The sequence below is a fragment of the Pyxicephalus adspersus genome, chromosome 5 (assembly GCF_032062135.1).
Source record: "Pyxicephalus adspersus chromosome 5, UCB_Pads_2.0, whole genome shotgun sequence".
In the NCBI taxonomy this organism is placed as follows: Eukaryota; Metazoa; Chordata; class Amphibia; order Anura; family Pyxicephalidae; genus Pyxicephalus; species Pyxicephalus adspersus.
In genome coordinates, this window is record NC_092862.1 from 133,363,494 (window position 1) to 133,435,582 (window position 72,089).

Consider the following 72,089-nt stretch of genomic DNA (forward strand, 5'->3'; position numbering starts at 1 on the left):
GCAGAACACAAATAACAGAAGAGAAATAAGCAGTTCCAAAAAACAAAATAAAAAAACAGGTCTGGTCTGTTATTGATGCCTGAAGTCACTAGCCAAACTTCAGTGTCATGTTCTCTGCTTGGTGAATAAATGGGTGAATCTGATTGCTACAGGCAGCCTACTGCCTAAAGCAGAAAGTCTGTGATGTGTCACAAGATCACACATGATCTAAATTATTTACAGACCTAAGTTACATTTATGATATTAGCTATTAGTTTGTGTAAAGCTAAACTCCAGACATATGCTGGAGACCATCGTTTAATTCAGCTATTTAGACAATAATAAAGTAAATTGATTTTATTTTTCCTGTAAAACAGCCAGACTAACTACATGAATCTGTCGGTGTATTACTTTACAGTATTTAGAATGCTTAGCAGGAAGCATAGTAGTTCAAGCCAGTGAAGCTCTACCACATTGCATGGGGCTTTCAGTCTAACACTGAGTATTTGCTGCCAGGAGGTGAGAGCACAGTAGTAATCATATCAATGTGGGATTGTTTCATTATTACTCAACCAATAGGGTGGGGGTTGGTCAGTGACCAAATTATATTGACTGCAGTAAAGAATGCTAAGCTCAGTGAGGATGCCAAGAGTCCGCCCACAACCTGGAGTGCTGGAGGGAAGACTATGGCGCTAGCTGCAGAGTGAATGATCGACACAATAAGTAAAAGTGCTTTATACCGGCACCCTAGGCAAAAACAAGCATTTAACCTGGGTGATGCAGGAGCAGGCTTACTGCAAGTATCATTTTCCCCTAACATTTAACTTAAAAGTGTCCATGTGCTAAGCCATGCCTTTTTAAATCTATATGTTCTTAACAGTTTAGCAAGTCTTCACTGACCTCTGTAGCTGCAGGCACTGTGGAGCAGTTCATCCTCAAAATTCACAAGAGCCATGAAGTACTTTTCCCAGCAGCTCAGCTCCCCTGCCCCCCCTTCAAGATCGCTATGATTAGAATTCCAATAGGCTGCCAAGTCATTGGTGGGAAGGGCAGGGTGAGCTGAGCTGCTGAGAGTATTATTGTCTAAGTATAAATCTAACAAAAGAGTCTGGAACAAAACCTTACATCAGGGCTGTAATAAAACAAACTGTAACCTGTGATCCTGTAAAACTCAGCACAAAAGCAATTTTTTTCTCTCTACGCATTTCTGAGATTTTCCCAGTCCTGCCGGGGCACACAGCTAAGTGCATAATAGCACTTCTGCTGTTACAGTCATATACTGTAAAAGGAATCAAATGGTGCACTCACTCTGCTCCTAGCAGACTGAACAATGAATGAGAAGCCACAGATTGATGAGGTCATCTGTCTGCTCTACTTTCCACCTGTCCATGCTCTTTGTTAGAACCTAAGCAGGCAACACACCTGATTGGCTTCCATTTCTGACCCTTCTTCCTCAAAGGGCTGATGCACAGCAGATTTAAAAGTTGCATGAAATGTTGTTTTATATCTGGCTAGAATTGAATTGACATAAAGCTGAACACGCCGTAGTGGCAATACCAGAAAGTGAGACTTTACTGCAGCAAACAATAATTGCATAAGACTGCAGACCTGTAAGCTGCACCATAAATAGATGATGTATTGTAAATAAGCAAAAATGTTTTTAATAAATATGTTTATAAAAAAAAAAAAAACAATGTACCCCTCTAAAACAAAAAGAATTAACACCAGATGTAATTATTTTAGGCATGGACCCCTGGCACCTGTCCAGCCCTTACTAAGCCTTAGCTATAGACCACATCCTCAAGACTTCTCCGAGCGCCACATCATGGTATGAATAGGCTGCCACACCCATCCAGACACAGAAAGAGATAGCAGACGGTCCCCTAGCCAAAATCTTGCCGGTCATACGACCACCACCCCTGGCTGCCCTCTCTTCCAATCCTGTCTCTCTTCCAAATCCTGCCCTAATATTATCTTGCATGGCTGGACTTTTTCATCTTTTTTGCTGGACCAGCAATCCAAACTCTAGAGGATAAGCTGTCCCCTTGTTCCAAGCCAAAAATATTAACCCCAGTGATTTCCAGAAGGCTGACCTACATATTTTATTAGATTTTTGGCAAGACATCTTTTTTTATAATTTTTGAAATATAAGATTTGCTTTGTGGGTTCAGTTAGGCACATCAGTAAAGAGGATCTTGAAGTTTCAACATCACCACTTTTAAAACTTTTGCATAACAGGAAACTATGTATCATTTTAATCTGCAGCAGGAGATTTATAAATGAAATGAGCTGCAAACTAGTAGAGCCTGCATGGAGGAACTTGGGAGTGTTGCTGTAGATAACTTATGGTTGATAAGCACATTTAATAAACATCAAAGTATTTGGCACCGGTACAGTTCTTTTTGGGGCGGTAATTAACCATGAAGGGTTAGAAGCGACTTATGTTAACCTAATTAAAGACCAAAAGCTCATCCTTTAGTCTTTAATAGTCATATGTAATTCTATGTGCAGGGGGTTCATTATATCTATTAGGAAAAACTTTTTCTTTGTTCTGAATGGAACTGAATCTGAATTGTTCTGAATTAGTTACTGGACTTTTTTTTTGTTTTGCAAAATTCTTTGAAACTTAGATGTCCGGACCAAATGTAGCACCCATAGCTAACTTTGGTATAACTTTTTGATTACATTTTCAGCAGAATACAGCACTCCATAATCCTTGGTGTATTACCAAGGAAGGGTATTGTATCAAATCTGTACTCATGCCAAGCCTTTTGTATTTATAAACATTACAGGATAATGTAATGACAGATACAAAAAGAAGTTTTTTTTGGCAGAATATTTGAACTGAAATTATAGTAGCTTTCTTAGACAGTCTCCTATGCTGTTGCAAGGATTTAGAGATGCAACAACCCTTGCAACCCTTGTTTTTCTTGTAAGAAAAGTTTAGGTTCAGTAAAACATATTCTGTTTTCTTTAGATTGATAATTTTTATTTGAATTTGCATTGAAAACAAACAATGTTACAAACAATTAAATATAATTAGGACCTGGGAGGGGGAAAAGGAAACAATTCACACACATGGTGTACACAGAAAATAAAAAAAAAATACATAACTATCAATATCATTGAACTAAAAGTCAACACCAGAACAATAAAACATATTCTCTGTTTTTATACTGCCAAAAAAGCCTTCTTTTTGTGTCTGAAAACTAGAAGTTTGCATTTTAAGGGGTACTGCAATCATGAAGTGATTAAAGAATCAAGTAGGATATTTTAGCTTTGTCTACATGGCTGGGCATAAGGTCAATGTGCAACTCAAGCAAATGGATCTGGACTAGTTCCTCTGAAGAACCAGTAGGTGATCCAGTAGTCCACCACCCTTCGCTCACAAATTATTAATGCATTAAGCTATGTTTTCATCTTTTATATTTAGAACTTACTTTTCTCTGATTCTCTGGAGGTCTTCAGCCAGGTTGTCCCTGTCTACTTCCACCCTGGCTTTCTCATTGGTGAGGAGGTCCACTTGTCTGCGAAGTTCCCTCATCTCTTCTTCATACAGATCCCCGACCCTGGAGGTGCCTTTGCCCTTCAATTGTTCCAGTTCAGCCAACAAGATCTTGTTCTGTTGCTCCACATAGCGCACCTTGTCAATGAAGTTGGCAAACCTGTCATTGAGCTCCTGCATCTCAGCCTTCTCATTGGTCCTGTTGGCTTTGAATTCTAGGTTGATGGCATCGGCTAGGGAGAAGTCTACTGTGTCCTGGAGCCTGGCTGGGGGGAGGCTGCTCCGCAGCCTGACCGAGGAGCTCTTGTAGACCGCGGGGGAGGAGGATGTGAAGACCCCTCTGCTGCTGGATAGACCACCACTGCCAGCACCGGGGCGCAGAGCGCTGCCCAAAGAGTACCTACTGCTGGAGGTGACATAGCGGCTGCTGGTGCCAGAGGAGCTGGATCTGGGGTTCCCCCCAAATATCCTATTGTAGGATGAAGACCTTACAGACATCTTGATCAGGGGTTCTGTAGAAAATCCTTGTAGCTAAAACAGGTCTTCAATGCAAACCAAGCAGTTCTATAGCAGGAGAGAGAGCTGGCATCCAGGGTGGCTTATATACCCAGAAAACTAACGGTGCGCAGTGGGCTCCTGGTGACCAATCACATCACGCATAGCGGAGAACCATCACTAATTCACAGCCAATAGGAAGGAGGAGGGCTTGGCCGCACCCCTCTAGCTGGAGCTTAACATCTAATTTGGCTTTTTTTTTTTTTGCAGAAAAGTTTCTGCAGCTGCTTCTCTTTTTTGTCTGATTTTGCACACAGAAATTTCCATGGATTGCTACAAACACAGAGTCTAATGATTTTTTTCTAGCAGCCTTTGCAGAGATGAATATAATTATTTAGAGAATTATTTAATAGATCAAAAGAATAGTCACAAGAGCTGTGTTATCTACTAGGGAGGGGAAGTGTAGCTTCCAGCCTGCTGGAGAGATACTGTAGAGTTTATTTTTCTAACTTTTTAACATAGGGGAATAATTGAAAAACCTTTCAGCCCTTAGGGAACCCCCTATACTGCAAAAAGAAATTTAGCTTTCTTGATAGGCAAAAAGAATAAAAACAACATTGAAAGTACAATTACAAAGTAGCATGTGAAAAGAGTTACAATATTTTAATATTATACATCAAACAGATCACAAATCTTCGCCTCCTAACTTTTTTATCAAAGATACAGGTATATTATTAATTTTTATTATTATTATTAACCGGATTTATAAAGCGCCAACATATTACTCTGCGTTGTACATTAAATAAGGGTTGCAAATGACAGAGGAATACAATGACACAGGAGGAGGAGAGGACCATGCCCAAAGAGCTTACAATCTATATAAGCAAACTTTTAAAGTTATATATATATTGTTTGCATAGTTACCAGAGAACGCATTATGGAACTAAAATAAATGAACAAACTTCTTTATGGAACCTGAGTGAAATTTAGAGAACCCTTATACTTACTATATCCACTGCTTACAGTATATTAGTGTGGTGGAGAGAATGTCTCCTACATAAATATATTGTAGCTTTTCAAACCTAAATGTGATGGTTACATTCAGTTTGGGGTTTTAGGAGGTATTTTTAATAATAGCACACTTTTCTAGCTAGGGTGAAAACACTCATTCACTGTACTGTGTCTATAGAAAAGTAAAGTGGTCATCCTAGGCTGCTTCCTTGACTGTAAGCACACCCTCCTCTTTTCAGCTCTATTACATAGGGGTGGGGGAATTTGAAGGCTATGTTCAGGTTTTGAGCCTGATTTAATAAAGCTTTTCACGGCTGGAGAGAATATATTTTCATCAGTGAAGCTGGGTGATCCAGCAAACCTGGATTTGATTTCTTTAAAGTCATTTGCTATTTGCTAGCAAATGTTTTGGACCGGATCCATTCCAGTTTTGCTGGATCTCCCAGCTTCACTGATGAAAGTGTATTCTCTCCAGCCTTGGAAAGCTTTAATAAATCAGGCGACTACAGTCTAGGTAAGCAGAGTGTGAAAGCACCAAAACATTGACAATGACAAATGGAAAATGAAATGTCTGTGGTTAAATCGCTGTTTTTGCAAGCGTTTATCCGCAGTATAATAGCAGTCAGCATACTTAGAGGCTCCATGCAGCATCCTAGGTCTCCTGATAATAAAGGATAATAAACTTTCAAAGACTTAAGTTGGAACCCTTTGTGGACACCTGCCAAAAATTATTTTTGTAAGCGGCTAAAAATAATTGTGTAATCATCATTTTGGAGATCAAACTAACTGTTTCTTAAACCATGCTGTTTCCTGAGCAAAACAAGGGCAACACATGAAAATCAGTCATATAGTGGTTTGATAAAGCCCATCAAACACTTGTAAAAACGAAACAAAGCTTAGTTTCAGCCTATAGGAACACAGCTTGTGGCTACAACTACTTTTTCACATGTTCTGGGCTTTGACAGGGGAGTAACGATGTGAATGTATTTGCTGAAAATGTCCTTAGCATAAAAAAAGAAACAAATGCAGCCAGCACATTTAAGTAAGAAGGAAAGCTGCAATATATTACAGCATTGTTTTGGGGTTTGGATAACCTTCAAACTGATGGATCTGGAAGTTCTAGGAAGCTTTCTTGGCACCAATTATTCTGCAAATATTATTTCAAAGACAAATTGTTGTGGCTAGATATTGCACAGTCATCCTGTGTATTTTCATAGCCAAAGTAATAGCAGATTTAGGATTATCGCTACGGGGTTGGTTTCTATAACTTTTGGTTATTTTGGCTAAGCAAACAGGACTGACTAGTGATTGATCAGATGTCTGGGTGAAGTGTGTTTAGATATCTGGTCACTTTTATTGTGAAAGATCTATTAGGAAGTAAACCCAATTAAATATGATTGTTTTTGAATGGACTGGTTGTGCCAGGATCAATAGAAGTTAATAAACTGCATGTTTCAGCTACATACTCTATCAAGGGTCAATCAAGGGCTGGGTAGCTGAAAGAAGTTGTAGTTAATTAAGAGCCAAAAGAAATGCAGTTCAAGTTGGTACTTTTAGTTCTACTGCAACAAAGTAACAGTTCACCACTGTACACACTGATAGTTTCGGCTTGGTTTATTAATGCACTCTAAGACTAGCGAGGATACACTATCATCAGTGAAGCTGGGAGATCCAGCAAACCTTGAATGGATCTGGTCCAGGGTTCAAAACATTTGCTAGCAAATAGCAAATGACTTTCAAGAAATCAATTCGAGGTTTGCTGGATCACCCAGCTTCACTGGTGAAAGTATATTCTCTCCAGCCTTGGAGAGCTTTAATAAATCAGACCAATTGTGACAAAATAATCACCATGCACTGAATCCATTGGTCTATTGGATCAGCAATGGTTGGATTGGTGATAAATTTGCAGATATTTGGGGATATTTGCCACTCCTAAAACATGCTGCAATCTGAGATTAACACAGAGCTAAACACTTTGGCCCTGATTTATAAAAGCTCCCAAAGGCTGAAGAGAATGCACTTTCACCAGTGAAGCTGGGTGATCCAGCAAACCTGGAATAGATGGGGTCCACGATTCAAAACTTTTACTAGCAAATAGCAAAATATTTTTTAAAAATCCATTCCATGTTTTCTGGATTACCCAGCTTCACTTCTGAAAGTGTATTCCCTCCGGCCTTGGAGAGCTTTCATAAATCAGGCCCATTGCAATAAACTCTTGTATACTAAACCATGCAAAGATTTCACACTTCCATTGAGTGTAAAAAGTTTCAGATTGTCTCATTCCAAGACGGTAGGGATGAGGTCATCGTTACAGTCCTAGGGTGTTTTACCATGACAACGATACAAATCATTGACTAAATTTCCTCTTTTAATTGTGCCCACACCTAGTGACATCCAGTGTGACTGTGTGTCATGCTGCAAACTTTCTAAAGAACATGATTTTTCTGCAGCTGTGTCTTATGACTTTAGAGGGTTTAGCTTTAAATTGTGTAAGGGATGAATGTAAAAATCCAAGCAATATCCGGTCTTGAAGCTGCAGACAAAGGATCCATGGGGAAACAGTTAGAATTAGGGGGGAGGGCTGGGAGGTGCAGCACGGACCAGGATCTCTCATCACTGACCCTCCCCCCCTTCTCAGTTCTCCCCCATCCTCCCATGATCTCACTCCATCCTCCCTCTTCTTCAGACCATACTTCCTTCTGCTTAATCAATCCTTGCTTTATCTCAATCTTCCCTTCTTTTATCTCAGTCCATCCTCCCTTTTTCACCAATTCATCCTCTTTCACCCCAAACCCATTCTTCCTTCTAATTCTCCCAACCCATCCAGACTCCATCTCCCCTTTTCCCAAACCCATTCTCCCTTCATTGCAATTCATTCTCCCTTCTCCCCAATCCATCTCCCCCCTCTTCACAACTTACCCTCCTTTTTTCCATTCCATCCTCCCCCTTTCCCAACCCATCCACTTTCTTTCCAATTCATTCTCCCTTTCACATATGAATTTCATTACAATTAATCCACATATACACCCATGACTAAAATATATGAAAACTACGGTTTATGACTTTGAATAGGCAGGCAACAGATGAAAAGATTCCCAAGTAAAACCATTATCAGCAGGAAACAGAGAGAAACATGCCAGCTCTTTATTACTTTTTTACACACAGAAATGTATTGTTAAAATGGACTTTGCATAAAAAATATATTTGTTCTGCTTAGGTTACATGTGTTAACTATTCATCAGGTATTTATAGCCTCCAATGTAAAAAACAACATCCCACAGATAAGTTAAATAATCTAACTCCCAAAAATAACAAGTTTTTAGAAGGAAAGTAAGTTTGCTGACTTTCAAAGCAGTAATATTACCATATATGAATACACTTCCACATATATTCAAATATAAGATTCTAGCACAGTATCCAAAGCTTTTTATTTTAATTAATATATTCATTAAAAACAAGTTTATACAAAAAGAGCCATGCAGACCACACATACATGAAACATCCTCATAACAAAGGTATTCATAACCTAATGATTACTGTTTAAAATGCTTCCTCCAGCTGCAGCACAAAGATTGTATTTTCTGAGGTCACTGTTTGGTGACTTTTTAATGCTTAAAAATGGTGTTTTAGCTCACAAATGTCAGGCACATGTCAGTTCCTGTTGCAGCCTCCTTCCTATTGATTTGCTTCACAAGTTACATTGTTGCAGTCTGTTCACTGGAGAGGAAGAGACTGAGAAAATACTTCCGCAGTCTGCAGCAGACTGAAGAGACTGAGACTTTTGCCGTGGTAGTGAAGTGTCTGAGGACTTGGAATTTGCACTGCGGCACTGGGATCTAAGCTGAAAAACACTGGGAGCTACTAAGGACAGGGTAGTTAACAGAGCAAAAAGTTAATTGCCCGCTCTTTTGTCCCCTTTCTTTCCTGAAAGCAGTCCACAGCTCTCCCTCCTACTATGTACCGACTATGCTGATATTATCCTGCAACCTGGCCCATATACACATACACTTACGTTAAAATTCATGGTAGGTCACCAAAGGGTCCCACTAAAATTTTGCCCTATGCTCTATAGTTATGCCCCTTATTATGCTATCTGTAAAAAGTAAAATCTGATTGCTTTCCCCATGCACATCAATGTTATAAAAATCTAGGAGGTGCTGCACAGAATACAAATGGTTATATTGCAGCAGTCAGACAGAGGCGTGGTGCAAGGGTTTTTGGGGATGTCATTTCCTTCCCGACCACAACGCGGGAAATCTTAGGAAAAAGGCCAAACAAAAAAAAAAAAGAAGTTACAGCCTGCTAAATTCACATAAAAAACTTGGGGAGATTAACCCTTCCGGCCACAATTATTCATGGCCAGAGGTTTCCATGACTAATAACCAGGGGCCAGACTATTCTAGCTAGTAATACCAAGAAATGGGACTGAGAGCAGACGGCGCTTTTATCAAACGTTACACATATTGCATTCATTTATTTAATAACAGGGTGCACCAAGGTCTATAGCAACCAAGCCCCAGCATTTTGTAGCCAGTCTCCATTGCTGTAAGCTGAAATTTAGCAGTGGCTACTTTGGCTTTGGCACAAAGTATCGTCCTGATTAAAACCTGCTGGTAAAGGGTCTGCCCACCCAGTACTAACATTAGCTTTAGGTAGATGCTGAATAGATAAATAGCAACTTTGGGTGAAACTGCCCTTTAAATTTTCCTATCACCCTCCCTGAGTTTCTGCCACCTACTTACCTGTAGCCGGGCTCCCAAAGGTATTACTGAGTGGCCCTGCCTGGTACCACACAACCTCTGCCTAAAAAACTTTTGGCCCGTTCAGTATATACAGCTCCTACTGTGCAGACATGTTGCTGGATCCTATGGATGTTTCTCTGGGTACCACTTTGAGTACAGACCAGCCATAGGTAAGAACGGAGCAGAAGCTGTACATGGTAGGACTTTTTAATAAAAGGATTGCAGCAATAGCAATGGAATGGTCAGTCTCAGTATTTTCAGATTGGAGACAGGGAAGAGTCTGCAGTAATTTTTACATCATATAAATCTGATCTGGAGGGGAGTGTTTTATACAAAGAATCCTGGAGCCGGAGCCGTGGTACTACCGTACCATGAATATGACCTAATCGGTATTATTTGTGTCCATATATGGCAGTCATGTATATTCTGCTGTTTCACACTTTGTTTTTCTTGGATGTTTTTCTATATGAAGCTGAGCTTCCGGGCAGATGACAAAAACCACACCAATTAAATGTAATTTTGTATTCATTCAGTATTAAAATGCAACAAGTCTATTGAATTGGCCTTGATATTGGTATCCAGTAATTCTATGCTCAGCAGTGCAAAAATGGTTCCACTTGCCATAGCAAAGGTTTCAGAAGCAGCTGCAGATAAAGTAGGAGCAAGCCGAAAAGGACAAGGAAGACAATTCCAGAGAGTTGGGGCAGCTCAAGAAAAGTCTTGGAGCTGTGCATGTGAGGAGGTTATGAGTAAGGAAGTCAGTAGTAGGTCATTGGAGGAGCAAAGAGAACGGCTAGGGGAGTATTTTTTTATCAGGTCAGAAAGGTAAGTGGAACAAGAACTGTGGAGGGATTTGAAGGCAAAGCACAGGAGCTAGAATTTGATTCTAAGGTGAAATGGAAGCCAATGAAGAGATCTGCAAAGAGATGCAGCAGAAGAGGAGCGGTGGGAAGGATGGATGAGTCTGGCTGCAGCATTCATAATAGATTGTAGAGGAGAGAGTCGGGTTAGTGGAATACCAGAGAGGAGAAGGTTACAGTAGTCCAGACGAGAGATGATAGGAGCATGTACAAGGAGTAACATTTGGTTAAATCATAGGCATCATCTACACTGCTAGAAATGAAAAGAAATGGACATTTCTATAAGGAATATAGAGAGCAGGAAAACACCTATTGTCAGTGGAGAAGGGGAATAGTGGAACCCTGGCACCTAATTTGTATTACCTATGTCCAAATTTGAGATTTTACCTTTCTCCTTGCCCAAGTAACAGCATTGTTCCAGAAGAAATTAAATTGTTTCAGAAGACTGAAAATACTCCAAGAAAACCCAAAAATTTACCAACAAAAATCTATTCCTAGTCGATCCAAATCCAGTACAAACAAAAAGCTTTTTTGGATGAGTTAAACTTTAAAACACAAAGACTGATCATGTAAATTGCAGTAAAGACAGACCTACATCAAAACCTGGTAAAGACCTGCAATATAAGTACGAGAATATTATTGTAGAATTATTGCAATGTATATAGTGGCCGTGAAAGAATTTGTTTATTTATTCACTGAACTAATGTGGAGTTTTGCAAACTGCATACTGATTTGTAATGAACTTCACTGGAACACTAAGTCATATTTTTATTGGTTTGCAGAGGAAGATGATTAGCACTCATCTCATACACACATGTACTGCTAAGATAAGACATGGTTATGTCTAATTATATCTAAATGTTACACAATATATCAAATATTCCTAATATGAAAATTTAGGTTTTATTATTTTTAAAGCTGCACTCTGGGATAATAAACTGTTCCCCACCACCCTGTCTAACTTTTATATTTATATATACATCACACTCCAGACCCTAGTCTTCTCTTTCAGCTATTAAGAAGTGAGAATTTATTTTTTGCTCAGAGAGGGGCTTTGAGTGATCCAGACTCCTGCCCATTAATATCAACAATATTTTTCACATAGGATTATAGGTACATTTAACTTTATTATCAATAACCTGTAAAGTCTACCTTGTATAGAGGTCAAAAGTCTTGGAGACTCCTGCTTGGACTTGCCACCTTGGATGCAAGGTCAATAGCTCCAGCAGATCTGAAGCTGTCACCCTGCTGAAGTAGAGAGTTCAGCGGGCCGGATAAAACGGGCCGCAGTCCGCAGCTCTGGCAGGTGCCCCCTCAAGCGGGGGGGGGGGAGAAGTTAGGATATGTAACTTATCATGCTTTAGAGCAGAGGTTGCCAACTGGTGGTCCACAAGAAAAGGGGGGGGGGGGAGAAGGACCCCGCTGGGGCGCCGCACCCGCCAGAGCCACGGACCATGAACCCAGTACAAATCCCCGGCTTGGGGAAGTGGGCAGAACAACCCGCCCACTCTCCCATGGCAGGCTCAGATCTGCGATGGAAGAGTGGACGGGGTTATTCCATCATGACATCATGTTCAGTGGCGCCATGATGGCATAACCCCACCCACTTACCCATCGGTCCGGCCCCTCCGCCAAATTTTATATCAGATTGTGGACCCTGAATAAAAAAGTTTGCCCACCCCTGCGCTGGAACAGCCCTTCTGGACCCTGTTAACATAGGGGAACCCTTGAAATACCTTTCAAGTCTTTAGAAAACCCTCAAAGATTATTGGTGCCAGTGGAAGTTGACCTAAAAGGTCCAAACTCCTCATGGCACAAGGAACTCCTAGCAACTTCTGGAGGAATGCTGATTGAGAAACACTGCTCCAGGGTAAAAAGGTTAAGAATGACTGTTCTATATTCTTGTTCACTTTTCTGGCAGCTTCATAAAAGGTTATGTAGGGAGATGTAAGTTGTGGAGTTAGGGGGGATGGAGGAGCTGAGCCAGCACAAGGAGTAATAAAGCACTCCAGCAAGGACAGAGGGGGTTTGACTTTTTTAAAGTAGTCACATTTTCAGGCAAGTTCATTGGCATGTTGAAAGAAATAAATCATTATTTATGGAATGAAAAAGAAGCGCTGCCAGTAAGCAAAAAAAAAACATATTTTCTGTGTTTTTAACTGCAGATTTTTTAGGTTGGTGACAGCATCTCTAAGTGTTCCGAAAAATGAGGTTTAGGTATGGGTAGTGTAGGTGACAATTTATTAACAATGAAAGCTATGGTGCCAGGATGCATATAGAAATTACCAGCTTTGAATATGCATCATCAAGAACAAATCTACTGCCCTGCATTAAATTAAAATGCAAACTAAAATCCTATGGAATATAAATAAAATAAAAATAAATAGCAATAATAAAATCCAGTCATTCGCAGCTATGGTGGTTGGAATAGGCTGAAAAGTTCTGACTGTCCTGTTCACTGATGTCTGACTGGTAGCTTTAAATCTTTGTGGAATCAGAAGAGAAAAAGCAGAACCGGAGCTGAACTATTTCCTGCTGTCCAGGGGCAGCTCTCTACAGAATCTTTGTAAGACATAATTGCTGGAGAATGAAGGGTCACTGCAGATGTCCTGCAGTGCAGATCATCACTACATATAGGCAGGAAACCCCTCCAGCACCATAGAGAACTACTATGGGAGTTATTGGGCCATTGACCCCAGGTCAGTCCTGTTTTGACAGATGAGTGCAGATACTAATTTAGACAGGCTTTCCCTAGCTGCTGTGTTCTGTTTATGATAAGGCTGCCTTTAGGGAAAGTATACACTTAGGCAGCTGTGCAATCACCCTGCTAATTACTAACAATGAACAGTTTCTTGGACCAGAGCTTTCATTATATACGGTATATGTATTATATGGTCAGATAAGCCAATATGTACTGTATATATACTAGAAACAGGTCCACAAGTCCCATTTAATCTCCAAGAGATCAATTTGCTCTACAGGTATATTCACACGCTTATGGATATACACCTATGACACTACAAGAACATGCACATTGATCCCAGAATTTAATACAGTGGTTCCTTGGTATAAATCCTTAATCTGTTCCAAATCCTTGGATTTATACCAAACAGGAATTATACCAAAGTTTTCCCATATGAAAATGGAAAAGGAAAATGAATAATCCGTTACCATGAAAAAAATCCTATTGTTATTGTCATATTATACATTGATGGGGCTGTAAAAATAATTTAAATGCTTAATACTAAAATACCTAAATACAAAAGCAATTAGATGAATTAAATGAAAATGTAACCTCCCTTTACCTTGCTGAGAAGAGTCGAGTGCCTACTAGGATGGTGCTGAGAAGGAAGGAGGAGGAGATGTTATGTAATTCACAGAGAGTTATAGTGCGGGTTGTTCACTGAATGGTAGCAACTGGCGCACTGACACTCGTGCGCAGTCGTGGCTTTGTCTCGAGAGAGGTAAATAAAGGTAGCACGCAGTGTTATGACTCATTTTGACCCATACAAGTTCTAGCAAAAAGGTTGTGTACCAAGCAAAATTTTTCGTGTCCAAACAGGACCTATACCAAGATGGACTTATTTCAAAGCGGACTTATACCCAGGTACCACTGTATTCATCCATGCTCTGTGCACAAGTTATAGTGAAGATATGCAGATGTTATTAACAATCCTGCATCAGAACATATGCCAACTAAGCCAAGGTGTGCTAAAAAAAAATTTGTGCCATCAAACTGATGTAGGCATTTTCTAAAACAGATGCATGAAGTGCATGGGGTTATCATTAAGGAAGACTGAAAGCCTTGGATTCCAAAAACACTGGTGAAACATATGGGGGTGGATATTGAATTTCCATGCATTGATCTTCCTGTGCACGCCCAAGTTGGAGCGTGAGATTTTAAACACTGCTGCTTGAAATAGAGTATCCAATGAATATACATAAACTGTCTTGTTCATACCATAGCATATGGATGTCTTTTAGTTTGTATTATAGTGTGGCAAAGATCTATGCATGAGTGAGTCATCACATTTTGTTTCTGTTCAGGTTAAAACAATATTTGATATAGTGCACATTAAAGGATCATTGGGCCATTTGGATACTTAAATTATTTGGCTTCCACCCAAAATTGACCTTAGACTGTTATAAAGACATATGTATATCGTAGGAAGATTAGATTGTGAGCCCCTTTGAGGGACAGCTAGTGACATGACTATGGTCTTTGTAAAGCACTGCATAGTATGTTGGTGCTATATAAATACTAGTTGATAATAATATTAAGGCACATGGCAAAGTAGGAACAAATCACATACACTAAGCATCAGTGGGGTTGATTTACTAAAGGCCGTTTACTTAGTTTAGGGTTGAATTATCACTCTGAAAGACAAAGCACATGCAAAGGTGGACAAAGATGATCGTCATCTGTACAAAAGTCCACTGTGTAGCCAATGGCAAAGATGGTGCCTTCCTCCGATGCAGTGATGACATGTCCTGGACTTGTCATTGCTACAGGGGTTCTGCACACATGTGATTCTGTGCCATAATTGGCAAGTATTGTGCATATTTGCTGATTATAGCATAAGATCACCACCTATCAACACGTTTAGTTCTTCTAAATGGGTATTCTGCAACATGGATTTTCACCTTATTCACTAAGCTTGCAGAATGATAATTCACTTTCACTGAACAGCCTCTAGAAAACCAAACCCCAGTAAGTGGTCCAAATGGATAATGCTTATGGATACAAAAGTTGCAAATGTACTTTCACAGTTTATACCCACTCCTTTATATCTAAAGACAAAACTTTTTTATTTTATTTTGAATAAAAACAGCTGTGGATCTTTTTTGTCATGTTTGTACACAGTTTATGTTCATTGTTTTCAGTTCAGCTAGATTAATAGTTTTGTGTAGATGACTTGGATACAGTGTAATGCTGCCGTTGCTTGTTTTTTCTGCAATTATTTAACTACAATTTTCCCCAGTATATTGGTTTTCTTATTTTTGTACTCTGACTATTTTCTCAAAACTACACTTTTGTCTTATTTAAGAAATTCTCTGGTATGATTTTGAAATAAACTGCAGACTTTGTGGTTGTTCGCCTGACCCGATCTCTTTTTCACTTTATCTCTGGAGGCAAATTATGTCTTTTAGCTGGCTCTAGATATGTATGTTTAACTGGTACTGATAGCAAATTGAAGGATAGTGTCTGTCTGCTTTTACCCAAATCTCATCAAAGTACCAAAAAAACAAAAGGAAACTTGTTTTATCATCACTGCAATGAATAGCAACAGGTTCACTTACAGAGGAGTTTATACTAACTGCTAATGTCTGCTTATGTGGCAGGAACACAAAGACCCCCCTCCTGCCATAATTAGAAAATGCTGGATTACAAAGAAAAAAAAGCATGAAAAGAAAAACATGCATGCATACAAACATACTCCCCAAGTTCCAGGCACTTCATATTACTGAAGTCACTGCCAAATCTTGGGAAAGCTCAGGATCCTAATTCTCAGCACTGTGCAAGAGCCAATTCTAGCAGGATTTGGGATCTTGAGCTTTCCTGGGAGCTGACCCAGTGATGTAACTCTCACCTAGGCAAGATTGTGAGAAGCCTGGGAAAAGAGTAAGTGTTTTGCTTGTTTTACAGTTTTTTGTAGTGCAGCTGATGGTGGCCACATAAGCACAGCTACTGTTTTTGGCACATTATTTGAAAAGTCAGCCTTGCACTACAAGCAACGGTTTCCCAATGGCCAAATACTGCAATAAAGAACAAAGTTGGTACATATACTTATCTCACTCCGGGTACATTCAGTACTGATGGACCCAAAGTCATACTCCTTATGGTAGGTATCCTAAATTTTGCAAAATCATGCTCCAGCACATCGCATTGGGTACTCAGCATTCCCCAGGATCTCAATGCAATATGCATGAGGGCAGTGAGGCAAAGTAAAAAAATAGATTTTGCATTTTTTGTACAAAGCTCATGTCTCTAACTCTACATACTCACCTTTCTTTTAATCACTTGATCTGTTCCAGTCTGATGTTTTGGACTTGACAAAGCCCATGCTCCTTTCGGATTGGAGAGTATTATTCTTGACTCAGCAAATGGAGTGTCAGATCCCTGCAGAGAGCCCGCTACTTCCACTTCTGGGAAAAGCCTTGTTTTCCAAAAAAGCCCTGGTTCCTGGTGGCTTTTTGGTTCATCAATAAGGGGCAGCACCGTGTATCAGAGGTTAGTACTGCACTGCGACCTTTACAGCACTAGGGTAGCAGGTTCAAATCTTAGCCAGGAAACAACGGCAAGGAGTTTGTATGTTGTCACTGTGTTTGTGTGGGTTTCCTTACACATTTCAAAAACATGCAGATAGCTTAATCACCTGCCCTACAAAAAATTAACCTTCATTAGACAGTGTTATTGACATATGACTGTGATTGGGACATTAGATTGTGAGCCCCTTTGAGGGACAGTTAGTGACATGACAATGGTCTTTGTACAGTGCTACATAATATGTTTGTGCTATATAAATACTGTTTATTAATAATAATACCTGCACTGCATGGCACATAATGTACAGCTTGGCCAGCCAGTGGGGACAATGCAACATCATTGGAGGGGTTACAGCATTATCAGTATTCGTGCAATGGCCAAAAGGGATGATTGTGGAGTTGGTGGCGAAGATGGCGGCATCCTAGGATGAGGCAGTAACCTGTCATTGCTGCAGGGCGACTGCATACAAGCTTTTGTCACCCAAGATAAATGTCTATGATCGCTTTATGAGAAAATCTAGTCTGTGCAGCTGTCCTCTGACTTGGTTTGCTGCATTGTAAAAAACACAAACATCTGCTATTGTTTTCTAATAGGGATGTTGTAGCATTTCCCCCCCTCCATAGGAAAAAACAGCTTCTTGTGTCACTGGAAATGGTCCTTAACAATGGTTTCCAATGACAACCATCAGGGAAAATTAAGAAAATTACTCGTGAACTAGAGCTTTTGCCAGTAGGAATAATAATAATAGTTATAAAAAACAAGGGTGTTGTAGTTGGTTGCTATGGATGCAGGTCTAATATGATATTAATCTGCCTCTTGTCTGATATCCTTTGCACAAAGCACTGAATTTCAGGTGTAAATAATAGATTTAAATTTACTGTTTGCTGGTGTTACGAACCATGTTACGCATATAAGAAAAGAGCCAGATTAGTCCAATATTGAAATACACCATTGTTTTTATACTATTATTGGTATTGCTACTGGAAACAACTCTTATAGAGTTCAGGAAGATTTTTCTTCCATTTTCCATAATACTTGTCCCTGAAAACACTTATTAACCTCTCCATTGATACAAGAATGAGCGCACCTCTTGTCTGATATGCTTAACTTCAGCAAACTATAGAAGAAAATTTAATATTTACACCCGAAATGTAGCTCTTTCTGCTGACAAGAGGCAGATTAGTATTATATTGGACTTGCTGCCTATAGCAACCCAGCAATACCATTACTTTTAATAATAATATTATTATTATTATTATTGGCACAAACTCCATTTATTAATTTTTCATAAAACCTTTGTGTCTTGAATGAAGAATAAGATATTTTATTGTTTTTGTTAAGAGAGAAGGGAACAAAGTGAAAGCTGTCTTGTTTCCCTGGGAAACCGAAGTTTGCTGCACAGGGAGAAGCTGCAGGCGGAGGGGGGACAGCACGGAGCGGGGGCGGAGGAGAGCACAGGCCGAGGAGGCTGAGGCAGCACAGGCCCCGGGAGGAGGAGAGAGCACAGGCCGGGGAATAATGTCCAGGCTGCGGGTGCTAGAGCTGTATAGCGGGATGGGCGGCATGCACTGCGGCCTGACAGGTAATAACAGCCCATGGCGGACTTCCTCTTCCTGTCCATACACACGTGTAGGCTGCACACAGCACCAATGTGATCACACACAATATATAGATCGGAATGCACTTAGAACTGCACCTTACAGGCCCACAATACATAAACACCCCACAGTTCAGTTCCTAGCCATAAAAAAAGTTCCTTAACTGGCCATAAACACAGATATTAGTCATCTTTATACCTATAAACAAATATTTTATCAACAAAATATGCAATGTGTAGCACTTTGTAATATCATTAAAATATCAGTGCAACACATGGTATTTTTCTGCACAGTCGACTGAAAATATTGATGGAAAATTCTATCTATAAGGTATAGATATATGCAATCTATTAAAAAGGTAACATGATGGAATTGCAATGCGTTCTCCTGACCGGTACAAAATTCTGCTTCTCCAGGGAATGTAATCAGGGGTTTGCCAATTTGATCAAATCTGGAAAATTTTGGTTTGCAATAGTTCAGCTGTATGATCATAATAAAGCGTACCTAAATTTAAAATTTCACTTTACATAACAGAGTAGACAACCCTTTTATGTAAGGTAAAAATTCTGTTGTTTTTTTTTTTTTTTTTTAAAAAAAGGGTGCAGCACCACCTGAGTGGTGCAGTCACGCTTCCCTAGAGGCTCTTGGGTGCTCCTTCTGCACATGTCCGAGCATCTCGGGCATGCGCAGAAGAAGCCTTTTTCGCGCAAAGAGAAAAATTTGCCGATCTCACGCATGTGCAGGGAGATGTACACATTTTTTTCATCCTACGTCACCTGATCTCGCGCCAGGTGAGGTAGGATAAAGAAGAAACGAAGATGGCGGCGCTTGAACGCTGGCTCCGGGACGGATGCCTGGTCGACGCAGTACCCCATGCAAAACAACCCTGGGATGGATCGGATCGGACTGCCCTGCGGGATTAAAGGTAAGTGTGCCTGAGAACAACTGTGGTGAGGCTGTTTAACCTAAGATAAGCCTTTTTTAGAAAAATAAGAAACCAAAAGTTTTCAGTTTAGTTCCTCTTAAATGTGTGTGTGACCACCTTTGGACTGTGGACTGTGTGGACCACCTTTGGATATTTCAATGGGGATCTTTCTGCCAGTGTAAATTTGTTGGTTGCAGAATCTATATGGGGCAAAGCAGGGAGGTGACGCGCAAGTATGCGTTGCTTCCACACCAGCGGATGAAAAGGGTGCCTTTTTTCAGACAGTTTTTGGTAGTGAGGAAGCCACACCTTGCTACAAAAGGTGTGGGGCAAGGGAGTGATAAATACAAAGTGACTTCTTGCATGGGTGACATTAGCTGTATACTCACCTTTCAGGTGACCCATGGCCCTTCTTTCACTGTGTTCCAGCCTGCAAAGGATTCTTCAGTCTTTACAACCTCCAGGACTATTTGATGCCTGTGTCCCCTTCCCCTCATTGTGGCTCCTTCCTCTGCCCTATACATCATTATACAACTTGGCAGTGATATTGTGATGAATTTTGCCACATTACACAGCTGGGGACAACAGGAATCTGACACTCCAGGAAGTGTCAAGAGTCCAAGGCTGGGTTCACAATGTTGCATTCTGTCAACACACACCTATTACACTGGAGCGCATTGGTGCGCTGTGATGACATTCATTCTTTATACCCTCCCAATGCACCTTGCTAACTCATTAATCGCAACACACAGCACAGTTATTATATTGTTAGCAGAACAATTACAGCAATATGTTTAGACTGGGGAAGGATCAAACACGTCGCCTTTTTGCTGTCCTGCATTGGAAATTTTCTATGACTTCCTTTTCTAGTGACAGTATTATGGTCAGAGTGACAGTTTACAGGAATGGGAGCTGCAGCATCAACTTGACTTCATGTTCATTTGCATATGATACATAGCAAACTATTCACAAGACTGAAATTCTATTACCTCCCATCCATGATAAAATACTATAACCAAAGGGATTTGTAACATATTTACTGTACTAATATTGTTATATTTATCATAATATTCCTATTATATAGTGGTATCATGTTTATAAGTAGATGTTCCTAAAAAGTAACAAAGATTGCTCAGCATGAATATGTTTACTTTTCTGATTAACAAAAGAAACTTGCTAAGCTTAAAGGATGTGATTGAGTTTAAATATGGAAGTATTTCTTTTTCTGGGAAAATAGTATTGTTTTTACACAAATAACTTTCAACAGGATCACCAGTTTTAGAAGATCATTATCATTATCACTGTTCAAAGATATCGTTCAGATTGATTGCCATTTTATAGTTTGGCACTTTGAAAGTGATCAGCAGCTGCAGTGAATGTGTATGTTCACTGATCACCACTTTTAATGTGGAGATTAGTTATTCAATTCAAGGAATTGGAGCTTTTTTCACCAATTTAAGGTAAATATGGTATGTTATTCAAATCCCCATCACCACTGTGTAAAGTCTGATTGTCCTTTTATAAATTTGGAGCCATAAAAGTGATGTCCGGGAACAAATGGGCAAATAAACATCCCTTCTTCATAAATAGGTCCTTCTATTCTCTTGCAACACAAAGCTACAGTCAAACAAATCCACCATACACAGGTGAGGCACATATATCCTGTGATTGGATGAAATTCTCTTCAGTCTCGTGAACCGGGCACCACTGCCAGACAGCACAGGCTCTTTCTGGACCTCCATGCACACTACAACAGTTAAGGAGTGCAGCCTGGTCCAGGCCCCACCCCAACCTCTGATTGGACCACAAAGGATCAGCTACTCACTGATAATAATACCTTTGTTGTTTGCATGATTAGAAGTAAAAAAATTAGATTGTCCTTATTCTGTTGGGACAGGTTGTCATTAAAATGAGCCTGTCACACATTGTTGCACTAAGCCCAATAACCCCCTCTAGGTGGAATATAGACTTACCCATATGTCCGGCACACTTCCAGGTATGTAGGAAAGTAAGGATATGTACACGCGTTAGTCTTTTGTCATTTTCATCTTCGTTTTCGTTTTTGACCTTGGATTGTAAAAGATCTTTTCCGATGACAAAAGACTAAAAGATGCAGAAATGAGAGCCATTCTGATTTATGGAAAGGGTAGGGGGGAGAACAAATGAGTGGCACAGATGGTTTATATGTTTGGTTCATATTTATGAACCTAATATTTAGTTCTCCATGTTCCTGTGATGTGACATTCTTGTCTCTATCACCTTGGCTGCTCTGGGCGCCTGTGGTCATGGCATACAGTGATTCAATTTTAGGTAATAAACTTTTGCAGAAAAAGTGATTGTTTGCCATGCTAACATCGTTAGTAAATGAAGGGAATGATTTAAACTAAATGTTTTAATTGAGATTGATGCAACATGCATATAGGTATGGGGTACTATACACCAGGTGCCTAGTACTATGTACATACATGTAGCTTTAAGGTCATGGCTGTACACCAGATGCCTGGTACTATGTAAATGCATGTAGTCATAGGGTTGCAGCCATACACCAGATGCCTGGTATTGTGTACATACATGTTGGTATAGGGTCATGGTTGTACACCAGGTACCTGGTACTATGTACACACATAAAATTATGGGATCATAGCTGTACACCAGATGCTGGTACCATGTACATGCGAGTGGTTATGGGGTCATGGTTGTATACCAGATGGCTATCATCCCCAGATGTTATCTCACCAGCCAGTACTCAGATCACCTAAACAGATGTTGCTTTTTGTATAGCTTTAATGATTTGGGAGAATGCCTTTGTCATGCTATGGTTTTCAGCTTCACAAATGTTGACCCTGTGCAGCCCTAAATGTTTTTGGAAATAAGAAGGTTTCGACAACCAAATTCACACTTTCCTTGTATGTAAAAGGTAACATAAAGAGAAAGGGAAGAAATAAAAGCTGCAGATTTTGGGATGCATACCCTATTGATCCTTCAAGGTTCTCCAGCATTGGCTTTAGCGTGGTTGCTGTGTTTGCACTTTGTGCTATAAGATTTACTTATTGACAGCAATCTTAAATTGGATTTTACAAATAATCATTCAGGTATCTTTGTGTGGTGTGAGGAGTTATGGAAAACTGTGATTGTTATGGAAAATCTTGCTTTTCTAGCACTCCCAGCCTTCAAAGTGAAGTTCCTCCACATGTCAGAGGAATGCCATAATTGATAGAAAATGTTTTTGCAGACTGGCTGAAGCTCCAATTCCCACTAATTGGCGAGGTCACCAAGAGTTCCAGTGCTGTGAGTGCTGGGTGTAGGAGTCCAGGCAGGGGTGAGTAGGAGTCACAGAGCTTGGTCAGGAATTCTTTGGGTTAATAAAGGAGAACATTGGCAGTTCATTTTCTCCAGTGCTCTGATAAACAACTGAAAATACCCACATGGGAATCTGATATTTATTTGTCACTGCCAAGATACATGCATACAATAATATTTGCACATCACAATAAAATACCTTAATCACTTGATTGTTTCAAGTGTACTTATACAATCAATACATGTACATAATCAAAACTAAAACCTTATCAAATTGTACTAAAGCAACAGTGACTCTGCCACTCAAATGATAATGAACTTGCTGTACGTGGTCTCAGACATCTGTCACACTAGACCTGATTTATTAAAGCTCTCCAGGACTGGAAAAGATTGAGATGAGAGAACCTGGGTGATCCAGCAAACTTGGACTAGCAATACAGTTAAGGCACATTCACCCAAAGAATTGCATAAAAAAACACTACATTACAATTCCCCTAACACACATGCAAATAAATACTTACATTCCTGCACACTGCAGTGTGATGCCTAACGTGTGGTGCAAGGCCAAGGCCCGTCCCTCATGTCCTGCGTGATTCCGCCATACCCCACCAGACTGCATGCAACACCTTATATACCAAACCTATCTATTCCTAAAGCACTCCCAGGCCCGAAGCTTAATTTGAGTTTGTACACACTGCTTACAACATAGTAATATATTACAGTAACAATAACGTTTGCCTGTGCAATGGAATAGGGGTGTAGGGTAATGGGGAAGGGGAGGAACTCACATGCTCAAAGCTGTATTAGAGTTCTTTTAAATATTTATTTGCTTGGGGAGGAGGGGAGGGGGGTCCTTTTAGACATCCTTGTCCTCTTCTGGAAAATCCATCAAGGTGTACTTCCTGAGGAAACTGAGGACCAGTCTGCAGCAGTGCTCAATGGACATCCTGTTCCTCTGATGGATAAGGGGCTTCCTGGTGCACCAGATAGCGCCCCTAAAGCAGTTCATAATCCTCCAAGCTCCTTCGATCTCCTCTTCCGTGTATATGCCAATGAACAGACCATACAGCACAGTGCAGGGCCAGATCCTGGACCAGATCAATGCTAGGTTTGTTGGATCATCCAGGTTCTCCCATGAAAGTCTATCCTCCCCAGTCTTGGAGAGCTTTAAGAAATCAGGCCCACTGTATAGACACGTCTGGACATACATGTGATTTTTTTCATGGTTGTTGATCAATACTGCAATTGAAACTCTGATCAATTCAAATTGACTCTTTGCAATTGACTCTGAATATGTGCAACTCCAAATTGTTCCAAATTGCAATTTTACCCTTTTATATAATAAAAATATTTATCTAACACAAAAATTAGTTTTGTTCTCAATGTAAAGTTTACCCAATTGATTTAAAAATACAGCCATGCCTGATCTTTGATTTTTGCTCTACAGTCAGCCCACATAAAGGTAGTAATTATAATTATTTTAATAATTTTGACATTTTGTTCCTTCTTTTCTTCCTCTTTGCAATATTTGGCCATGGCCGGTAACCCGCTTTTTTGACAGTTCAGTATTCAGGAAGGTAAGAAAGAATATTGCAGAAGGTACATTGTCTCTTTCTGCAATACTAACCTGCCTGATTAATCATTTTTTAGACTGCAAAAGACCACAGTGCAATACTCTTCCTAAAGGATAATTATTGCTGGGTATTTTATTGTAGCAGCACACTAGATGTCAGTGTTTTCTTACCTGTAAAGGTGTGCTGAATTCTAGGAAATAAGCAAATATTGTCTTAATACAAAAAGCATGTATTCATTCAATTGTGCTGTGCTTCTAAATCTATTCAGCAATCCAGCCTAAAACTTTGCCTCTGTACAGGAGCTTCCTGTAATGAACAATCATCACTTCTCTCTCTTTGCAAGGTATCTTGTCCTGTATCTGCCCCCTCGTGTAGTGATATGCAGGCAGCCTGCAGTAAGTGGTAATAAACAGATGAAACCCCCAGATTCCTCCAGGGATTGCTAAGGGTTTTCTTGAACTGTGGCATTTTGATCTCATATTTGTAGGTTGGTGAGCTTTGACAAAAAGGTGTAGAGTAAAAATAGTTATGTGGATTTGGGTACCTGCCAGACATTTAGTGCAAAACAGGCATCTGATCTCAAAAGGATTAGGTTGCCCTTTCTTTCTACATTCACACACAAGAGCAGAATGCTCTAACACAGCGGTCGCCAGCCTTTTTGGACCTACGGACCACTAAACTTATGGGCTCCGGACCCACTCATGCGCGTGGAGCTGTGTGTCACTCAAAGGGGAAGAAACTTCCCCCATAGTGACGTCATGATGCCAGAACCTGCCCACTCTCCCATCGCACCTCTGAGCCTAGAAGGGTCAGGAGAAGTACCCCGCGAGGGGGCGCACTGGCCAGAGCCACTGACAACCAGTTGGCGACAGCTGTTCTAATACAGTGTTTTTCAACTAGGGTTCCTCCAGATATTGTTAGGGGTTCCTTGAGCAGTGAAAAGTTTGTGACTCCCGGGTCACTTTAGCAGATTCCAATGATCATTTTGGCTATCTGTAAGGCAACGTACACAAGTCAGATAATTCTTGTCCAATTATCACTTCAGGGCTGATATCGGACGAGAATCTGACGTGTGTACAGCGCTCCATAGACCAGAATAGTGCTGTATGTACAGCACTTGTTCCTGCATCTTTCAGTCTTTGTAAAAAGTTTAATATGTGCACGCAACCTTAGGGTGACATTCTTCCCAATGGCCAGCAATTTAAGAAGCAATCTTCCTCCTGACACCACACTACTGTACTGTGACCTGCGGATAAAGTAATATAGGAGGGGTTCCCTGAGGATCTGAAAGTTATTTCATCCTCTATGTTAAAAAGTTTAAAAAACACTGCTCAAATATGATATTTAATTGTGCAATCTCTCTTTACCCAACACAGGTTTAATATGTATCATTAACCTATTATCATTTCCATAAATAAATAAATAAATATATTTGGCTCTGTATTCCCCTCATTACAGGTTTTCTACAATTATTAAGAATTCTTTTTGATAATTTTTCAGAAAGTGGAGCATCAGCTGAAGTGGTGGCAGCTGTGGATGTCAATACCATTGCTAATGAAGTCTACAAATATAATTTTCCAAACACCCCCTTATGGCCAAAATCCATAGAGGTAAGTCTCTTTACATATGTTAGGTTAAAAAAAAACAATAAAGTTTGTTTTATGGGATTACTTTGGACTAGTGGTAAAAAGGTCCTAATTAAAAATTCTTCAAAATCATAAAAACACATACCTATGCCTATATATCAAAACAACAAAAGTGAATGGCTAGCAATCCGCTTGCACTTGTCTGGTCAGACTACAGGAAGCAGATTTATTATCAGTTGATTTCTAGCTGACTCATGGATTTTCAGTTATAATATTTAAAAAACCTGATTCTAGCATAGCTCAAACAATTTTTATTAGAATTGGATTGTGCAGGTCTTCTCAAGGGAGCCATATAAATAGGAAGCCATGTCTGGTGCTTTCACCCATTCACAAGTCATGAGGTATTATACAGAATAGTTAGGAACAAGCAGATGTTTGACATATATAAGTCTGCCCGTACCTGGGTACTGCTAATGATTATTGTAATCTTCTTATCTCCAATAAAAGCCATGAATGAGCATTTAAAAAATAAGTGAAAAATTACCTTATTAGACCACTAAATCTTATAGCACACTGAAGAGAACATAGAACCAGGATAAAATAACGTGAGAGCAAGGAAAACATACAAACTTCATGCGTTTTTTTATTCATTTTTAATACTTTTATTTGCACATTTGGATCATTAATTGGTTTAAATAGGTATTCACCCCCTTTGTTTGTTTCCACAATTCCATGCGTCGTTATACAGCCTGGAAATAAAATCTTTTGATTTGGCTTTTTAGTATTTATTGTGCATAAGATAACACTTTGTACAGAGAGTAACAATAAAATATGAACCCTCAGAGTTCCACTATGTTTTTTTTCCTTCACTCTTCACTAACTTTTAGCTAGGTGGGTGGCTACATTGTATATATTTCCTTTACAATTTCTTAAATCATTTGTCTGTCATTGCACCACCTTCAGACTTATCACTGGTCTTTTGGTTGAGTCTCTGATTATTGTCCTCCTTATGTTGGTCACTGACCAGTATAACTAGCAAATAATTGTATCAGCAGCATTGTGTATACTGTCTGGTCGGGTTGCAGATAAATTTAATAAAAGTTTTCAATGTATCACAAATATTTTGTTTTTAATTAGCTATAGCCTGAGTAGAAAAGTTTGTCTCCTAGTTGAATGCTGTAGTGATGACATTTCTGTGGCCTCTTCACTCTGGCCATGATGTCGCACATTTGCCGCTTCCTCATTCCAGGGAACCCCAGCCTCTCAAGAGATGCTACATGAAGCTTCTCTAGGTGGCAGCTTCATAGGAAAAAAATAGGGGCAGCAGTGAGGGGTACTAGTATCTGGTCCGAAGCTGTCAAATGCGCAGAGGCTGGTTCTTTTGTTGCCAGCTGCCAGAAGCCTCATGGGATCTCATAATCCCGAAGCAGGTTGAACCTGCCCTAAATATATAAAATACATTCTTTAGGTCTGTGAGTGTGACCTATAACTTGGTAACAAAATTCATTCTCCTAACTAGCCCTAGTTCTGATTCTGAGGCTCAGTAAGTGTTGGCCTTCTGCAACATGGAGAGCAAGGACCAATATATTACACAGCGCAATACAATAAACGGGTTGCAGATGATAGGCAGATACAGACAGCGACACAGGAGGTGGAGAGGACCCTGTCCCCAAGAGCTTATTTTCTAAGAGTTGACAGGGAACAGGCATTTGTTGTGGCTGCTTTTAAACTGCACACACTGGGCCTGATTTATTAAAGCCAAACCTTGAATGGAAACACTTTCACGAGTAAACTTGGGTGATCCAGCAAACCTAAAATGGACCTGGTGCAGGATAGAAAACATTTGCTAACAAAAAGCAAATGATTTTTAAGAAATCCTTACCAGGTTTGTTGGATCACCCAGGTTCATCAATGATTGTCTATCTTCTCCAGGTTTGGAGAACTTTAATAAATCAGGACCATTCTCTTTTGATAATCCCGAAACATATTTAGCCGATTTAAACTTAAACGTCAGATAGGCTTTACGATTGCAGAATGAAATTATCACAAATATATAACTTCTTAGTACAAAGCTAATGTACGGCATACATAAGATTATTACCCAAACTACAATTTTGCAAAATGCCATTTGCCCTTTACATGGCCACATATATTTTTTTTTCTGCAGAGCTGTGATAATTATTTCCTGACATTTCCTTTGTACAAACAGAGGAAAAGGACAATATTTTAGTCACTTACCTATTTTTAAGCTTCCTGTTGTTTAATAGCAATGTTTGTGTCTTATCCTGGTCATCAGCCAGTTTATCCCTTCTGTGCAGTTTTAAATTTGAACATTTTTATTGTTCTCTGGGATTGCTAAAATATTAGGATTTTGGTAAGTAGCTGTACACATTTGAAGCTATACTCCAGTCATGCAGACAGATACACTGATGAAATATGTATATGGATTGTTCTATTTCCTAATGAGTTTGTAATATTATGCCACATCCATTGCAGCAGCACTGCTTGGACTGCATAGCTAACATTTGAATAGATAGTAGCCCTAGGGTCCCAAATCCGAATCTCAGAAAGGACACAATGTGCATGGAGCTTGTATGTTCTCGCCTTTTTTTGCATGGGTTTCCCTTCCACATTCCAAAATCGTTCTGGTGGGTTATTTGACTTACCCAAATCTTTAGTTTTTCATGGTGTTCAGGGTTAAAACGGGACTAACCTGCGAGACTCACCCGTATCATTGCCAGGCGCCACCATTTTTTTCTCTTCCTGGAGACGATCTTCAGCCATCTTGATTGGTTTGGCTCAGAAGACGTAACTCCTGCGTAGGGGCTGGGGCTTTATTCCATGCAGGGGAAGCCAGGAGCGCTGGGTAGCTTTTTTTTGACAATTTTCCATAGCAAGCAGGCAAGCAGTAAACACAAAGCCATTTTAAGTAACACAGATTCAAATATGTAAAGGGATTTTGAAAGCATTATTCACACATTTATATTTTGGTGGAGTCTCCCAGCCATTTGATTTCTTTCCTGTTTCATTGACTACAAAAAAAGTACCAAAGGATAAGTGCATGGTCAGGTTTGGTATTGCTGGTCTGTATGTAACATGCCATGTTTCTGCACCCTCTCCACCTGATGAAGCAGCTTTGTCCATCTGCAAAATACATAGAATGACAATGTCAATCATAACAGTTTTGAATGATGTTCTATCGTCAGTACAGTTGTCTAGTTGTCATGTTGCAATAAATGTCATGCTTTTTTTAAATTAATTTTACCCCCCCTCCTTTTTTGTGCTACTTCCTGCTCCTCTTAGCTTGTAAGCTCTTTTGGACAGGGTCCTCTCCTCGTCCCGTGTCCTTATTTCTGTCTGTCATTTGCTACCCATACTTAATGGACAGCACTCTGTAATATGTTGGTGCTATAAAAATACAGTTCAGTATTAATTACCTTCAAAATCATTTTACATATTTGAATCCATGTTACTAATTTTTTTAACTGTTGGCATTATTAATGTTCAAGTTAGGCAATTCACATGGATTAGGTCATTTTTACCCAATAAGTTACCATTATTAAAAGTGTGAAAATATTAACTTTCTGATAGTATTGAAAATCTGCTGCTTTTCTGTTCCCTAAAGTCTGCAAGTATTCTCCAGTCCTAGCTGTGTACAATATTATTTCCTCTGCAGATTTTGTTTCCTGCTGCTGGTCCATTCTTCAATGCAGGATGTTGGAGTCGGCAGTAATGCCCATGGTGGCTGTCAGGTGGAACAATTATTCCACTCTGATGGTTGAGTGCTCTATAGAGCAGAGATATTTAGGCTTTGGATAACTTTGGAAGTGTACTGTGTTACTGGTGAGATGTACCCTTCATTTTTATCACTGAGCACACAATAGTTCTGACTATTTCATGCTCTATCAAAATAGGCAAAAATCATCTGGACTTTAGATATTCTACAGCATTTTCAATACTTTTGCACCATTGAAAGTAACATAATGAAACATCGGCCCAATGGAAACTTTTATTCTGGGAAAAATATCATTAACAGAGCTAGCTTTGTTCAAAGGTTAACTGATAAGACGGCTTTTTACTGCTGTCATCATTTTTGATGCATGTCACTATGACACATAGAAGATACTTTACCTGTATCTGTAAGGTTAACATTCTTCTCACTGGCCAGTAGTATAAAAGGCGTTTCTCACGCTAACCACTACACTGATGTATTGTGAGCTGTGGATATAGTAATTATAGAATGGGTTCTTCCAAAAGACATGAACGTTATTTCAAGGGTTCCCCCGTGGTAAATTGGTTGAGAAAGGCTCTAATAGGCTTTTCAATATTAAACAAAAATGTTGCAATGGTTGAAAGAGCTACCGATATACAACGTATCTCTCTATTTGAGTTACTTGCTAGTTGTGTAACTCAGTATTCCAAATTACAGATAAAGGAGATAGAAAATGTCTGCTATTCTTCTACAAAATACTAATCAAACAGACGAGCAGCTAAGTGTGGAAAATTACCACTCAGCTATGGCAACTGATTCTAAATATGTTCATATGTTTTCCTAATACTTTTATATACTTAGCTAAAAATGCTAATAAACATTATTTTGCAGAAAGTTATTTATACAATGTGTGTATTTAACAGGAATCCTTCCTTGAGGTCCCTCTTTGCTACTCATTGTGAATCTTAGGGGCATATTTATACTATGCAGTGTTCTCCCCAGCCCTTTTTAGCTGGGCGCACGGCCCGGCACATTTCAGTAACCACCTGGTTGTATAACAATACAGGGACCAACCCTCTTTTACAGCTTAATCAGATCCAGCTTAAAAAAATATATAAAATCATTATTATGAGTGGTTACTGAACAGTTGGGACACAATACAGGGGGCTGCCACCCGCCTAAAATTTCTTCCCACTCAGCATTAAAAATTCTGGGTTGAGCACTGCTAAGAGATACTTCTTCTAACTCCATTTGTTAAACTCTGATTGACACTTTCATTGCTCTATATTTATGGAAGGATGATCAAATTTTGTACAGTGGCAATCAATGCTTAGGTTGATGTACTGTTTTTACCCTAAACCAACAATCAAAGCTGCTATCACTTGAATAGTATATAGGATCCCCATATCTGGAAGAGGTGTACACAGTTTCATGGTGGTTTCATATTATTATTATTATTATTAATAATAATAAACAGGATTTATTTAGCGCCATCATATTACGCAGTGCTGTACACCCTGCCTCAAACAGCTTACATACTGTACTTTCACAAAGTGGTGATTATAATAAAAGTGGCAAAGATGAACAATGCAATGGAAGTAGTTAAATTGTTGGTAAGTAGTAGCTGTGCTTTATACTCAATCACAAAGCTAAAGCTGATTCTGAATTTGTTGAGGTGGTAGGGAAAATTAATGTATATATCAACTAAATCTGCCTGTTTATTCAATCATTGTACGTCTATGTCATTGCCTCTGCCACAATCTAATAGTTCAAGTTTGTATACGTGCAAATCTGGTTTCTACAACCCAAATCTGGTAGATCAGACCAGTTAGATTTGGCTGGAGTGCGCCAATCAGGGACATTGCTTTGGTTTTACAATGCAATAATATCTTGGCACCTTTTGTAATCTGCACTTCTTGGCAGCTTGTTCAGTTCATGTTTGTTGACAATAACATCTTATCCGAACATAATTATCTGTTAGTTTTAAAAAATACTGACCTTGATATATTTTGCAATCAGTAGTTTATTAGGAATGATTTTGTGGGCAGACTGTAGACACTTGCACACAGACCTAATAGACTGGAGTTCTTCTGTTCACCATCATTTAAGGAAATGCATACCTGAACCAAAGTCTGCTTGAAAATGCAAGGTTACAAATATGCATAGAATTCTATATGCATCTCCATAATCATTAATTTACTTATATAAGGCCATTGTACAATGAAGTCCCTGCTTGCACTGAGATGCTCATTTAAAGAGCACTGCAAAAAGAAACAGACTTCTGTCCTGTCGTGTCGAAAGACTGACCTAGCTAGCTGGGAAATTTATATAAATATTTTCTTAGTGCAAACTTAGTACATGTTCTCTTCCACATAAACAGCTCCAACGTTTCCTGGATAACAATACCAGTTACGGTATTTTATGGGGTTTCTCCTTAAGTCGTTTTGTGGGTTCCATTGTTCAGATGCCATAAAAAACATACTTTGTGATTGTGAATTAGCTTGCTTTTTCCTTCCTTTATATTAGGGAATACCATTGAAAGAATTGGATTCCTTATCATTTGATATGATCCTAATGAGTCCACCCTGCCAACCATTTACACGGTAAGATATGAACTTAAAGAAAATGTTTACAGTATAATGCAAAAATAATAGGGTCGATTTAGTGAGAGCAAAAGAGAAGGAGCGTTCAATTTAATGTGCCATGATGTTGGTTACAAGGTAAAATAGACCCACAATTTTTGGTACAGAATATTGCGGATATTATTCATGCCAACCCCTAGGGAAATGGATATTGAACCAAAACATTTGAACGTTTTGAAAATATTTAGAAATGGGTTAAAAAATGATATAATATGATTTAGGTTTATATCTCTATGGTGTATTTTTTCACTTTGCCACAAAAATGGATTTGTTGGACTTTTGAGAGGCAATAATTAATGTATTAAAATGCAAAACTTTATTAAATACAATATACTAAAATCAGATTGTAAAATAATTTCCAAATTTGCAAGAAAAATTAGCATGATATGCACAAAAACCAAAAAATTCAAAAACCTGGAAGCCCATATTAATTATACATAGTTGTGTATTCACCATGACTCCAAACATACATAGAACATAAACTGGGTGCACCAAGAAATCAAAGAACAATATAGATTTTTTTTGCAGATTCATATCTACTTCATTAGGAAAAATGGAGCAGAAGTAGTTTTGTGTATATTGCAAAAGTTCACCACCCTGCACAGCGGCAAAGTAGAAAAAGGGGAGAGCTCTTGGGCCAGATTAAGAGAATACATTAAAAAGGGGACCCCAAATATCACAACTCATATTGAATATGGAGTGACTTCATGTCAATCTGCAGCATCCATTACATGAAAATGCCAATACTATATACTAGAAGATTGAGTTGCACAATGCACAAAATAGTCCTCCTTAAGGTGTAACACCATAATAATCAGAAACAATCAGAAAAAATTTACACTTATTGGTCTTGTGTTTAAAATAGAATGACATTGATATATATATATATATATATTTATTTATATAATTTATGATATGTTTTTTTATAAACCAATACTGCAAAATGCGTCAGGAGGCCTTTTCTTACAATTTATGTGTATATCATTTTTAAGATTTAACATTTTTACATTTTTTAACCTGACAATGGAACTCTGTAGAGCATGCAGTCGACTTTAATTAAACTAATCTTTTGCGGCTGAAAAATCCAGCTTTTTGAACCCATTTCTAAATATAAACTTAAACGTTTTGGTTCATCGATGCCTTCTGGGGATATTTTTGAAGTAAAACTAGTTTTCTCCGTAAAAACCTGAGAGATTTTCCTAAACATTTTTTTCAATAAAATCTTCCTTTTTTACACGGTGTTGGAATATTCCACAGAACTTTACAACTTTGAATGATTGGCCCTTGCATCCCAAACAGGTTACAACCAAATTGCCTAACCAAGTCCTACACATAGAGGGATCAATTTTTACCTGAAACCAGTTAACTTACTACAGGTAGTCCCCGGGTTACATACGAGATAGGGACTGTAGGTTTGTTCTTAAGTTGAATTTGTATGTAAGCCGGAACAGGTACATTAGTTTAATATTTGCAATTAGGACAGATGTTTGTCTCAACTTATATTAGGCAGCATGGTCTTAGTTACTGTAAAAAATCCTCACTGTGAGTTAATCACAAACAAAGCAAAAAAAATCTTTATGAAGCCTAGACATTCATTAACTTCTGGAGCAATCTGTGCTTTGGTATGCAAAAAGAAACAGCTACAGAGTTTGTCTTGGTCAATAAAGAGTTACAAGAGGCTGCAGAAAGATATCACCCCCAACCTCAGCTGTGTTTAGCAAAATATTTCTTCTGCAAGTCATGCAAACAGCCCCCTCCCCCCTTCAAGCCCCCATCCGTCTTGCACATAAGGATCAGGGACCCCATGTTTGTATCTAGGAGTCGTTCGCATGTCGGAGGTCCTTAACCCAGGGACTACCTGTATTATGATAGTAAGACATTTACTTGTACACTTTTACTTTGTAGTGTACCATGTACATCAGTGTTTCTCAACCTTTTTAACATTTTAACCTTCTATAATTACTATATTCATAGATAACAGTGTGTTAGTGTGGTAGTCAGAAAGAAAAATGCTTTCTACATCACCAGTGGGAAGATTGCCACCCTTATAGGTGGCCAAAAAGATCATTGGTGTTGGTTTACTGACCTGAGAGACACAAATCTCATCTCATCATTGCTCAAGGAACCCCCAGCAACCTCTGGAGGAACCCTGGTTGAGAAACACTGATATACACTAGTGTACCTTGTGAGAACAAATTCCAGGACCTCAGCCCAGCAAGGAAGACATGCTAAACGTTTAGATTTCAATGTTTTTATTGTGGAGAATAACAAGTAGAAACACAAAATACCAGTCTACCATTTAGAGTTTGCAGCCAGCACATGCATTTTATCAGTTCGCCTGTCATTCAGAGTCACCCAGGAAGGCAAGAGATGGGGCACAGGTGGTATGAAAGTGCAAAGGCTAAAATTAAAAAGAGACTACACCAATCTACCCTGCATGGGAGCTGTGCATGAAAAAGGCTATGCTGTCCAAAAAATGAGCAAAAACCGGGCTTCACAAAACAATAGCTATCAACTAATAAATTAAATATAGAGTGATTTGGCCACAGTTACAATAGATATTTGTGGTGAAAATAGAAGCATTTGAGAATCTCATACCAAATGTGAAGCACCATGGTGGAAATGTTATGTGTTTGGATTTTTTAGTTGCTCCAAGCCCTGGGCACCTTCCAATCAACAAGTCAACTATTAATCCTGTATTATATCAAAGTGTGTTTGATAAGAGTCTAAGTCTATCAATCCGAGAAGTAAAAGTTGAACCAGAAACACATTAATGAATCAGTCCACACTAGCAAATCCACCAAGAACCATGGAGCAAGGAATTTTGTATGGATGAGTGGTTGGACATATCATTGAGTTGATGTCTGACATTGGTGGGCAGTTTTGTAAAAAAAATTTTCCTGATACATTGGTTCATATCAGCTTCCAAAGTTAAGGGTGTACTTTCTTTTGCCACAGCACACCGACCTCTATTAATGTTTGTTAAATTAAATTATTGAAAAGCGACAATTTGTTTTCACTATTTCCATGGGGTGTACTAACTGCTCACATGACTATATGTTTAACCTTATGTGCTTTTAATATGCTTGCAGTAGAATTACACGTTGACCATTGAATTATAATTTATATAAAACAATAATACATAATTATTTTATTCTTTTATTTCTTTTTCTTGGTAGGATAGGCTTACAAGGCGATGTGTCTGACCCAAGGGCAAAGAGTTTCCTTTATGTTTTGGAAGTCCTTCCAAGGTGCAATGTCTTTTCTTTTCAAGATTATTCTTGGATCAAACACAATGTGATAAGTTCAGAATAACTGGAACATGTTTGTTATTACTGTTTCATCTGTTTAAAAGGATGACTCTGTTTGTGGAAAATGTTATAAAAGGGTTTTCTAGTTGAGGGAAAAAAAATCATATGCAAAACTTTTTGGCAAACCTGTTCAAATGATAGTTTGGCTGATTCTCCGAAAATGAAAAGCAATTATTACAACCCATGCACAGACTTAAATACACTGATAAAATGCATATTTTTGTGATATATGAATTCTAACTGTTCAACCAGTTTTTCATTACAGCTTATTCTGCCATAGATTTTAAGTCTTAGCTGCAAAATGTAAACTGAAATGTATTTATATTTATTGACAATTGTTCAAGGCAATTGCACACTCAAACTTAGATTGGCACTAATACAATGGAATAGCCACAGAACTTGTTCTCTGTCCATGCAAGTCAAAGCAACAGGTTCATTTGACCCCTCCGCCAGCAGCATATGCTGAGGTTTTATTTGCTCTCCTGCCACTCTTTAATATTGCTGGGAACAGGAGCGCCACCTGTGATAGGCAGCTAGTAACTCAGTTTGTAGCTTGCACAGGGGAGGAGTGAAAGAAAGGTAAGTATGCGTTGTTGGGCAGAGTCGATTTAAAGCAAAACCTATTATTTTATTTTATATTATGGAAAAATGAATTACAGGAACAAAACACCATTTTTGAACTTTGGTTTTTGGTTACTCAGTTCATCTGTTCAGTATTATAAAATGAATGAGAAATATCTTTAGGGGAACTGGGACCTTCTTGCGATGACCAGGAGTCACGTGAAGTGTCTCTAATAAGCCTAAATGTTATTTGTGTTTGGATTAACCTAATTAATGCCCTGTATTGTGGAATGATCTTTTGATTGACATTGCTATTTTAACTTTTGAGAGCATCTTTACATTGTCCTTTGTTTCTAGACTTCAGAAAACTCCAAAATACATTCTTCTGGAAAATGTGAAAGGATTTGAATCATCTGAAGCAAGGTAAAACAAAACAATGGTTTAGGATGTACAGTTATTGAAATTTTAACATAAAACTATATTAACAGTCTTCTAGGAGTTAAATTCAGATTAATTTTAAGATTAAAGTACTGACTCCTTCCTGGAGAAAATGCTGCTCCACATGTTTTTAGTGCTGGCCATGTGCACAGGAACCTTGACATATGATCTGTGCTGAAAGAGGATCGGTTATTCAGAAACAACATTTTGCCTTATGTACCAATATCTACTCTTAATCTGCACAAGGTATATTTAGGGTTGCACAACCTCTGTACAGGTTAGGCTGTCTATGCAAAGTGATTAGGGCACCCAATCTGTTAGAAAATCATCACTTCCTGTAGTGTCAGTGCCTTAAACCTCCAGACCACCTGCAGCTTCATTCTGATCCTTTGGCCACCTGGCAAGGTTGCTATAAATCTGCACCTTTTTTAAAAATACATTTGGTGTTCCTGCCATGAAGGTCTTTCTTTAGCTACTGCCTCTTATAGGTGACAGCCACTGTCTCTGTCTGTGGATTGTGCGCCTTCATTGTCCCCCTGACACTAATGAAGACTACAGGTGGTGGTTTCAACACATATTATGCTGTTGTGGTCTACTATTATCACCATTAAGAATCTCCCTCTTAAAATAACATTCAACCATCATTTAAACTTGTAAACTCAGCCAAACTCATAATTCCCCAATCTATCTCAGTGCACTGCCATCTTTTTCCTTCTTCTCTTCCTAGATATGCTCTTTGGCCATCTTGGTAGGAGTTCTGAATGGGGGACTGAATGGGAGTTTATTCAGTACCGAATGAGAGTTCATTCAGTCCTGGCAAACGTCAGGATTTTTGGGTATAGTTTTTGACAGTTCCCCCGGGGGGTGATCAGGCAGGTAAAGGGTGCTTATTGCAGAATGGACATCGCCTGTTCCTTTCTGCAATAATGCCGTCTTATCCATAATTTGGAAAAGTGTAACTGTAGTTTCACTTTAAATACAAATATTCTATTTTAAAAACACCAACCATCATAACAGTTATTTCTAAAACACAGCATGCTGGCAAACTAAACGCCATTCACTTTTGGTTTACATTTGCTTTAGGATGATACAAGTCATAAAATAACAAAAACACAGATAACAATATCAATAGACAACTGTGTCTGTGCTTCCATGCATGGGAACAAGCTCTGACACTCAGGATGGGAATTCAGGTGCACTGCAGAGCCAGGATGGCAGTTTGGCAGCATAGTGAACAGATAATTAGGACAGTTTGCTGGAATATCTTTTGAGTTCTGTTCAATAGTTTTGTTTTTTTGTCAGAGGCACCTTGATCAAAACATTGCAAAGCTGTGGGTATCATTTCCAGGAGTTTCTTCTCTCCCCAACATGTGTAAGTAAAGACTTCTTGCTGCATATAGGTTCCTTTTTGTATGTTGGCATACGATTGTGCTTTATGTCCTTTATTTGCTTTGCCATCTCTTTCCTTTCTCAGTGCATACACTCAAAAAATTAATCTGTTTCTGGGTAAAACCATATGTGCACTTGGAACTGGCTATATTTCCCTTAAGGGAAGCACCAGCCAAGGGCACATTCACCAGCATTCATCACTTCATTTTTGTTTTCATTATTTGTAAATGTGTTTAAAACATTACCATAAACACTCAAGGGCCAATTAAAGCTGAAGAAGGAAACCGCAAGATACACTCTGCAGTGTGTAAAGGGCTTAAATTTGAGGATTTTACTGTGATGAATAGTTAAAGCTGAGCTCCTAATTAAAAAGTAGCAATGTATGCTCACCCCCCATTTGAAACAAACAGTTGCTTTAAAAATCAGTACTTTTTGCAAAATCTGCAAAATCCTTCATAATTATACTTCCCCTCTGCCCTTGCCTTTGCAGCGCTGGGCCCCAGGTATAAATCTGGGCTGGGATACTATCTGCATGGAGTTTGTATGTTCTCGTGTTTGCATGGGTTTCCTTCGGGCACTCCAGTTTCCAGTGTATAGTTTGTATGCACTACACAAACATTCATGTCTTTAACCATCCCTTTGAGGACGCTTCACGCCCGTGTCCCTTTTGACATTACTATGGACTTTATAGAATGCTGCATAATTTGTGGGCGCTATATAAATACTAGTTAATAATATTATTAATAAAAAGCGCTGTTAATTACTTGCTTATGCACTACAATTCCTATGATGCAGTATTGTGCACTATTTTGTGACAGGCACCACAAGCATCCTCATTTTTATCTGCCATTTGGTGCCATAATTTCTCTATTTCCTATTGGCTCTGTTGATTTAGGGATTTCCTCTTTAAACACAGCAATGACATCATGGCAAGCGTTTGTCTGCTGGGACATGACCTAGAAGGGAAGGGAGGTTTGAGATTAATGGGTATTGTCTGGCTATATACTTCAAGTTGCCATTTTGGCCTGTAGAGTAGAACTTCAGGTAAAAAAATGTAATTGAGTTATTACAAATTGTATCCTATATTGTTTTTTTTATAAATGTATCATATTTATTTCAATAATTCCCCATGCAGAAAAAATAGCATTGAATACAGTAGGTTCTGTACTGTGAACCAATTATGTATCTCACAGCGCTGTCATCCCTGGAAGCTAGTTTGGAAGGGTCTATTCAGTTTGCAAGAGGGAAATGTGCAGAACAAACTTCCTGGATTAGTGTTGTTTAATATTAGTCCGGTGCTTTAGTGGGGAGGCTACAGAATGCTGCAGAATGTATTTCACCCTTTGACTGCTTTAAGCATAAGTGTGGAAAGACTGGCTGAGCAAAACTTTAAATATTTTGGATGGATGAACAGTTTACTTATATTTTTTTACAGCACATGTAGCTTTTTTAATGAAACAAATATGCAATGCCATTGCTTACCACAATACTTTATTGAAAAACACCTGATAATATAAAGGCATGTGTATTTTTTATTGTACTGGTCTCACTAAAATCAGTACAGTCATTCAGCCTCATATGTAAGTACTGGAGGGAAGGAAATGTGTGTAGCACTTTGCTACATAATCATGCTTTTTTTTTTTTTTAGTGTAAATCTCACTTGGTTGGTTTCTGTGTTTCTGATTGCTATTGGAAACACTTTATTTTTGTGTTTATTTTTCATGTATCAACTCCATTGTGGTTGTTCTGCTAGACACTTGTTATGTGGCTGCCAGATTTGCATGCTAGGCGCTCATTAAATCTTTTTTTTTTTTTTACTAGCTCGGAATTCCAAATTCAAGGCTGCGGTACTTTCTGATTGCTAAGCTACAGTCAGAGCCATTTGCTTTCCAGACCACCAATAAAGTAAGCTTCCAGCATTTTTTTGCTTTATAGTATGAAATGAACCAACAGTCACACATGATTTAAAGGTGCAATAGCGAAAGAATATTTCACAACTTTACAGCTTTATTACTCTAGAGGAGCCTTTCTCAATCTCAAGATTTCCTCCAGAGGTTGTATATTAACGAGCTGCTATTGAAAATAGCTATTTGAAAAACCTGCTTATTGGTAAATTCACACTCTACTTCTGAGGCAATCACCTTTCATGCAGTCATGCTGAACAAGCACTTTACCACCTGGAAACCTGTACATGGCCCAGAATTCCTAATGGAAGACGTTCCAGACAGATATTAACTTGATGATAAAATTTGACCAACTTGATGACCTTTGATATGATACAGAGCAATATTTGTAGATATGCTGCCATCCACATAAAAAGTTTCATTTGAAGTAAATATGTGTTCACAACCTACCTGCGGAATTACTCCACATGTTATTGTTGTTAGTTTTTTTATGCTGCTGGGTTAATTTACAAGTAGAGAACTCTAAATTTTTCTTTTAGTGAGTTCAGGAGTTGCTTGCTTCCAGCATTGCTCCTTATTTAGGCAGATAGCTTGTAAGAACCAGCTGCATAACTTTTTTTTTCCTTAAGCACCATCACAGTTTATTATCTGTTATTGTCCTTATTTATCATTGTGTTCTTTTTATTTGTATTGTCATTGTAATGCCCTTCATGAATCTGTTCAATGCAGCATGGACACCCTGTCCTTAAAATGCTGTGTGGGTTTAAATATGGAGGTGGTAACGGCTTACTTTAGACAATGAACTATAGAAGTGCATCACTGCAAGACAGGACATGGAAATGAATGCACTTAGCGTAATTACTAATCATAAGTTTTGTTCACACTTTAGTGGGTGGTCTGTAAATGTACAGGTTGTACTGTTAATTTTTTTGTCACAGAGGTAATTATACCTGATTTCTCTGAATACAGCCATTCAGTTATCAGGCAAAAGTTTTCATTAAAACATTAAATGGTTTTCAGGCACACTGTAAAAGTTGAATCATTCCACAAGGTAATTGTAGAATCTGTTCTCTATATGAAGCAGTCCTGAAATGTAAAAGATCACCTGAACTCTACTCTAGGTACCTGCACATCATGTTTTTTTTCCCCTGATCATCTATTAGGGAATAGGGGCTTTTTAAGAGCTCTGAATCCTACCGGCTGACAGGCTAGGCCTTTCCTTTTCCAGGTTTTTGGTATTGCTTTTGGGCAGGTACTGTGTTGGACACCCTCAGCATCCCATAGTAAGGTTGGGTACACACATGCAATAATTGTCGTTGGAAAGAATCTTTCACGATCCTTTCAAATGGCAAAGGACTGCACAATGCACGAATGAGCGCTGTACATACGTCACCATTCTGCTCTATGAATAGAAAGGGGGGGAACAATGGAGCAGCACCCCGCTGCACTCTCCTCGCCGTTGTCCGCTGTTCCGCCAAGACAGGCGATGAGTGCTGTACACAAGCCAGATTCTCATCCGATAACGTCCCTGAAGTGATTATGGGACAAGAATCATCTGACGTGTGTACATAGCCTTAGCAATAGAAAGCAGAAGAGAACTTCTTTGGTGAACATAGTAAACAAATAACACACCCTGCAAAGGGAATTTTCTTTGTGTATATATAAGAATTGTTAATTATTCATGTTGTCAAGGGGCCCCTAGCTCAATTCATGTATTGATTCACACAGCTTACCTATCATTTTCACTAATTATTTCATAATCTGTTTTACACGGCTACTATGGACACGTTTTAGGCTCAAATATATCTGTATACCAATAAACTATATACTTTTCCATATTAGATTCTTGAAACTTTTCCTAGTACAAATGAATCAGAGGTAAAGAGAACTGGCTGTGATCTGGGTTTGGAAGTGCACCCACAGGCAGACACACATCAGAAGAAAGCAGCCAGCAGTGCCCAGTGCCCAGAAGGAGATATTGTATACAAGCTGGAAACGGCTGAGGAGCTGGAGCGAAAACAAAGTCAGGACAATGACTTCTCTGTACATACTCTACAAGACTTTTTAGAGAACACAGAAGAGATCAGCCAGTACCTTCTGCCTCCAAAGTCATTACTAAGATACGCTTTGATCCTGGATATCGTTAAACCCACATGTCGAAGGTCAACTTGCTTCACAAAAGGGTGAGTGTGCAACATAGCAGCTTGTAAAGGGCAAATCCATTTCTAAATGACATTTAAAGCTGAACTCAAGACAGAATATCAGAGAAAACACTATTGAATACAGTAATGATAAGGCAGCAGCCAGACAGGGAGATGGAGAAGCAGCACTAACAGCCAGTTGGGTGTATTTTGCTGACAAGAAACCTGCTGACAGTAGGGATGATCTCATCAGACTGTTGCTGCTTTGTCTTCATCCAATCACAGATTTGGGGAAACTGCTGTATTGTTTCATTGCAACAGAGAAAAAGTCAGGTCACTAAGCTGTATGTGCTGTCTAGCAGGACTGTGACTATGTCAGTACTGGATAGACAAAAATACAAATCCAACTCAGTATAACCCAGCAGCATTGGGTTCACAGCAAGACCTCATCTTTGGAGATTTGAGGTGACATGTCTTTGCCAACCTTCTGTTGTCTAGTTTCAGGTTGAACAAAGTTGTCAGACTTACCCCTCAAAAATGTGCTGAAATGTGGTAGTAATTTATTATTTCTTTCAGGGAGTTATAATTAAATTAAAAGAGTTACTGAAATAATAAGTAAATTTGCCACTTGAAGGCTGGTGTTCACATTGGATGCATGCACACAAAACATCTTATTGAATAGCGTGTCATTCTCACTTTTGTTATTTTAGATATGGGCATTATGTGGAAGGAACGGGTTCTGTTTTACAGACGGCAACAGATGTAGAGGTAAACTACTGCAGTGGTCTCTTTATTAAACAAATATCATTTTTAGTGTTTTGCAGTCATTGTATTGGCGCTCTCCATTAAGTGTCCCTTGGTGCTTGAAGGCTTTTGAAGTAGAAGTGCCTGTTTGGTTGGTAAAGATCATTAACCTTATTGAAATCCTAGCTAAAATAACGAGTAGGCCAGTGACAGCTTTATATACCAAGCATGCTGGCAGACGGACCTTGTCTGTGTCACTGTATGCTTTATTGCTTTTGAACAATAGCAATTTCATTAAGTGGATGAGTTAAATGTTCAGCCAAGTGAGCAGAAAAATGTCTGCTCTCTTTTCACAAACTGTGTCTACTAGTTGGCTGGGATACATTTATTGGGAGGATGTTGACATATTAATCCAAATGGCTCTTATGAAAGCAATAAAGGGACCGTGTTACTGTAAAATGGAGCCAGATCTGAGAACAAATGAAAGATCGCTTTATGTTCCATGGTTTATTACTCTTATTTATATGCTTCTGAACCCTCATGTTTCTTTTTTTCATATTGTGATGCAGATAAGCTCTGTCTATAAATCACTGGAAACGTTGCCTGACGAGGAGAAGCTCGCTAAACTTTCCACAATGAAACTTAGATATTTCACACCAAGAGAAATCGCAAATCTTCACGGATTCCCAGCAAAGTTTGGTATGTGTTCCACTGGTAAACAGCAAAAAATTTTCATAGCCTTTTTTATTAACAAATCCAGATATGTAAAGACGAGTCCTAACTATATACTTTCTTCATTAACCCTTATTTTAAATAATATTTCGTACTAGCTTTAAGGAAATAACTAAATACATATGTAAAAATGATTGTTTAGCCAAACCCCATTAAAATAGCCCTTTAGTATAGGAGTCCAAGTAATATGTTATACCACTGTGAAAAGTCTGAGCCATATCTGGGTCCAGGCAGAAGAAACCAGAGCTGTACATGGCCTCAGCTGTCATGTATTAAACTATATCTATTGCAAACATCCTGAACTAAAGTATTGCAGCGTGACTGATCTTGGCAGATAAGTTGGATTGATTTTTGAAAAAAGGAAAGTATAAAGGTTTCATATCAACTTGCTGATTTATTTTTAATATTTTCATTCTTTATTTGTCATTTATATATGGTGACATTGTTATCCTAAACAATCTGAATTATTACTGTTGAATGATTGTTCTTATATATGTGTAATTTTAGTTTATGTTTTACAACTAGAAAACTAGCATCATTCATTGTAACACTTTTTATATCCGCTCAGGTTTTCCAGAAAAGATAACAATAAAACAGCAGTATCGTCTGCTAGGGAACAGTCTGAATGTTCACGTTGTTGCCAGACTTATCACCCTCCTACTTCAGTCACATTGACTTAGTGCAATATGCAGACAGCTTCAAGGATCAACAAGACCCCAAAGACGTTTTTTTTTTTACTAAGTATTTTATGCAAAATAAATAAATTATGCAATAAACACATGATTTTCTTTTATTTTTTGGATTGTTAATAACTTGTGTTGTCAACAGCTTATGATTTAGTTTGGCATATTTACTGCTCCATGCATATCATAAGTATGGGCAGTGGGGAGATATTTCCATTAGCATGCCCATATCCTTCAATTCAGTCCCTCTTCGTCGTTTTCTTTTTGTCTTCTTGCTGCGTCACCTGATTTAGCACTACGCAGGTCTGAGATTGGGTGACATACCCCGCTGTAAAGAGGGAAAAATACTGCGTATGGGTGAGATCAGCATCACTTTCCCCCTAGTGGAAATAAATGCCCCTGGAGCACCCAGAGCCTCCCGGGATGCGTGTTGTAGGTATTCCGGGGGTCCCTGTGCTCCCATTCAGTCTTGATCGTTGCAGCGAGGGGCGGTGTTGCACTTAAAGTAAATGAATACAATTTTTACTTTACATATAAGGGTTGTCTACTCTTTTATGTAAAGTTCAAATGTTGAGTTTAGGTCCGCTTTAATAGGAGGGATGGATTGTAAGTTTATGCATTCACAGTAAATGGACTTCAACATCACGCACTAATACCATTTTCAATTAAAACCCATTAATTACCCTATAATTACAACTCATATAGTGCTAAAAATTCTTTTATGAGTAGAGTTCCTGTGCATCTCACTCTGACACCTTGCCAGCCACTTGGCCACCCACACCGCTGGCAACCAGGTGGTACTGGACTATACTCTTCCACCCCCATTTATTCACTTTGGGCAGCTGTCCATGTAGGGTCTTACCTGCAGGTGCGATTTAGGGCTAAAAGGAATCAGTAACCACATTGCAACCTCACTTCCAATCTGAACTGAGCATATTTACCCTTTATATATCCACAGACACTACACGTATCCTCCAACTCCTGCCAGACTTTTTAAAATTCCAGTTCTTGCCTGGAACTACAATGTAGACTGCAGACAGACTAAATGTGTTTAAAAGATTATTCACTCTGGACCGAACCTGTTATAACAGGTCTCTGACAACAGGGAAAGTAATACCAGCGGTAGAAACCTATACCTGCATAGTTGCTGGTGGTAAACCGTTACTGCCATTGAAACACAGGGACCTAGAAGAATCCCATAAGGAAATATCTGATTCCCTGTTTTATAAATGGAGCCCAATGATTTTAAAAAATACAGTTATTTAAAAACAAGGACATTTGCTTGTAGATGATTTATGTGCAACTGAAATTTTCTTGTTTGTTTTGAGTCTCATAAATCCTATCTTTTTATGTAGAACTTTATCATGATCTGTTGGACTGTATACTTCTTAGTCAAGTTATAAAGATGTCTTCCATGATTACTTGGAGATAGCACATATTTTCACCTCTCTGACCTGTGCGCAATATTTAATAAGTGTACAATTATTTTATTACCACTAAGATTGTTGAGGGACTTCAATATTATGTATTACTGAATGGAAGTTTGTGTGTAGGTATTATATATTTATATATTGAAGCAGTAAAGGGAATCTTGGGTCCAATGGAGCAGAATACGCTGGCCAGGATTTGATGCTAAAACACAATGGGGTTAATTTACTAAAGGCAAATTGACTGTTCAATTTCCAAGGAGGGATTTTACCTTGCAAAGAGTAAATCACTTATCTTAGTCATTGAGATGAAGCACTGTTGACTTCCAATCATGTGCAATCATGTTTTAAAATTTCTTTGCATATATTGGGTATTCTTTGCAAAAGGAACTATCACTGCATTCACTGAACTAAGTAAATTATCTCTTTGAAGATGATAATTTACCATTTCCCAGCAACCAGACATCAACTTCCATTCAGTGCAACTTGCACACCTTCTGTAACAACATGACAGCTATGCGTCAGTCTGGCTTTGTAACAGCATGGTAGCAGTATCTGCTAGATAGTCCTAAGATTTTATACTAAGTCACTGCACAGAATCTGTGACAACATTGCATAGTGGCAGTGAATTGCTTTTAGCAATAAAAGACACTATAACTGTGATGCTAATTGTGTTAGGAAAAAGAAAAAGACAGCAGCAAGAGAGTGGGTGTTCAGGTAAGTAAAACAATCAAACACCAGCAAGTTAATATTGCAGCCACTGACCACAAGGATGGAGCTTATTCACATCATATGTAAAATTATTTGATGGTTATTTTTTGCAGTAATGATTCAACAAAGAATACATAACCTGAGCCCCCTTTTCTGCAAATGTATTTGTGTAGATACCCTGTCCAGGTTTTCCCTACATGGGGTTAAATTGTTCTCCATGAGTATCTATTTGTCATGCAAATGTTGGAATCCATGATCATGTAAGTTTTAGACTTCACACAATATTCATGTTTATTATATCTGTCTTATTAATATTTAATGTTGTAAACTGAGCTGTATTATAGGTATTATTGTTTTTTTTTTAGACTGTACAATAATTTGTGTTTCTCCTGAGAAAGCTGTATTAGCGAAACGCGTGAAGGAACACACATTAACAAATAAATAAGAATAGCAACGCTTGTTGTGGGATTTTACTGTATTATGAGTATGAATAAAAAAGACAATTTTAACAGTATTCTGTAAAGTCCCACAATTTTAATTTTCTATGTTGTGATATTGTATAATACTTAACTAACTTAGTATAACACTTTACTAATACTTAATACTAATAAAAACTTGAATTACATAAGAAACATTCCAAGCCCCAGGTGCTTGGTGATACATAAAGCTACTACTTACAACTTGCTCAATGAAATAAAATGTGGATGTGTTCAGCGCTGCTTGTTTTATTAGAAATGATGTAGGGATGGTGACTTTAACAAATGTTATACCTCTGGTATTATATATGCATGTCACTGACGCCAACAAATTCACAACTTCTCAAAGAGCAGCCATGGCTATAGAATGGCCAAGTCAAAGCTCTGATTTAAATCCAATTAAAATGGATAGCATGATTTAAAATAGGCAATATTGGAAAGAAATCCACAAAAATACCACTGAAGAAATTTTGCATAAAAAAGTAGTAACGTTAACATAATTTTCTGATTGAAGTTTATGCAAAATATCTGTAAGTAGTAATTAATGGCAAAAGGGGCAAACGACTTGCAGGTGACAGTTTACAAATTTCTACAGTTCACAATTACATCTATTAATAGTTTTGATGAATGATTCATTAAAGACATTTTCTTGTGCCTTTATTGAGATGTTTTACCTTTTTTTGCAGGAGCTTCGCTGTAATGAAGATCCATTGTTTAAATCTGATAAATCAATAAAGTTTTACATAATTTTATCTCACTAAGAATTTTGAGTCCAAGTTAAGCAGTTTTCAGGTATTTTTGTTATTTTGTTTTATGCATAGATCATGATTTTTTCCAGATACATTATACTATTTTAAATGTACTCAACCTTCAGTTTTATAGCTCAGAGATAAAGGGTAATATAATGGATTTCCACATAGAAAAAATGTGACAGTCCTGACAGCTGTGTGTGTTACATATTGGAGTATTTTAGCCCACTCAGCGAAATGCATTACCAAATACACAATCAGCAGTGATTTATGACATCCGGAGCTAAGTGAATCATCAGCTCTTGTCAGCTATCATAAGAAATGGGCAGTCCCAGTTTTAAGGGAACTTCAGGGGGCAGCTCAGATATAACTTTTGATCAACAGGAGAGACGAGACAGTAACTCTCACCTTTCTGATAAATTATTTAATTTATTTTAATGGTGAATGTAATAGGAGGATTTAACACAAAAAAAGTGTATGGCCCAGGGAAAAAAGGGGCCAAAACATCCAGGTGGGCAAGAACCGAAGTCAGGGAGATCTCATTGTTGGAGCATCCCTGGCGTATTCGCTCAATAATCACACCAAGCTTCAACTTAAAATACCACCTAAAGATGGACTGACCCTCGAAAAATCTTCAGTTTTTCGCTAAGGACTGCAAATATACAGAAGATAGCCACATATACCACTTGCTGGACAAATTGCAATATAACCATGGAATGCAAAAACTCTTTGTTAAACATGTTTTTTCCTAGCTGGATTCCCAATCTCAAAGTCAAAGCAATAGGAATGAGCAGGATTTAAAGCTGGCTATTGATTAACAAAGACTTGTGTGAGCCACGGAGCCACCATATTAATATTTACCCAGATCAGCCATATACAGAAAAAAATAATTATCAGGATCAATTGTAAACTTTTTAATTGATTGGTTTCCTACTAAACCTTACCCATGTCACAGTGCCTGTTACAAAAACTGAGGCTTCGTTAAAGTTTGCACCTAAAAGGACATCCTCTTTCTTGGGAAAAGACTTGCTCAGATGCTCTAAAACTCACTAGAAATGCAACCGTTGCATCATCCCAATTTAGCAAAACAATCGCTGTTGTTAGCAATCGGTTAATGGTCATCCAGGATGGAGACCATTGTAGTAGCACTAATGCAACAGACAACAATCTAGCTCATGTAGATGTAGCCATAGACAGCCATTTATAGTATTGGGGGCCACATCTGCTTCTTGAGAGATTCAGTATGTACAGTACTACACATGGGTTCCTGCACTGAAAGACCTGGATGCTTCCACTTATTTTTCTGATTGCAATATACTCTGATTGCAATAAGACTGAAAGATGCATGAACGAGTGCTGTACATACATGCTCTAAGGGGAGGGGGGAGAACAAGAGAGCTGCACCCCGTTGTGTCTTCTCCAGGGGTGTAGTGGGGTGGGCATGCGCACCTCATTTTTTTCAGGTCCCCCATATAAGCACTTTCTGTGCGCTCACCACTGATAGCCTTCACTTTTACTGTGCCCCCGCTTTTTTTTATGACTACACTCCTGGTCCTCTACCCTTCACGGATGCCAGGACAAATCCATGAATGACGTCAGACCAGCGCTGTACACACGTCCGATTCTTGTCCCATACCAGCCCTGAAACGATGATCATACGATGATTTCCCCCCAAAAATGGCCCAAAAGTATGTTAGTGTCGTTAGATTGTGAGCACTGCTAAGGGGCAGTTTGTGACATGACTACCCTTTGGGCAGGGACCTCTCCTCCTTCTGTTTCATTTGTATTTTTTTCTTTAATTTTTAAGCCCTATTTAATGTACAGTGCTTCATAATATGTTGGTGCTATTTAAATACAGCTAATAATAATAATAATGACTATGAATTCTGTAAAATACTGTACAAGATGTTAGTGCTTTAGGATAATAGTTATTGTCTCATTCTATGGTGGCCGGGTCCTGATTGTTGAGTTCTCTGTTCAGGAATCCACATACATTATAATCAGAGGAACCTGGCTACTCTACTAGCATAAAAAATTCATACTCATAACAGCTTCTAGATTGACACAATGGTCATCAAACTGATGAATATCTGATTGGAATCCTGCGTAGGTATCTATAGTATGATCAATAGGAACTTTTTCCTCTCCGTTTTCTTGAGTCAAACAATTAATGTGAAGGAAGGGCTTACGTTAACTATTTGCTTTAGTATTGTGGGAATGAATGGTTCTGTAAGGACAAAGTGCATCTTCCCATGAAGTGAGATATTGTGGCCTCAATGACTGTTCTCTCCTCACAGCCTGGGGAAAGCCGGCTGTGAATATGCTTTCTCCAGGGCATACTTCTAGGCATTTGCTGTGGGCCTTATTTATCATATCTGGACTGATTTGTCAGCTTGGGGAGCCATCAAAGGCCAGGCAGAAAAGAGACACACTCTATGACCAGTAAGTACTATTATATTGCTGCTTATTCTTAAGAACAGTATAAAAAGAAAAAGAAGAAAAATTTACATTTTATAGTAACCCTGAGGTCATTTAGAAATAAATAGGGCTCCAAACAGGGGTGCAATTTTGCCTTTCTTCTTATGCCTTAGACTGGGATTATAAGGCATTGGGATAAAAACGCCTGCCAATCTACAATGTTTGTACTACCCTACTGGGAACCAACTTTCTAGTCAAGAAGAGGCAGAAGTACAGCTTTGCCCAAATATATTACTTCTCTGGTTCACTGCAAGAGTATGAAAGTTGTAACAGGGCCATCCACGTGGCTCTAGGCTCCTGCAAAGGATCAGCTCTGTAATAAACTTAATCTGTGTTACTCAACGGCAGTAGAAAAATGATAAAATGTTACTGGCTGCTATGAGCAATACATTTTCCAGTGCAGAAGAACCCATTCAGTGCATTGAGAAGGGTTATGACATTTCGGATATACAATTTTCTTAAATATTCAACCTGCATGTTCTAATTAGGACTACTAGAGTTGGCTTGGGATTACTCTACATACTAAAGTGCATTGCTTATTTTAGAGATCCCATTGGCAGGGCAGTGAAGGTATAACTCTTATAAAAAATCTTTTTTTAGCTTTATATATAATGGAGGAAGTGTAAGAACTATTGACAGATTTTTGTATACTCTTTACTTCCTGTCCTCCCGAAATTCAGAGGAAATCCCATTAAAGACAGAGGATGTTATAGGAACTAGTGGAAGATTTACTCTGACCTCTTGCACTAGTGGCAACCTTAAATGTTGCTTTCCTCTCACTTTCTTTCCTGGTGAGAATGATCAACATAACAAATTCAGAGGATGAATCACATCCTCTGTGGGACACATACAACAACAACAACCCAATTCATGTTGTAAGTGTTCCTTAATCTATCCAAAGTTATGCTCAAAGCTCTACTTTAACATCTACATCCAGTATCTCTAAATTTCTTTTACAATTACATCTAAAACCCAAATGTGAAAATGCACTATATTAATTTGAGGCCTGAACCCTAAAGCACCAGCTAAAGGCAGGGTTGGATTGGCCCGCTTGAGGATTGAAAATTACCTCCCATGGGCCCAAGTGATATGTCTCCAAAATGATATGCCATTAGGGCACTTTATGCCATTAGGGGAGTCACCTGCCCCTATTGTGGGTCCTCCTTGCCTAATGTGGTGGGCAAAAGGTCTCCAGTCCAACTCTGATTCCAGGTGGGGGAGGCCATACATACGTAATTATGAAAGAAGACAGCTACAGTTCTGTTCACTCTGCTAGTAAAATTAGTTTCCAGTCTACTATCCCAAGAGTTATCATTCAAACTGATCAGATTTATTTTCAAGCTGTACAACACACACTATACTACTATTGGTCATTTTCTCTATACTTATTAAGCTTTATTATGTTCATAATTGTCCAGCACTTTGCAAAATGTATATAACTCTCCCCAAAGAGGCTTTATAGTCTAATACCATCACAGACAAACACATGTGCAATGTAAGGGTCAGTTTGGGTCAGACATCATAACTTGCTGTTATGCTCCTGGATTGAGAACACAGAAAAGTCATACAACTTCTACACAGATGTGACAATATTTTGGGGAATTGTGATTTAGTGGTTTCTAGTAATAACACTGACAACAAAGTCCTATGTTTATGGCCAGTTGACAACCCTCTGCATAGATAATGATTTATCCGGATACATTATGCTATTTTAAATCTACTCAGGCCTCAGCTTCATAGCTCTGAGATAACAGGAAACGTTATGGATTTACACATAGCAAAAATGTGATATTCTTTACAAAATACACAAAGTACATAGTCAGAAATTTCATGACACCTGGAGTTGAGAGAATCATAGATAGATGAGCTCTCCGCTGCTATCATAAGTATCATAAGTAGGGTCAGGTTTGGTCTGGTCTGGCTTTATTCTATATAAAATTATATAAAGAACACAGAAAGAAGGGTTTTTTGGCAACAACATATGTATTTTGTATAAGTGATAACTTCTCATAATACATAAACAAGAACAGTCATTGGTAACCACAGGAGACACCACTCCAGATCATTACCATTTCGGCCCTTTAAGTTCTAACGGAACCTAAAGGGCACATAAAATGTAATTTTTGAATTAGTGAAGGCAAAATGAAGGAACTCCCATTATCCTGTTGGATTTTTTAAAATTTTTAAATGATGAAAGTAAACAAACACCCAATTCGGCAGGAACAGGGTTGAAAATTATGTCAGGGAGATCTGCTTTGCTTTACTTCAACCCTGGGGTTCCACAGTGTTCTGGTTGAGAATGGATGGCCTAAAATATCATTTTTGTCCAGACTGACCCATTAAAAACATTCAGTGCCTTTCAGGACTTCTTTTTGTTAAGGCCTGCAATTACACGCTGACCTGCACCTCTCATTTCTAAAATAACATTAGCGATAGGTCCCATTTTACTGGCCAAATGACAACCTATACCCACTGTGCATTATGATGACAATGTTGTCATCGGAACAGAAAGCACAAAAATCAATGTATGCCAGGCATACCATGCAGTAACAACTAATTGACTTTAGGCGTGAGAGATCACCAACAATTTTTCCATTGTTTTTTTTTTCCTTTACTTTTTCTTGATAAATAAATAAAAACAAAAAAATATTGTTTAACGTTATAACATCCCCATATGACATGAAACTTTTTTTCCAATAGACCTCGAATGGCCTCAGAAGATGGAAATTTAATATTTTCAGTAAACCAGATGAAATGTATTGAATTTAAGACTGGTTTGTATGGGAAAATAAAAGTTAATGATGATGACCTTACTGATCTGCTGGCTCAGGTAATTAGCAACCCCAAATGGCTTTCAATATTACTATATATTACACTAAGACCACACAAGATTTTATTCTGTATTTCAGATACACAAAAACCGAGAAGAAATCTTTGTGTTAAAAGCAAGCGTTCTTGGAAATAATGAGAGCCTTACTAATCAGATTGCTCAGCTCAGTACAAAGGTAAAGCTTTATTTATTGCTGGCTTTGCTTTGTCAATGATAAGATGTTAAAGGGAACCTGTCATTCAAGCATGTTAGACAGAGCCAGTCACTCTGGTTCCTGTGATTAGAAAGTGAAAGGAGAAGCAGCAGACAGATGAGCTCTGTCTCTATCATTCCATTCTGCTTTTTCTTTTAACATGCTATTCACATTGCAGCACACCTGATGCGTTCACGCATTTGTTGGCATATGATTTACTTTTATTTTGATGCTTTGAAAAGCATTTCCATGTGTGCTTGCAAATACTATGTGATTATGGACCAAAATATATCTCCAATCAGCCCAGCATTAATATTATTATTAAACAGGATTTATATAGCACCAACATATTACAGCGCTGTACATTAAATAGGGGTTGCAAATGACAGATACAGACAATGACACAGGAGGAGGAGGGGACCCTACGCAGAAGAGCTTATAATCTATGAGGTGGGTGAAGTAACACACAATAGCACACAATAGCGAAGTCAGCCTATGTTCACAGATGCACTATATAGGAGAGAAAAAGGACAAGCGAGTGGTCTTATGGGTTACTGGTTTATTAATAAATCTTTTCCAACCCTTTGAAATGTAGCAAGGCCAGATTCAAAACAACTGTCACCAGAGAGCTGGCTTTGTTATGTGGATGAAGCCATAATGTTGGGCTGATTGGAGATATTATTAATTACTGGACTGTTCCAACTAACAACCTGGGACTTTTAAGGAAGTTTTACTGTGTACAAACTTTTTTTTTATTATAATAAACATGTAACCATATACCCATAAAAGCATTTAAAAGACATGTATCATAATCTTGTTTTTTCACTTCAGTTGACTTCTTTAGGAATCAATTGTGATCTACAAATTATATACATACAAACATTCTTTTGATTGCCGTAACAGTGACAGGTATTTTAAGATTCTCATTATCAGTCTAGATTGGGATCCACTTGACTGCCGCATATTGTTGGGTCCCTACACCAATTTTTTGAAGGGACTACAGATACATGGGGTTGATTATATGGCAACTGTAGGTTAATTTAGGATATCTAAAATTGTTGGTTATTCGTTGATGGATACATTGTAATTTTAGGATTTGTAGGTATATAATTTGTAGATCAAAATCAATTCCTGAAGAAGTTGACATGAAAGGTGTCGAAAGAAGAAAGATTGAGGAAAATGTCTATTACATGGTTTTATGAGTAGATAATAATAATAATAATTATATAAAGTACAGGTAGTCCACAGGTTACATACGAGATAGGGATTGTACGTTTGTTCTTAAATTGAATTTGTGTGTAAGTTGGAACAAGTACAAGTACAATATTTTAATAAATGCAATTAGGATAGATGTTTGTCTTAAAATATTATTAGGCAGCATGGTGTCAGTTACTGTATAAAATCCTCACTGTGATTTATTCACAAACATAGAAAAAAAACAAAGCCTGTCCTGCACAGAACGAACAGGAAAGACCCGTTTGTATCTAGGAGTTGTCCGTATCTGGGATGTCCTGAACCCGGGGACTACCTGTATTACATGTTTATTATTATTTTTTTAGGAAAAACTGTGGTAAAAAATGTCTCTTAAAAGTCCTGATTTGTTTGTTGGAAAAGTTTTGGTATAATCTATTGGGATGTGGCATGGTTTTGTACTGACATGCTATGTTGTTAATTCCTCTTGATGAAGGGTCAGTGGATGATCCATGAACGAAAATCAATGTATATATTTTTTTTAATAAAATATTGTTTGTAAGAAAAAAAATGTGCAGAATATGTGTTGTTTATGCCATTAAAGTCCCCTAAATTTTGACATCAATGATGACTGGTGAAGGAACTAATACTTTATCGAGTTTTGATGGAGTTATTTTCTCTCTCTAGTTGTCCGATATTGAAAACAGAGTTCAAGTTTTGCAGGAGGTAAGTTACTGTTCCTATTTGTATATTTTCTATATTTCCATGATAGATCATTGCCATTACATTCTATGCCAATGGAACCTGTGCCATCAGTCACCAAAGGAAGTCACAATCTAAAGTTCTATCTTACCCATGCACACAGTGAGCCCAGCTTTTGGAAGAAGCCAAATAACGTCTTGATGCATTTTTGCATTATGGGTAAAACTATTCAAAAGGGCATAGAACATACAAAGCCCATGCAGACAGTGGCTTAGGTGGGATTTAAAATAGAACTGAATGATTTACTTGCATTACTTTTAAGTAAACTAATATCTAACAAAAGGTTATTCTTCCACATTTTACTTCATTTATGTCTGGCATTATTGATGCACAACTAATATTACTGAAAGAGATGCAGATAAAAACAAGGATACTTGCAGTATTGTTTTGTGATGCATTGTGCAAGCTGCTAAAAAAATGACTTCTTCAGGAAAAGTAAATTCTGTTGCATAGCCCCTTCCTTCCTTGCATGTCATAGACCATTCCTCTTCTGGGAATGTCTAATTACTCTTTGTGCTGACCATAGAGTGAGAATTCTGGGGCTGCTGATATCACATCCAATATGGTGGCACCAAGCAGCAGTCCCAGGGCTTTTGGATATCTACACAAGCGAGGGGTTAACATTGAAATTAAGATTTCTCATGCGTTTGCTATTGTGCATATACAATACTATTGCATGCATTTACTATTGTGCAAACACAAGTAAAATGTATTTGTTTAATTTCTAAATATGAATAAAATTATTTTTTCAATGACAGACTATCAACCGAAAGGCATGTGATAGTAACCCATGCCAGAATTCAGGGACGTGTCTTAACCTTCTGGATTCCTTCTTCTGTTTATGCACCGATAATTGGCAGGTACAGAGAGAAAACTAATAATGTACTATCATGATGTTACTTGTCTGTATTGTCACCATGGGCCGATTTATAAAATATAGACAAATATCTAAAGCAATTGCATGCTGCAAATACCTAGAATATTGATAGCTGATTGTCTGCCATGGTCCTTACCTGTGCGTCCTATGTCTACTTTTCTATGTATGCACCTTTGTGTCTAGGAGTAGTGTTTCTCAAACTTTTTAACATGGCCGAACCCTTGAAATAACTTTCAGATTATTGGGGAACTTCTGCTATTAATATTAAACCATTTTATCACAATTATAACAGCTTACATTACACTGGCATGGTAATCAGAAGGTAGAATGCCTCTTACATTGCTAGCTTTTGGGGAGAATGTCACCCTTACAGATAGCCAAAAAGACCATTGGTGTCAGATAAACTGACCTGAGAAGTGTAAATAGTGCAATGCTCAAGAAACCCTTGGCAACCTCTGGATGAACACTATGGTTCCATGAAACTCCGGTTGAGAGTTTAGTGAAGATCAAGGCTTTTTTTTTATGTGTATTTCTTATCAGGCAAAATATATTGAAAATGTAGGCATACACTTGACAAACCAAAAGGGAGAAAATGAGGGAAGTGAATGGTTAGAGTTTATATACATTTTACAGACAACTGCCCCAAAACATACAGAGAGTAAAGAGTAATGGGGCCTGTCTTATGAAAGCTCTCCAAGGCTGGGGAGGATACACTTTTATCAGTGAAGCTGGGTGATCCAGAAAACCTGTATCTGATCCAGGATTAAAAAAACATTTGCTAACAAATAGCAAATGCATTTTAAGAAATCCATTCCAGGTTTGCTGGATCACCCAGCTTCACTGATGAAAGTGTATCTTCTCCAGCCTTGGAGAGCTTTCAAAAATGTGGCTCATGATATCTTACCCATGATATAATTTTGCAGATCATCTTTGGCTAACATTAGCCCTGACATACCTGATCCCAGACCTACCTAACTTTTCCTGGCCAATACTTACTTTTACCCCCAACCCACTGGTATGTGGGAACATTTGTGGCCAGTGTAGATGAGGATTTCAGTCTGCAGGTGAAAGGCAACATTTTCACCCACTACATGCTGAATTAATTAACATTTCATGTAGCCATGCATACAAGGTTAAGTCACAATGACATTCAACAAACAATTATAGACAGAGTTATTGTAGAAGACAACAAGCAAAATTGGTTTCATTGGTCACTATGAATACTTCAAAAGCTTGTGCATGTAATAAAAGTCATTATCAAAGATTTACTCAGTCATTTACAAGATTTGTATGTAACTGATTAAACTAATATTATCATGTGTCATTAAAACTGAAGAAAGATGTAATCATGCTTTTTTTTCTGAAACAATTTACACATTGATGCATTTCATGTGAGTATTCATAACTCTCTGTGTTTAATATATATATAGTAATAGGGGTTATATGCTGCACGCAATAGAAAGTTATACATTTTGCACTTCCATCATGTCTTACCACCGCAGGAAATTGGATTCTAGACTTTGTGCTGATAACATTGTTGTCACCAATGAGAATGTCCTGCAGTAGTTGTCATATATAAGCCACAATGACTTTTGAAGTGGTTACGTACATTTTCCCTATATTAGAATGCTGATGATCACATGCAAGGGTAGGATGTATTTCCCATGATCTTATGGCTTAGGGTGATTCTCACCCATCTTTTCCCAGACTAACCATTAGAGAAAATGTATTTTATTAGCACATAAATTAACAGACAATGGCCTTGATTTTTTTAAGCACTCCAAGACTGGAGAAGATTGACTATCGTGTGAGAACCTGGGTGAACCTGCAAATTTTTAATGGATCTGGATAGTCCAGGATGGAAAACATTTGCCACCTAATAGTAAATGCTTTTTAGGAAATCGTAACCCAGGTTTGCCAGATAATCCAGGTTCTTCCATGGTAGTCTATCTTCTCCAGTCTTAAAGAGCTTTAACAAAATCAGGTCCTTTATTATGGGAAGGGTTTTCTCAATTAAATGGTTCTTCTGCCGTAAAGAAAGAAACAGGATGTGTACAAACTACAACATAACAGCCAATCAATCCCATTTTAACATAGATAACTAAGTAACAAGTGTAGTGTTGTGTGGAAAGCAATGCAAAGTGTTGAGGGTTCAAGGCAACAACCTCTTCTCATTTTTACTTTTGGGAAGAGGTTATAGGACCTGGATGAGGAAGCTACAAACAGAGGAAGCTACAAACCCCAAGTTTAGGGCTATATTGTGAATACCTCTTTGCTAAATTGGAACTTGGAATTGTTTATTGGAATTGTTTATGCTTGAGACTTTGTGTTTTCTATTAAAGTACCACTGAAGAAAGCCCAGTTTCACATTCCTGTATGCTGATAGAAGCTTTTGTGAGTTTATAAAGATTTCTGATTGGCTGCTGGATGTAATGTATTTTGACCTTCAGGGTCTGTTTATCAAGGCAAGAAGAAAAGTTCAATAGGCATAGAAACCAAATAAAAACCAAATAAAAGCCACATCTAACTGTTCTGATTCAGGTAAGAATCAGGTTTGATTGATCAGACTTTCTCAACCTTGTTACCCTTGAGGGACGTCCAAATTAGTTTTCAAGTATAAGGGAACCCCTGGTATATATAGGTAGACTAGGCAATAATGTATATTATTAAAGGCAAACTCTGCCATCACTCGTCTTTGTTTCTCTGCTGCATTGGGGATCAGTGTATTGCCTTCCTATGTTGTTGGTTAGCAGAGTGCGGCCCAGGAGCATGCCAATGCTGATCATCAATGGGGTAAAAAGTTTTAGGAAGACTTATTACTTAATCAGTGAAGTGTCACATCACGTCGGTGGTCAGTGAATAAGTTACTCCTAAATCCATTCATGTTCAGTGAGGTTCACTGATGTTCAGTGATGATCCATCACTCCGAACAAAACCCTAAGTAAATTTTCAGAACTCTGCCTGTGAAACTTACTAAATCCTCTTTCAAGTCCTTACAAGGTCTACTGAAAAAATAAATTGGGCAGAATAGTGGAGCTAGAGTAGTTTATGCGGCAATGATCCAGCATAAAAAGGCTGGTGACCTTGGCATACCAGATTTGTATGATTATTATAGAGCAACTATTCTCACTACCCTTCAATATTTTTTTAAAGAATCTGATAACAGAATTTGGACGGATATAGAAAATTTTGTATGACGGAAACATAATTTGGCGACCATATTTATGGCAAAGTTTTTAGATTCTTCAATATTATTCCCGCTACAATAAAGGCTGCTTTTGCCGTGTGGTCTAAGTTATTATGTAAGTCACAGACAGCCATTGTTTCAACCGAAATACAAATCCTGATACATACTTACTCTCCATTTCTCCAAGACCTCGATTTGTCCTGTTGGAAACAGTTGAATCTTTTACCTTTTAGACATTTGCAAATATGCCCACCTAATTTTTCTCTCCAGCAAAAACTGGTTTATTTTGGATTATCTATGAACGCAGTTTTTACACGTTGTAGAATTTTGTATTTCCATAAATATAAACTTGCAGATGGCAAGTTTCTTTACTGGAGTGCTTCCTAATACTCGTGGAATACCAGTAATTTATCAAACATTGCAGAACAAATTAGTTTTTCGTAAGATGAACCATATTTTCAAATGAGAGATAGAATTAAATATTTCTTTTTTCTGAAGATTCATGGGAAAGAGCTATTTGATCTGCTTTTAAATACTCGAGATGTTACTCCCACTGGGAATCCTATCTCAAGTTATTGCTTCGCTGGTATAAAACAACATATGTTATAGCGAAATTTGATCCAAATACTCCACCTCATTGTTGGAGGTAATGTGGTTAAATAGGTTCTTTAAGTCATGTGTTCTGGTACTGTAAAAGTATTAAAGGAATTTGGGCAGAGATCTTTAAAATGCTATCCGTCTTGACCGGTGTGATTACACAGCCAAACCCCTCCCTGGCTCTACTCAATTTGGAGATTGAACAATACCCCATTGAACATAGACCTATGGTAACGCACTGTTTATGTGGAACTAGACAGGCTATAGCTTTCTATTGGAAAAAACAGATGTCCCAAATATGTCAGACATTTTACACAGATTCAATATGCAAGTTTTATATGAAAATTTGTTTGCTTACTGGTTAATTTTATGCTTACTGGTCTTCATGGTTTGCACATCCTAAATGTACAGTACAAATCTAAGGGGTTGATATATATGTTGACATAAGCTTTTACGTCTTTATGATTTAGTGATTGTTTGTGACTATATTGATAGTTAGAATACTCTCTGAATTGTTGTTTTTTCAATATGGCACCAATGTTGGTTGGTTTGTTTGTTTGTTGACAGTTTTCTTGTTCTATATTTTCTTTTCTTTTATACACATTTCTTTTGTACTTTTTGTTTCTTATGTTGTAAATATTTATGCAAAACTTCAACAAAGTTATCTTAAAAAACAAAAAAAACCCTTAAGTAAATGTTTGTTTTGTTGCTTCATAAAAAGACCCCAATGTGTTTTATTTTATTGGTAAGTCCCATGTTTTTATGTATATTATCTATATGATGTCTGCAACGTGTATAATCCAATCAATCATGTCATATATATATATATCATATAGATATCAACAACTGAATTGCATTGCAAAGGGGCTAGGTGCCACAGTATTTTCTTATATGGAGGTTCCCTTCATAATAAATACTGTTGATTGAACTAAAATACTGTTTCTTTTAAATAGGATTTGCCAAAATATAAGCACAGAGTATATATTTTAATTATTGTTTTGTATTCTTGAAGGGTCCCGTCTGTGCTGATGATGTTGATGAATGTCAGAAGTATGGTGGAACAGCACTGGGCTGTCAGAATGGAGGTATATGTAAGAACACACCTGGATATTACAGGTAAATATAAATGCAATAGATTTGGTTTTAGTTCACCTTTGGCGAATATGAACAAGGGGTGGCAGAAATACAACCTAATAAACTAACCATATCCAGCAAAGAGTTATAAGAGATGCTCACTATACATATATCTTCATCCCTGTTGGTATAGCCATGTTTTCATACCATTTTTTTTTTTGTATTATTTGTTCCGTGTGTATATATGCCTCTTCTGTTACTTATTATGTTTTTCATTGCAGAAGCTAATGCTGTGCATTTACAAATTTTACGTTATTTGTTTGTAATGTTTCAGATTTGAATTGTAGTGCCATTCTGTCTGTTTTTTTTGCACCTTTTTTTTCCAAACCAAATAAAAACCTTTGTACCAGAAAAAAGCAGTGATGTCACAATTGGACCAAATTACCGAAAATCACACCCTCATTACTTTACTATCAGGCTGGTTCTACACGGACTGTTTTAAAAACGCATATTAATGCTCCTACTGTGTATATATGCATTTTCATGCATTTATACAAGTGTTTTAAAGCTTGTCTTAAAAAATGCCTATAACACATTTTACCCCGATTTGCCGCAATTTTACATTTTTTACAAGCCTTTATAAGATTTTTAATTTTAATTTCAGGGAATTAGTACAGGGGTACCAAAAAACCTCTTACTCTTTCCCTGAAAGGTTTAAAAGTATACAATATGTATAAAGTGAGACGAGATTTTAATGTTAAAGTATTTTTATTAGATGTGTGTGTTCTACTGTATTTACTTTTTACAGGTTATCCCACAATGAAAGTATGATTCCCATGGCTGGATGCATGATATGAGCACAGCCGTGGGACTCCTGACAGTGCGGGATCCCCAGGCACTAGAGGGCAAATGAGGACAAGTCTCCCCATTCATCTCTAGTGCTGAATGGCTGAGAAAAGGGAAACCCTGATCGACGGAGAGGTCATATAAGAGGTCATATTACGCCATTGCTCCAGGAATCCCCAGCAGCGCACATGCCAGAGCTCCCTAGGGTCTCCAGGTGCGGTGTCCCCACATGACTTCTCTCTTGATTGCTCCTGTGGCACTAGCGGAGCTGTGGGCCTTTACTAAAAGCTAAAGGTATTTTGTAAGGATAGGATAAATTTTCCTTTGCTTTTGTGTGGGGACAAATCAAAGAAAAATTGTGTTATTCCACACCATTGGTTTTAAATATTATCTACCTCAATGCTGTATATATCATACATTCATGATAAAAGATGCAGAAATTTCAAAACAGAATTAATCATGTGTTCTATGAACCTTAAAGAGATGTATAGTAAGCGTTGTCTTCTATAGTTGCACCTGTACTCCAGAATGGTATGGTCCACAATGCACCTCCAAGTATGATGACTGCAAAGCAGGTTCTGCAGAACTTTGTGGCAATGGCACATGTACAGACTTAGACAGAGTCCAACCAGATCAGGTGAGTGGAACCCCAGTCATGTAGGATTCTGGTGTTAAGGTTTACATTTTGGTCAATAGAATAAGGATTGCTTCCAAGAGCAATAAAATAGCATTTAGAGGTAGTTATAACAAGTGCTAACAAGCAGACCTGAATAAAGCATAGTTGAAGTCTTAGTGTATGGAATATTGAAGGATACTGGAACATTCTGTTGTGGACAGGAACTTCTTATAGGAGGTGAATGGGAAATGGCCCTGCATACTTGTGGATGCCAATGTACCATCTTGCTCCTCAAATTGGGTGCTTTATACGTTTTCCAGTTGTTGATGGTAAAGACACCATAAAGACCTTTGATTGCTATATAAGGTAGACAAATCCCTTTTCAAGCCAAATGCAAAGACTAAACCTTCCTTTAGTGGATGCTTACTATTGGTATTCATCAATCCATGATGCAAAATGAGCCATACAGCTCAGGCATCAAACCAGTCCCTTTGAGAACCAAGAAGAGTGCTTAGTAAAACTATGCATGGACTGGGATGATCAATGACTATGTTCAGATTTGAGGTTGTGATGTGGTTACCACTTCTTCACACCAGTAAAAGGCTGCCATGTAGACACTACAGGTAGCATCTACCCATGGCAGCCCCAAAAAAAAATGAATAGGGGCATCAGTAAGTGGTTCAGTATCATTACCCACTACCCACTGTCCAGGACTGGATTTATACTTTTTTATATACAGATGTCGCCCTGCACTGTGATCTCAGTATAATTATTTTCAATTTGTGTGTTCTTCTACTGTTTGGTCTGATTGGCCAGCAGCAGCAGGTACCAGCGGCACATAGAGATGTTGTAATGCCACCCCCTTGTGGTCATGCTACCCCCTAGTGGTCATGCTACCCCCTAGTGGTCATGTTACTGGAGACCATGGCTTAGGTGGCCCTAAGGAAAACCAGCTCTGCCACTGTCAAATCTGCAAATACAAATCTGCAAGCAGCTGGCAAGGTGGAAGCCACTGGAAGCCATGAACCTAGGGGTCTCTCATCTATTCATTTGACAGCAGTCCTCCCTTAGAATTACTTTTGTATTTATTGTTTTATGCAGTGGTTTGTACAGAAAATATTTGCAGGTATAGAAAAATTTTAAAGCACAAACAATGATTCATTTTAGTTTTGCACATAAATAGCACAACAATTGACTTTATTTTATGTTTATGCATTGGCAGCGGAGATACAGCTGTGTATGTAATACTGGATGGATGTCGCCTTCTGGGACCCCTGCCTGCACTGCTGATATAGACGAATGTTCTCTGCCTAACCCTCCCTGCTCCCAGAATCCTCCAGTTCAGTGTAGTAACACTCCGGGATCCTTCATTTGTGGCCCCTGCCCTGCAGGTACCAATTAACTGCTCATTTAACCAATCAGGTTTATTTAAAGCTGAATTCTAGGAAGCTTTTAAAAAACACCAATTATGGCACCTATCCATTCATCCAAAAAGCATTCAAATTTTTTTATAACGCATTAAGTATGAATGGCTATGTGTCTTGATGTAAGTGTCATGAAATTGTACGTGCAGCTACACTACAAGTATATAGCCTATTTAAAAGTATGTGGTATACACATATCAGGGGCTCCAAGACTTTTTGAATTGTGTAAGTGTGCACAAAGAAAGAACACATATATAGGCAGGGTTTTTTTTTCTTTTTGTGATGCAGCCATACCATTGATTTTTAAGTGAGCCCCTAAATTTAATATAAACATAAACAGTGAAGTTTCCTCCATAATTCCATATATTTTTTTATATTGGCTTTAATGTATATATATATATATATATATATATATATATATATATATATATTTATATATTTATGTTTTGACATTTTTTATATTTAAACACACTCATTAACAATTTTCAACCTGAAGTGTTTCTATATTTTATTTCTTTGAAGGTTGGACTGGAAATGGTTTTAGCTGCCAAGATATCGATGAGTGCCTAACTGACAATAGTGGCTGTTCTGTGGTGCCGCTAGTGAAGTGTATGAACACCATGGGCTCCTATCATTGTGGACCCTGCCCACCAGGTAATTCCACCCCTATTTTCTTTATAGAAAAGATTATGTGCGCATCAACTTTTAATGCAGCAGGATAAGCATACACTTTTCACTTGAGCAACAATTCTTCTTTGCTCTACATTATACATATAACAACCAATAGGAAATGCTTTTTCATCCATCTGACTCTAAATCTGAATAATATTCTCAATACATGCACACCATTGCACTCTACATAAGGGCTGAGTTTTAAATATAGTTTCTAACTGTTTATCCTAAACAGGTTATGAAGGTGATGGTAAGACGTGCAATCAGATTGATGTCTGCTCAGTAAATAATGGAGAGTGCCATCCACTAGCTGCCTGTGCTCCAAGTGAAGGTATTTATAAAAATCTCTCTGTAATTTAACAATAGTCTACATTCTGTTACATGATGCAGTTTATTAAAGTGCATTCAGTTTGTTTGTGATTTCAGAATGAAGTCTAGTAGCTGTTGGGTAAAATACTGTAAAATGTTAATTCTGAACTCCAAGCAATTTGCAAATATTTTTGAAATACACATAAGAGGGGCACATAAGCAGTTTAAATATTGAAGTTCTTAGGTTTTCAGTAGAGCTCGGAAAGGTAAACCCTTGTCAATTAATGGTTATGGGAAGGCAAACAATGTTACTGGGATGGAGGGTTAGGAGAACCTCCCCAATTGTAACATAGAGAATAAATACTTGAGTGAGGTTCTGCGTCCTCTAATAAAAAGGTATTTGTATTGTTTCCTGTTTTCCCCTACTGGGGAGGGAGAAAGCAATAAAAAGGTGGCAAACACATAAAGCTATGTTCCCACTGGCCATGAGATTGAGGTGCAGTTACAGCTTCATCATGCCATGGAACCACTGTGTCGGGGGAGAGGCTACATGTAGTGTCTCCTAACAGCAGTCTCATAAACAATGAATATAGACAGCAGTGGTTCAGTATCACTCACTGGTGCCAGCTGGTTCTTTAGGGACCAACTCTGCGGAGACAGAAAGACCAAACGGTGGCAAGGTGCCAGGCACAGGGAGCTCCGCATGATCACTGGATCCTGATGCAAGTCCGAATCTGCCCTTACCCACCCTATCCAAATCAAAAACAAGTTTTGTCTAAAACATACGACTTGGCTAGAGGATTAAAACCAAGGAACATCCTCAAAAAGAAGTATAAGGCATTATTGTATATTATTTACCTTGTTATAGGGTATGACCCATTGGTAGGGGTGCACGGAGCTCAAATGCTGTTTATTTAGGGCCCTAACTTCCTATTTACCCAGGGCCCTCTTTTGTCTAAAACCATCCCTGATTGTTTTCCAATTTTTTTCGTTTTCACTTTTGTCTTCCAAATGATTCTTTTTCTCTCTTAGAGGGTTCTCTGCCAGTCTGCGTTTGCCCTCCTGGATATGCTGGAAATGGATACGGGCCGAGTGGCTGCAAGTCTACTAGTGACATCTGCCAGAAGCAAAATCCTTGTGTCAATGGAGAGTGCAAGGTGATTTCCTGACAGTCCTGGCACAACGATCAGATTACACTAACATTTATAACCACACCGCGTAATATTTTGGCGCTATATAAATCCTGTTTATTAATAATATTAACTGTCACACTGCACAAATTCACATAGCACAGAACTAGTAACCAATGATCCTAATGTAACCACAAAATATAACACTACTCATTTAAACACCAAACAGTTTTAACTGCAGTAAACGTTTATTCACCACTTGTATGTGTAAATGTTTAGTTTAGTTTTAGGTTGTGACTAAGACCCCTATGAGTTTTTTTTTTCTTTACTGTGTCCTATCAGGAAGATTTCCTTTTATTTCCTGGGGGTAAAAGGACATCTTTCCAAATGAAGGGGATGTCCCTTTTGATCAGTTATCACTAGAACACTCAATAAATCATCACATTTTCCCCAATCTTTAGCTCCTGTGACAACTTTTGGTTCTGAAATAGAAACTTGGACCTAAAATGCAATGAAATCAATAAGACAACAATAAAACATTACACAAATTCTAATCTACTACTCTAATCTTCTACATTTTATACAAAATTACAAAAACACTTTATCTCATAAAGAGAATGTACACAATTATTTTTTTTTAATTCAGGATTACTAATACATTTCTAAAAATATTTTTGTAGTTAAGTGAATATGAATTATTGCATTGAATTTGAATTAAACATAACTGTTCCATTAATAAAAAGGACCTTAAGTGGCAAAAAACATTTTTTTCACATATCGAAAATAATGAATCTGCCACTGAGTGATTTTAGTGTGATGGTGACATTAGCCAGTTTGTTTAGCATTGCATCACGTATTAGAATCTTTTGTTTCCTTACACTGTACGAAGTGTGGCGTACCAACGATCCTTCCTTCTCAGGTTTTTGCTTTGTGTGTCCTCATGTGGGAGATGTCCCCTCACTTCCTGTTCTGCACAGGTCTTTCCAATACAGAGAACTCAACAGAAACACGTTTATATAATAAGAGGGTGATAAACTCACAAACCAATTTTTGTCTGCAACACACTACTGCTCATTTCTTGGGGTCACCAGGATATAACATGCAGGTTTATCTCCTGATTTGTCTTTCCATTTTGCACTATACCCTCAACAAAAGTTTTTTCCCAGTACTCAACAACTAAATATAAAAAGTTTTGTGTGGAAATAGACCTTAGTAATCCAATTCATATCAGAAGGCCCCCAATTGTGGAGTCAGAATATGCAAATGCTGAGCAACCCCACACCTTGCCCAGGGATTTAGTTTTGGCAATGACAAATCACATTTTTTAGAAACCAGTCTAGACCTCCAATCTTCAAGTATTTCCTTAACCAGACAAATTCTTGAGATATGAATATACAAATATGATTGCTTATGCCTTATATGCTTTTTTTTATTATTGTCTTCCTTCCAGCCCAGCATCTCAGGCTATAAATGTGAGTGTTATTCAGGATGGAGCGGTGTTAATTGCTCAGAGAATATCAACGCATGTTCCAATAACCCCTGTCAGAATGGCGGGATCTGTGTGCAAACCAATAATGGCTACAATTGTAATTGCAGCAATGGATGGGCCGGCTTTCATTGTGAAATTCAGACAGATGGTAGGTGGCCACTATCACTTGTTATGTTAATGGAATATTGATGGGGGAATGGATTCCTTTACTGACTAATGTGTCATGTATTTCGCTTAGCAGGTGTTCTGTGTTCCCTCACTGACTGTTCTGTCGTGTGCTTGCCCTGTGTTGTCCCATTGAAAGTTATTTCCTGTGTTCTCTTCACTGAAAGTTGTGCCTCCTGCATCCCTCACTTACTTGTGTGTCTTGTGTTCCCCTCACTGACTGCTTTGTCTTTTGTTACCCTCACTAACATGTGCATCCTATGTCCCCTTACTGACTGTTGTGTCCTGTGTATCACTTAATGACTGCTGCTACCTGTATTCCCTCCTTGGCGTATATTCTCCTCAGTACCTTCCTCTTCCTCTGTTCTTCTTATTGACTGTTGTGTCCTGTTTTCTCCTAACTAAGTGTTCCTGTGTTCCCCTCGCTGTTTGTTGTGTCCTGTGATTGCCTAACTGCCTTTTGTGTCCTGTGTTCCCCTCACCAACTGTTGTGTCCTGGGTTCCCCTCACCCAACTGTTGTGTCCTGTGTTCCCCCCACTGTCTGTTGTGTCCTGTGTTCCCCTCACCCAACTGTTGTGTCCTGTGTTCCTCTAACTGACTGTTGTGTCCTGTGTTCCCCTCACTGACTGTTGTGTCCTGTGTTCCCCTAACTGACTCTTGTGTCCTGTGTTCCCCTAACTGACTGTTCTGTCCTGTGTTCCCTTCACTGACTGTTGTCTGGTGTTCCCCCCACTGTCTGTTGTGTCCTGTGTTCACCCACTGATGCTTGTGTTCTATGCTCCCCCTGAAATGTAAACCATAATGATAAGCCTGCTTTATGTTAACATTTTTGTGATTTTTTTCCTTGCATTCAGCTTGTGGAGGAGTTTTAATTGGTTTGAATGGGACGTTGAGTTATCCCAGCAATCCTGGGAATGAAACTTACAATCATAATGTGAGCTGTTCCTGGGTTATAAAAACAGAAGCAGATAAGGTGAGAAGACAATGCAAATTTTATGATGCTTAAAACTAATAAATAAAGGGTTCACTGGTTGGCAAACATTCAATATATTGCATTAAATGCCTATATGCCACATCCCAAATATAGACCAAATAGATATGTGCAGAGAAATCTGTGCACTGTAAATCATTACCAATTGCCACATTTTCTGAGCTTGGTATATCTCAGTGCTATGCAACTTTCTATCTACTTGCATGGACTACAGCAATAGTTGCGTGGCATTTTTTTTAGAAGGTTTCCCAATGTTGACCCCAATGGACCAGGTCTATGTAATCTGGGTTCAATACAGCTATTTGTATTCTCCATTGGATGTCTAGGAAAGCAAGATTGGAATTCAGGGACAGGAAGATATTCTCGTCCAATATTAGGAAATTGTATTGATTGGGTTTAGGTACCCTAACTAAAGGATAGAATGGTGAGGGGTTAAAACTTTCAGAATTTTGATGGCTTTTTCTCTATTATTGTCCTAATTACTAATAATACTGAGAATACGAGTGAAAGAAAATCTAGAATCTGCTACTAGAAACAAAAGAGAAAAGAATTTTTACAATTGGGACATTTGTTCCAATAACAATCGTTTAAGTGGTTATTTCCTTCACATTAAAAAGATATTCTCTCATTTCCTTTTAAAGGGGAACTAAACCTGCAATATGCACTTGTCCCCATTCCCTCGCAGGGCACCGCCATCTTTTTCCTTCTTCTGTTCCTGTAGACGATCTTTGGCCATTTTGATTGGCCAGGCCAGGATGACATAACCTTAATTGATTGGCCAGGCTGGGATGGCGTAACATTAATTCAGCTTTGGCTGCCTGGATACCCAAAAATCTCAGTTTCCCCTGCGCATGCTGGGTATCCTGGCAGCCATAGCTAAAGCTACACGTGTGCAGCTCTGCTTTTTTGACAGATACAGAATAGACAATCCCTGTCCCTTTTTGAAATAATGACCTACCTGATTGTAGATTCTTAAAAGTAGAACTTAAGTCTACAGGGCAGAAATTGAAGGAAAACCATCCTCTACTCTATCCGAAATAAAAAAAAAGTAGATTTTGATAAAAATACCTTAGCTCTATTGCCTATGTTCCTCTGACTGACATAAAGCAGAACCTCGAGTATAGATCTCACATTTGAAAGTTTTTCAGCCAATGTCCTTGAATGGCCTATCTTAAAATTTCCATAAAAGAAGCATATAGGAAACTGAAAAGTTGTCTTTTGTAGATTGTTCTTACATTTTGTATGTGTCATTGTATGTGACAGAATAGGTTTGTCTGCAAATTAAATATCAAGAAAAATGTGGCAGCCAATGATGGCATTACACCTTGGTTTGCTGAATGCTTGTAGAAAGAAGTAGTCAGGAAAATGATTTTCGGTCACCTAATAAAGAGTCAACATTGGCTTCCCATGTGATTATGACAAGTTTAAATGTCTTGGGGCATTTTGACTGGCAAGATCATCCGGTCACAATTTCACGCCCCCTTCTTGGAGCTTTGCTTTGGCTCTTTGCTACAATAGTCTCCATTTTTCTGTGTTTTCATGATCCAAAATAATTTTAAATAACTCTGTTTAAAAGAGTTTACGCCCTGCAGGAGAATTTTATTGCCATGTCCTCATCAACCTTTTATATATATTTAGGGTTTTAGTGTATTTTCTTACCTTAAAGCTTTATTAATGTATAAATAAGTATATTCACTATTATTGTACTAGATCATTGAACAGATATTGCATGTGGATATGATTGGTCCAAATTGGTTAGGTTTTATAGCTATAAAATAAAGTCCCCTTTCCCTACTACATAAAAGTATAGCTAGGACATGGAATAAAAAGATAATTATGTATTTTTATATTCAGGTAAAGAGTAATGTAAGTAAGTATTCATCTGAAAGACTCTTTTTATTTTGGAACTAAAAGCTAAAAGCCAAACCAGGATGGGTCAAAGCTTGGAAAGGTCCGCGTTGGGCTTTGAGTGGCTTGAAGGTGGACTTGAACCAGATGTTCAAGCCTTATGAACTACATTTAGGTGATATTGGAATCTAAGTATAACTATAAAGAGTAGACGTGTCTGGAGGTCTTTGTGAAGACAAGGGAGGGGTGGTTGTGAGATTGCTCGGGATCTACATCGGTCCTTTTTAAAGCCCATGGAAGAATCTGACACTTACGTGCAAAAGCTGTCAATTGGCACACAGGATGAAAATGAGGATATCCAGTACTCAACAACCAAGATAACCTTTAGCATGTTGGATTTTTTGTGCTTCCCTTTCTTTTTTTGTGTAATTTTTCTCTGGATTTTTGTATTGGGTATTGCCAAGGGACATATCAAAAGCATTGGTAGTAATATTTTGAGGAGGCTGTTGGGAACTCTGATTGTAAAGGCAGTGACTACATTCTCTTGTAACATGTCCCCAATCTCCTTTATTATGTCTGTAATTTTGATCATCTGCTGTGGTGTGTCCAGTTACTGACCATTGTTTTGTAGCATCACATTCACTGAATATTATGCCTTTTGTGAAGTCAGGGGCATGTATATGAAGAGAGTTGACTACCATTGATTTGGAGGATGTGGGTTGTTTGTGTAGCTTTTTTAGAATGGTTTACTTTTCCTCATTATGTAGTCGTGCTTAAGATAGTCACATGCTGATGATCATTTTTTTAAAAACGTGCAGTACTAGTTGGCAATGCACTTAAGGGACATTCAGTTAGTAATCATTTATGGACTGAAAGCCTAAAAGTTAGATTAGCAAAAACTTTATATGTTTGTCGGTTGTATTTAAGCAAGAGGTACATTTAGACATCAGTCTTCCCCTCATTTCTATTTTATTTTGGAAATGTGAACAGTGAAATATCCTGCTCTAATTCCTGTCTGCCTGCCTTGAAGTTTGGGGTGGTACAAATTACCTTTGTGCATTCCAGCTACTCCTGTTACATACCTCATAATATAATATTGATGGGACTGGTTGGTTGGGCAAAAAAATGGCAGCATGTGCACTTGGCCTTTTAACGTTTCCAAGAAATTTAGGAAATCTTTAGGTGGTTTAGTTCTCCAGTATGAACCAAAAACTGAAGTACCAGGTAACCATTGTAAATCAAGTTGTTGCAGAACTAATGTCACTGTCAAATCTTTCTTCCACTGATTGGAATGTAATTCAGAAGTCAGCTTCTAAAAGGTCCAACTGAATACGGTGACTAGTAAGAGTAAGCTTAAGGAATCTCAATGATCAACTTGTAAAAGCAAAACTATGTTGAAAATGTAATGTTTATTTTACTGGCCACATAATCATAGCCACAGGCCACATACAGGTAACCCTTTAAATGCTAATAGTAACATAACAAATACAAAATTTGTCTGTGCTTTCTATACTATTTATTAATGTTCTCTGTACTTTTTTATACTCACTCTGGAAAAATTAAAAGTACATCAAAACTCTAATTCTAAAGGCTTCACAATCAGTTTTGTATTTAATTTTTTAGATTCTGCACATCACATTCCCATATTTTGATCTGGAAGGAAGTTACCGCTGCAGCTTCGATTTCCTGCAGATCCATGATGGAGATTCATCGTCAGCCTTTATGCTGGGGAAATTCTGCAACGGCAATGTGCCCACTGAACTCTTCAGTTCCCACAATGCTTTGTATATCTGGTTCAAATCAGATGCAAAATTTAATGCTGGGGGATTTCGGATGACCTGGGAGTCTCGTCAACCAGGTAAAAGTTAACTTTCAGGACCAAATAGGTCTTATATCTTTATTAATATAAATTTTCCAATAAAGGGTATCACAAAACATCCAAACTT

General features: G+C 38.2%; 3 protein-coding genes across 3 annotated transcripts in view; 2 read left to right on the plus strand and 1 right to left on the minus strand.

Annotated features, from left to right (window-relative positions):
• LOC140331611 (vimentin-1/2) overlaps positions 1-4,069 on the minus strand; it is a 14,546-nt gene extending 10,477 nt beyond the window's left edge. The window contains exon 1 of the mRNA XM_072412778.1: positions 3,420-4,069. Within this exon, the coding sequence (XP_072268879.1) occupies positions 3,420-3,982 (563 nt within the window). The 5' untranslated portion in view covers positions 3,983-4,069. The remainder of the gene's footprint in view (positions 1-3,419) is intronic.
• A 14,189-nt stretch (positions 4,070-18,258) lies between these two features.
• On the plus strand, positions 18,259-44,195 carry TRDMT1 (tRNA aspartic acid methyltransferase 1). The gene is made up of 11 exons (XM_072412779.1): positions 18,259-18,442; positions 25,758-25,867; positions 32,082-32,158; positions 35,377-35,448; positions 36,427-36,492; positions 37,810-37,879; positions 39,718-39,801; positions 41,643-41,983; positions 42,652-42,709; positions 43,255-43,384; positions 43,986-44,195. Exons 1-11 carry the CDS (start codon positions 18,379-18,381, stop codon positions 44,090-44,092), a joined length of 1,179 nt encoding a protein of 392 aa, XP_072268880.1. The 5' UTR covers positions 18,259-18,378; the 3' UTR covers positions 44,093-44,195.
• Positions 44,196-49,675: 5,480 nt separating this feature from the next.
• Positions 49,676-72,089, plus strand: part of CUBN (cubilin) — a gene marked incomplete in the record, with an annotated part of 126,605 nt that continues 104,191 nt past the window's right edge. The window contains 14 exon segments of the mRNA XM_072412780.1: positions 49,676-49,905; positions 52,642-52,771; positions 52,851-52,946; positions 54,843-54,881; positions 55,676-55,777; positions 60,591-60,694; positions 62,009-62,135; positions 63,337-63,505; positions 64,061-64,192; positions 64,446-64,561; positions 65,554-65,676; positions 67,100-67,286; positions 68,159-68,277; positions 71,767-72,001. Of these exon segments, the coding sequence (XP_072268881.1) occupies positions 49,784-49,905; positions 52,642-52,771; positions 52,851-52,946; positions 54,843-54,881; positions 55,676-55,777; positions 60,591-60,694; positions 62,009-62,135; positions 63,337-63,505; positions 64,061-64,192; positions 64,446-64,561; positions 65,554-65,676; positions 67,100-67,286; positions 68,159-68,277; positions 71,767-72,001 (1,801 nt within the window).

Excerpts from the sequence above, each read along its gene's own strand:
- TRDMT1 (XM_072412779.1), top strand. The coding sequence starts at position 18,379 with ATGTCCAGGCTGCGGGTGCTAGAGCTGTATAGCGGGATGGGCGGCATG. Across the intron at positions 18,443-25,757 it reads CATGCACTGCGGCCTGACAG|AAAGTGGAGCATCAGCTGAA; the intron begins GTAATAACAGCC and ends ATAATTTTTCAG. Across the intron at positions 42,710-43,254 it reads AGACGGCAACAGATGTAGAG|ATAAGCTCTGTCTATAAATC; the intron begins GTAAACTACTGC and ends ATTGTGATGCAG.